This window comes from Mobula birostris, chromosome 13 (assembly GCF_030028105.1).
Source record: "Mobula birostris isolate sMobBir1 chromosome 13, sMobBir1.hap1, whole genome shotgun sequence".
NCBI lineage: Eukaryota > Metazoa > Chordata > Chondrichthyes > Myliobatiformes > Myliobatidae > Mobula > Mobula birostris.
The window spans coordinates 97,731,755-97,792,702 of record NC_092382.1 but is presented as its reverse complement, the minus strand read 5'-3'; the positions used below and the strand labels follow the sequence as shown (position 1 = coordinate 97,792,702).

General features: G+C 48.9%; 1 protein-coding gene across 1 annotated transcript; it reads right to left on the bottom strand.

The window, feature by feature from the left end:
- Window positions 1–7,039: 7,039 nt before the first annotated feature.
- Window positions 7,040–43,924, bottom strand: vps37c (VPS37C subunit of ESCRT-I). Its single transcript, XM_072275568.1, has 6 exons — window positions 43,840–43,924; window positions 42,558–42,938; window positions 42,204–42,329; window positions 34,747–34,918; window positions 11,190–11,272; window positions 7,040–8,407 (listed from the first exon to the last, which is right to left on the bottom strand). Exons 2-6 carry the CDS (start codon window positions 42,570–42,572, stop codon window positions 7,586–7,588), a joined length of 1,218 nt encoding a protein of 405 aa, XP_072131669.1. The 5' UTR covers window positions 42,573–42,938; window positions 43,840–43,924; the 3' UTR covers window positions 7,040–7,585.
- Window positions 43,925–60,948: the final 17,024 nt, after the last annotated feature.

Here is a 60,948-nt window from a genome sequence, read left to right as displayed (position 1 = left end):
GGAGAGGGAGGAGTGGAGAGAGAGACAGTGCAGGACAGAGAGACAAGAAGAGAGAGAGATGGGAGGGGGGAGAGCGGGAAAGGGAGAGAGAGAGGAGGGGACAGAGAAAGAGGGAAAGAGGGAGAGAGAGGAGATAGTGCTCTACGGCACACGTTCTGTTTCTCCGTGCAGTGACTTCTTACAGAGAGGAAGAGTGGAGATAGAGAAGAACGAGAGGGGAGAGGAGAGAGGGTGAGGAGGGAGGAGAGGGTGGGGAGGGAGAGGGGGAGGCTGAGAGGGGAGAAAGAAGGCGAGAGGGACAGAGAGAGAGAGAGAGATAAGGTAGTGCTGTGCGGCATGCATTCTGTTATTCTGTGCAGTGACTTTTTACAGAGGAAGTGGGGACAGAGTAGAGCGAGAGGGGAGAGAGAGAAAAGAGGGTGGGAAGGGCGAGGGAGGGAGGGGAGAGAGAGAAGAGAGGGTGGGGAGGGAGATGGAGGGAGGGGAGAGAGAGAAGAGAGGGTGGGGAGGGAGGGGAGAGAGTGGGATGGGGAGGGGGGGAGGAGAGAGCGAGAGAGGAAATGTTCAGAGTTCGGATTGATATCAATAGATACAGATAGGCAGCTGTATATAGAGGTCTGGGCAGGCAGATAGATTGAGAAATAGGCAGATTGTTCTTGAGAGATGGATAGGCAGATGGACAGGTAGTTGGACAGATCTGGAGATATACATATAGAGAGATTTGACAGGTAGACACAACCTGCCCCGGTCGCTGTGCAGAAGTGGCTGGTCGCACCTGACTCTCCCTAACTCGGTCACGGGTTTCCAAATGCTCCAGGTATCCTCGCCCAAAGAATTTTAATCAGCTATTTCCCCACAACTGACGTGAGTCTACCGCTCCCAGGATTTCCCCCGTTCCCTTCTTAAATAGAGGCGCAACATCGGCCACCCGCCAGTCCTCCTGGCTGTCGACTGTCCCTAGAGGGCACGAAGGTACAGGGGGTGATTGATAAGTTCGTGGCCTAAAGTAGAAGGAGTCAACTTTAGAAAACCTAGCACATTTATTTTTCCTACATTTGCACACTTAGTCCAGCGGTCGTGGAGCATATGGATCCCTCCTTTGTAGAAGTCGGTGTCTTGGACCTCCAGACGGTAGTCCACAGCGGGGGTGATTCATAAGTTCGTGACCTAGGGTAGAAGGAGATGGGTTATACAGCTCTCGTTACATGCAGGTGCAGATCAACCCCTTGAGTGATTATGCAGAGAGCTTGAAGTTAATAACTCATCTTCTTCTTTTCTCTCTCTCTCTCTCTCTCTCTCTCACACACACACACACACACACACACAAACCCTTCTGTCTCTCTGACATAGAGATCCCCATCGCTCTGACACACACAGAGCTCCCCTCTCTCCGACATGGAGCCACTCTCTCTCTCACACACACGCACACATACGCACAGCCCTCTCTTTCTCTCTCATCCACACACAGTCTCCCTCCCTCTGCCACAAAAACAGAGCCTCCCTCCCTCTCTCTCTGACATAGGGGAACCTCACACACATATAACACACAGCACACACAGAGCCGCACTCTCTCTCTCTGATACACACGCACATACATACACAGAGCACCCCTCTAGCTCCCTGTCTCTCTCTCTCTCTCTCTCTCTCTCTCACACACACACACACACACAGAACCTCTCTCTCACACAGACACAGAGTCCCCCTTCTCTCTCTCTCTCTCTCTGACACAGCCCCTCCCTCTCTCTCACACTAACATTCACACACTGTCCCTCTCCCTCTTTCTCATCCACACTCAGTTCCCCTCCCTCTGCCACACATACAGAGCCCCCCCGACACACGCGCACACACACAACACACAGAGAGCCCCTCTCTCTCTCTCTCTCTCACACACACACACACAAATGGCCTTTCCCTCTTTCCTACAGACACACGCAAACACAGACACAATCCCCCCTCCCTCTAGTCCACTGAGCCCACCTTCCCCTGCCGTGCAGACAGAGAATCTCTCTGCCAGACACACACACACAACCCCTCTCTCTCACACGCACACAGTCCCCGTCCCTCTGCCAAACATACTGAGCCCTTTCCTCTCTCTCTGACAGAGCCTCTCCCTTCACACACAGCCCCCACTCTCTCATCCATACTCAGTCCCCCTCCCTCTGCCACAGATACAGAGACACACACACACACACAGAGTCACACAGACCCCCTCTCGTTGACACACACGAAGAGCCTCCCAGTCTCTCTGACACACACACACACACATCCCCTCACTCTCTGACACACACAGCCCCGCTCTTTCTTTGAAAAACATAGACCCTCTGCCTCTGACACACACACAGTCCCCCTCCCTCCGCCACACATACAGAGCCTCCCTCCCTCTCTCTGACCCAGGGCCCCCCTCTCTCTGTCACACATAGCACACTTCACACACAGCCCCCCCCCTCTCATCCACACAAAGATCCCTCTCTCTGCCACACATACAGAGCCACTCCCTCTCTCTAACACGGAGGCCCTCTCTCTCTCACACACACACACACAACCCTCCTTTGAGACAGAGGCCCCCATCTCTCTGACACACACAAGCACACACACAGTCACCCTCCCTCTGCATCATACGCAGAGCCTCCCTCCCACCCTCTCTCTCTCTCTCTCTGACAAAGCCTCCTTCTATTTCGCATAACACACTTCACGCCAGGCCCCTCCCTATCATCCACACTCGGAGAATATGTGTGGCAGAGCCTCCCTGTCTCTCTGACACAGAGCCGCACTCTCTCCCAAACACATATAATACACACACACACACACACAAAGCCCCACTCCCTCTCTCTCTGACACACACACACAACATACACACAGAGCCCCACTCTCTCTCTGACACAAACACATACACACACACACACAGTCCCACTCCTTCTACCCTACAGAGACCCCCACTCGCTCTGCCAGACACCCACACAAAGCTCCTCTCTCTCCGACACGTAAGAGCATCAGAAATAGGAGCAGGAGTCGGCCATCTGGCCCATCGAGCCTGCCCCGCCATTCAATAAGATCATGGCTGATTTGTTCGTAAACTCAGCTCCATCTACCTGCCTTTTCCCCATAACCCTTAATTCCCTTACTAAGTAAAAATCTATCTAACTGTATCTTAAATATATTTAGTGAAGAAGCCTCAACTGCTTCCCTGGGCAAAGAATTCCACAGATTCACCAGATTCTCTGGGGAAAACAGCTTTTCCTCATCTCCTTCCTAAACCTTCTCCCCGAACATTGAGGCAATATCCCCTAGTTCTAGTCTCACCTACCAATGGAAGCAACTTTCCTACTTCTATCTTATCTATCCCTTTCAAAATTTTGTTTGTTTCTATAAGATCCCCTCTCATTCTTCTGAATTCCAGAGAGTATAGTCCCAGACAAGTCAATCTCTCCTCATAGGTTAACCCCTTCATCCCTGGAATCAACCTGGTGAACAACCTCTGGACTGTCTCCAAAGCCAGTCTATCCTTCCTCAAGTATCACAGATGCATTCCATGAAGTCCTCCTCAAGACTTCCTTGACCAACCTGATTCACCCAGTCTATGTGGAAGTTAAAATCCCCCATGACAACTGCCGTTCAGTTCTTACAAGCCTCAGTTATTTCTTGGTTAATCACCTCTGCCACTGCAATATTTTTATTAGGTGGCCTATAGACAACACCTACCAGTGATTTTTTTCCCTTTACTATTCTTAATCTCTACCCAGATGGACTCAACCTTCTGCTCCGTAGATCTTATATCGTCTCTCACAATTGCCCTGATCTCATCCCTAATCAAGAACACCACACCACCTCCTCTGCCTTCCTTCATATCTTTCTGTATTACCTGAAACCCTTGGATATTTAATTCCCAGTCATCTCCACCTTGCAGCCAGCTTTCTGTAATGGCCACTAAATCATATGGCTTGGTACGGATCTGTGCCACAAGTTCACTAACCTTGTTTCTAATACCACGGGCATTTAGATAAAGTGACCATATACTCATTGTCCTTTTAGAATCCAGTGACCTGTGCGATTTTTGCTTTTTACTTTTATGCACTCTACTCTTAATTTTTTCACCACTAACTCTAGATTTGGTCTCTGCATCAATTCCCTCTTCTGCGTGGGTACCCATCCCCCTGCCATATTAGTTTAAAGCCTCCCCACCAGCACTGGCAAACAATCTCCCTCGGACATTGATCCCGGCCCCGCCCAGATGCAGACACACACAGCACCCCTCTCTCCCCGAGAAACATAGACTCCCGTCTCTCTCTCTCTCTCTCTCACACACACACAGTCCCCCTCCCTCTGCCAAACTTACAGAGCCTCCCTCCCTCTCTCTCTGACAGTCTCTCTCCCTCTCTATCTGAGAGTCTCCCTCCCTCTCTCTGAGTCCCTCTCCCTCTCTCTGACAGTCTCTCTCTCTCTCACACACACACACACATAACACACCCACATACAGCTCTTTCCCTCTCATCCACACTCAGTCACCTCCCTCTGCCACACATACAGAGACCCCCTTCTCTCTCTCTGACACACACACACATGGTCTTTCCCTCTTTCGTGCGCACACACACACACAGAGTCCCCCTCTCACTCTGACACACACCAATAGCCCCACTCTCTCTCTCTGACACTCACACAAACGCTCTCTCTCTTTCACCAGATACCAAGCCCACCTCTCTCTCTGAGACACACGCAACATACAAAGAGCCTAACTCTCTCTCTCTCTCACACACACACACACAAACACTGCCTTTCCCTTTCCTACACACGCACACAAAGCCTCCATCTCTCTCTGACATGCACACACAGTCCCCCTCCCTCTCTCTCACAAACACAGCCCCTCTCCCACACACACGTAACACAGAACATACACAGAGCCTCTCACTCTGCTCCACAGTCCCACACCCTCTGCCCCACAGAGCCCCCCCCCCGCTGCACAGACACAGAGCCCCTCTGTCATTGCCACAGACAGCCACCCCTCTCTCTCTCTGACACATACCGATCCCCCCGTCTCTCTCTGACACACACAGAAACCTACCTCCCTCTGCCACACATGACAAAGCCTCCCTCCCCTCTCTCTCTGACAGAGTCTCTCTCCCTTTCTCTCTGATATACTCCCTCCCTCGGTCTCACACATAACACACCTCACACTCAGCCCCCCTCCCTCTACAACACATAAAGAGCCCCTCCCGTTTGACACAGAAACTCTCTCTCTCTCACACACACACACACACAGACCCACTCCCTCTCTCTTTCACACACACACATACAGAGACCCACTCCCTCTCTCTTTCACATACACACACACACGGCCCTTCCCTCATTCCAACAGACAATGCCACTCACTCTGCCCCACGGAGCCCTACTCCCTCTGCAGCACACACAGTGATCCCCACTCGCTCTGCCATGCACACAGGGCCCCACACTTAACCCCTCTCTCTCTGCCACAGAAGGCCCCCCTCTTGTCGCAGAGATCCACTCACTGTCTAACACACACAGCCCCCCCTCCATCTAGCACAGAGAGATGCCTCTTCCTCTCTCTCACAGAGCCTCCCTCCCTCTCTCTCTGACAGAGCTAGAAGGGGCCATGAGAAGGCCTTGGCGAGCAGGATTAAGGAAATCCCCAAGGCATTCCACAAGTATGTGAAGAGCAAGAGGATAAGACGTGAAGAGGATAGGACCAATGAACTGTGACAGTGGAAAAGTGTGTCTGGAACCGGAGGAAATAGCAAAAATACTTAATGAATACTTTGCTTCACTACGGAAAAGGATCTTGGCGATTGTAGGGATGACTTCCAGCAGATTGAAAAGCTTGAGCATTTAGACATTAAGAAAGAGGATGTGCTAGAGCTTTTGGAAAGCATCAAGTTGGATAAGTCACCGGGACTGGACGGGATGTACCCCCAGGCTACTGTGGGAGACGAGGGAGGAGATTGCTGAGTCTCTGGTGATGATCTTTGCATCATCAATGGGGATGAGACAGGTTCTGGAGGATTGGAGGGTTGCAGATGTTGTTCCCTTATTCAAGAAAGGGATCAGGGATAGCCCAGGAAATTATAGACCCGTGAGTCTTACCTCAGTAGTTGGTAAGCTGGTGGAGAAGATCCTGACAGGCAGGATTTATGAACATTTGGAGAGGCATAATATGATTAGGAATAATCAACATAGCTTTGTCAAAGGCAGGTTGTGCCTTATGAAACTGATTGAATTTTTTTGAGGATGTGACTAAACACATTGATGAAGGTAGAGCAGTAGATGTAGTGTATATGGATTTCAGCAAGACATTTGATAAGGTACCCCATGCAAGGCTTATTGATAAAGTAAGGAGGCATGGGATCCCAGGGGACATTGCTTTGTGGATCCAGAACTGGCTTGCCCACAGAAGGCAAACAGTGGTTGTAGACGGGTCATATTCTGCATGGGGGTCGGTGACCAGTGGTGTGCCTCAGGGATCTGCTCTGGGACCCTTACTCTTCATGATTTTTATAAATGACCTGGATGAGGAAGTGGAGGGATGGGTTCGTAAATTTGCTGGTGACACAAAGGTTGGTGGTGTTGTGGATAGTGTGGACGGCTGTCAGAGGTTACAGCGGGACATCGATAGGATGCAAAACTGGGCTGAGAAGTGGCAGATGGAGTTCAACCCAGGTAAGAGTGAGGAAGTTCATTGTAGTAGGTCAAATATGATGGCAGAATACAGCATTAACGGTAAGACCCTCAGCGTAAGTTAGTACGCACAAGTATAAATCAGCCTTTAGACAGAGGAGCGACTCAAGCAGGGACAGCAGACGAGTACGCGTGGACTGGAGGGCAAGGGGCCGGGGGCCGGTCGATGGGAGCAGGCAGAATCCGGACTCCACGACCGCCGGAGCTCACTTGTTCGGACTGGCGGGTTATTTCCTCAGCTGCCCGCCGCAGACCCTCCCGGGGGCAAACGAGAACGACCGGGACTGTGGGTCTCCTGCTCTGCGCCAAAATTCACCACCCACCCCCCCCCCAAAAAACCGCAAACACTAAGTGCTCGAGATAAGAGAATATTTTAATCTGTTACATAGCAATAGATGGTCAACTTGTACGTCTTTTCCATTAAATATAGATCTCTGAAGGGATTCGGGTGCGATTTCAGGCAAGCGGAGGACGAGGGGAGCCGGAACAGGCAGATCCGGGTCCCCGGTTACCCAAGGATAAGGGAGGGGCGAGACCAAGGCATCGCTTCGCGCCGAGCAGGAGACAGAGAGCGGCTTCGATCTTCACACCCCGCCCCGCAATTCGAGTTAAGGGCAGCGTGCAATTCGAGTGGGGGCAAGGGAAGGGATTCGGTAAGAGGGCAGGTAGAAAAATAAAAGGGGGGGGGGTGGGGAATGTAAAGACGCCACTACCCCCCGAAGGACAGTTGCTATCTTCACCACAAACCACACCCCCCCCCCACTACCAAAACCAGAGAGGAAAAAAAGTGAGAGTTTCCTGACCCCACCCTCACCAACTGAGACGCCAACAGCGAGGGGGAGGGGGGCCAAGTCACGCCGGCGAGTGGACGGGAGGGAGGTGAGGGGGAGGAGGAACAGCCTTAGTAAGGGCGGGGCTGTGGGTAGGGCAAACCGGGAGGGGTCCCGGGGGGGTGGTAAACATAGGGGACCGAGGGGTAGGGGAGCTGGTGCCCCGGGAGGGGGTAGGGCAGGGCTGGGCCCTGGCCCGGGGGGCGGAAGTGTGGGGAGGGGGGTGGCAGTGGGGCGGGGTATGGTGGGGCGGGCTGAGGGCGCGAGGGGTCACCCCGGAGGCCGGGACCGGGGTAGGCAGGGGCGCCCGGAGGGAAGGAGGGGGGGCCGCGGGGATTGGGAGCTGGGTAGGAAGGGGCACCCTGGGGGTAGGAGGGAGCTCTCTGGGGACTTGGGGCTGGGTAGGAGGGGGCGCCCTGAGGGTAGGAGGGGGCGCTCTGGGGGTAGGAGGTAGCCGCCCGAGGGCTGGGGGCAGGGTAGGAGGGGGAGGCCTGCGGGTAGGAGGGGGCGCCCCGGGAGAAGGCGGGGGAGCCGCGGGGACTGGGTGCAGGATAGTAGGGGGGAGCGCCCTGGGGGCAGGGCACGGTGATGGGGTCCCGGGCCTGGCCCGGCTCGCTGGGGTTGGGGTCGTAGGGCAGGTCCGAGGGGGGACGGGGGGCCGGGTGCGCGGGCCGGGGGGGAGGCGGCCGGCAGGGCTGGGGAGGGCTATCCTGTGGAGGGGGAGGCGTCGTGAAGGAGGAGGAGGAGGAGGAGATGGCCGCCCGGCGCTGGAGGATCTCCTGCAGCTTCTCCACGCGGACCCGGCGTGCGTGCGCCAGCCGGCGCTGCTCGGTGTAACGCTCCAGAAAGGTGTCCAGCGCGCACTGCCCGTCCAGGAATGCCTCGGCCAGTTCCTGCAACACACATACACACACACACACACACACACACACACACACACACACAGGTAGAGATCGGGGTGGAGTGCGGAGGAGTGGAAGTTTTGAGGGGGGTGAGGATGGGGGGGTGCGGAGGGAGGGGGAGGGGGAGGTGGGAATTTGATGGGAGGAGGAGGAGGGGGAAAAACAAATCAAGTGAGTAGGAGGCTGCCAAGACGGCCTGCGCGAAACCACACATCCCTCCCTCCCATCCCCAGCCACGAACGAAATCCGCACAGCAGCTTGGCAGAAAGTGCCCCAGGCAGTGCCAGACCCCCCGGACGTCACCCAACGCCGGCCAGTGTGCGAGAGCAGGGGAACACACGAGCCGCCCCTCCCCCCAGTCTAACAGACAGATACACACACACACACACAGTCCCTCTCTCACTCTCTGACACACCAAGCTCCTCTCTCTGACACACACCCACACACACACATACACACGCACACAGCCCCCTCTCTCTCATCCACACTCAGACCCCTACTCCTCTGGCACACATAAAAAGCACCCCCCCCCAACAAATATACACCATGCTCCCTCTTTCTCTCGCGCACACACACTCTCTCTCTCATCCACAATCAGCCCCGCTCCCTCTGGCACACGTAGACCCCATCCCCTCTCCCTCCAACAGACCCCATCCCCTCTCCCTCCCCCTCTCTCACACACACACACAGAACCCCACTCGCTCTCTGACACACACACAGCCCTTCCTTATTTCCGAGAGAGCGCGAGACCCTCCCTCTGCCGCACATACACACAGCCCCTTTTCCCCTCTGCCGGAGGGACCCCTCTCTCTCTCTCTGACAGACACACACAGTCCCCCTCCCTCTCGCACATAACACTTCACACATCCTTTAAATCTGAGCAAATATGGCGACCTTTTGCTACTTGTTCAATCTCTTTTTTCCAAGTTTTAAATTTGGCCAGAAAGTCTTTCTTTCTTGTTTGGTCATATCCTCAAAATGGACGACCCAGTCCTTTTTTTGTTTTGTGTTTTTTTTATTGTGGTGTGGTTTTGTTTTCTTCTCATTTAAAACCCAATGTTTTTACCCTTTCTCTTCATAAACTGGTCAGAGGAGAATTGTTATTTTCACTTTTTTAAATTGTATATTTTTTACTAGTTTAACAATATCTATGATTTTGACACCATCCATCTTAATCTCAGTTTATATTGTTACTGATATATATATATATATATATATATATATATATATACACACACACACACTCGAACGGCCGAATGGCCTACTCCTGCACCTATTTTCTATATATATATATATATACACACACATACACATATACATACTGGTGCAGAAATTGAGCAACCTGGGCCTTGGCAGTTCACTGTGCTCATGGATACTGGATTTTCTGAGTAACAGACCCCAAATTGTCAGGATGGGAGAACACACATCATCTACTTTCATCCTGAACACCGGTACACCACAGGAGTGTGTTCTCAGCCCCATCCTCTATTCTCTTTTCACCCATGACTGCTCTACCATTCACTCCACCACCACCATTGTCAAATTTGCTGACGATACCACCATAATAGGTCTCATATCAGACTGTGATGATACAGACTATCGGGAGGAGGTACAGCATTTGACAGAATGGTGTTATCATAATAACCTGGACTTGAACATCACAGAAACCAAGGAGCTGATAGTGGACTTCAGGAAATCAAAGCGCGTCGAGCACTCTGCTCTGCACATATACGGGAAAGAGGTGGAGAGAGTAGAGAGTTTCAAGTTCCTCGGTGTCCACATCTCGGCTGACCTCACCTGGACTGCCCATATCTCTTACCAAGTGGGGAAGGCCCAACAGAGGCTCTACTTCCGAAGGAAGCTAAAGCACGCTCTCCTCCCTCATCACCTGCTGATCAACTTCCATCTCCTGACGTATTGCTGTGCAGTGTGGTTTGCCAGCTGTACAGAACAGAACAGGAAGGACTCCCAGCGGGTGGTGAGGGTAGCAGAGCGTGTTATTGGCACAACATTACCCTCCCTCAGAGACATTTATACTGGCAGACTTCAAAAGAAGGCTACTTGTATTTCAAAGGATCCCACTCATCCTGGGCATCACCTGTTTTCCCCTCTACCTTCTGGGAAGAGATACAGAGCATTAAGGACAAGAACAAAGAGACTCCTTAACAGCTTCTACCCACAAGCAGTGAAATGTATAACACCCCCTTCCCTTCTCCTGCCCCCCTCCTAAGACAGCGGCAGCTAAATGCATCACACTTCCAGGAATGGCAGGTGTGCGATAGTCCTACCCCCCCACCCCATCCATATATTATTAATTTTGGACTGCACTCCTGAGGTTTGAGAGTTTATTTTATGTATATATTCTTTGCCGTGCTGCAAAACGTTGAGCTGCTAAATTGTGTTTCATTGCTCCACAACAATGACAATAAGGATATTCTTATTCTAATATTCTATATTTGAACTAATTATCCTATTGTATTTATACTTTTTTTTAAAATCAATGATAAGATTAACGAAGAAAGAACACACTTCACACACGGCCCCTCCTCTCTCACCCACTCAGTCCCCCGTCCCTCTGCCAGACATAAAGAGCCCCCGCCTCTCTCTCTCTCTGCCACAGACACACAGCACTCGCCACCCCTCTCGCTCGCTCTCTCTCTCTACCACACTCCTGTCCCCTCTCCTGTTCCCAAGCCCCAGGGCAGGACCGCGTGGCAGCGGGCTGGTGTGTGCCTGCGGTGGGGGGGGGGGGGGGGGGGGGAGGGCCACTCACCTCGGACTCTGCCTCCACCTTCGCCCCCTCGGCCTGCAGCACTGCCAGCAGCCCGTCGGGGTCCGCCCGCCGCCGGTGGCTCTCTGCGGAGAGATCGCCCACACACTGCCATCACCTCGGGGCCGGGCCAGCCCGACGCAGCCCCGCTCCTGATCCTACCCCCCCCCGCCCCAAACCCCGCTTCCCACATGGAGCCCAACAGCACAGAAACGGAGCCTGTGGCCGATCACTCCCCCGCCGAGCTATCAGCCTGTCGACCCTCACCTGGACCCGTGGCCCCAGACCCCCACCACGTCCCTCCCTGAGCTTCCCCTGAAGGTAAAGCCGAGCCCGTGCCCACCGGTGGCTCTCACCGCCCTCCCAAGTGCCGCTCCCTCGAACCTTTCACCCTCGACCCTTGGCGGAAAGATCCTGCTGGCCCTTGCCTCACCGCTACCGTCCGTCGGATCAAATCCCCGGCTCCTCCCCCCCCTCCACCCACCGAGGAGCGACTCAAATCTAATCCCTGCAACCCGGGTCCAGGTCCCAGCAGCACCCCTTGCAAATTTTCTCCCCGAACTTCTCCCCGATTTTATTCGCAGCCTTCCCGCGGACAGCCGGCCTGAACCCGCGCGCGCCGCTCCAAGCCAGGCCTCGCACCGCGCCCCGTTCCTCGACGGATGGAGGTGCCGAGACCCCCGTCCGCCTGGGGCGCCATGCTCGGGAGATCCCAGCCCATGCTGCCTCGGTTTTACTCTCCCGACCGCTCTGCTGAGGACGGCTGAACGATGGCACCAGCTCAGAGGACAACACAGAGGTACCCCAGTGGATAGAGCTGGTCTGAGCAAGCCGGGGGGAGGAGGTGAATCTGTGGAATTTCCCCTGCCAAAGACGACTGTGAAGGCCAAGTCGGTGGGTGGGACAACTCTTAACGAACAAGCAAAACCAATCGAGAAAATTCCTTTCGTTCGTTTCGGACGCCACGCCACTGAACTGGGACAGGAGGCCGTTTCATACAGCGAACCGCTTTTAAGAAACTGCGTTCGCGTTGAAAAGACCAGCCACCTTTTTTTTTTTTTTTGCCAACGATAGCCGGCGAGAAGTAAAGCAGCGAGACAATCCGGAGCCCATCCCGCTCGCCGCCGTTCCCGGCCTTCCAGGGCTTGGAGAAGCCGGGGAGCGGGGAAGCGGAGCGGTCTCACGACTCTGACAAGTCGGGAAGCTCCACGAGCTCGAAGGTGCCGACGATCGCCTCGAACATTGCGATGGAAGGGAAGACTTGGGGAGCGCCGATCGCCGCACGAGGGCAGGCCGGCATCCGGCCTAATTTTGTTCATTGACGGTCGGACAAAGGAGCGCAGCAGGGCGCCGGATTCTCCCCTCGCGTCCAGCGGTGAAAGTGAAGCTCGCGCGAGGCGAGTTTTTTTTAATAAAAGAAGTGGCACTCGGACTATTCCACTCTCTCGAGCTCAGAGGTCCGAGACCAGTGCTACAGGTGATCGTCACAAACTGGGGCCTTGCCTGGTCGCAGTGGGTGACCATGACTCCTTACAGTCCTTGAAAAGTACAGCGCAGAAACAGGCCCTTTGACCGTAGAGTTCACACTGAATCGTCTAAAATGCCTACTCCGAATGAGCTGCACTGGGACCACAGCCCCTCCATACCATGTAGCCATCGAAATTTCTCTTAATTTGAGAGACTTTGAACTTTTTACTGTGCTCATGGACTGTTCTTCATCAAGTTATGGTATTGTTGCACTGTTGTAACTATATGTTATAATTATGTAGGTTTGTCCGTTTTTTCAGTCTTGGTCTGTCCTGTGTTTTGTGATATCACACCGGAGGAAATATTGTATCATTTCTTAATGCATGCATTACTAAATGACAATAAAAGAGGACTGCGTGTCTTCATAATCTAAACGTTGAAATCGAACTTGCATGCGTCACTCGCGCTGGTAGCTCGATCCACACTCTCGCTGCCCTCTGGCCGAAGAGAGTTCCCCTTAATCTTTTCACTTTTCATCCTCAACCCATGACCTTCAGTTGCAGTCCCACCCAACCTCAGTGGAAAAATAAATAACAGATGGGGTACGAGGGGGAGGTGGGGCATTAGTGGAAGTTAGAGAAGTCGATGTTCATGCCATCAGGTTGGAGGAACAACACCTTATATTCCATCTGGGTAGCCTCCAACCTGATGACATGAACATCGACTTCCGCTAATGCCCCACCTCCCCCTCGTACCCCATCTGTTATTTATTTTTATGCACACATTCTTTCTCTCACTCTCCTTTTCCTCCCTCTGTCCCTCTGAATATACCCCTTGCCCATCCTCTGGGTCCCCCCCCCTTGTCTTTCTTCCCAGACCTCCTGTCCCATGATCTTCTCATATCCCCTTTTACCGATCACCTGTCCAGCTCTTGGCTCCATCCCTCCCCCTCCTGTCTTCTCCTATCATTTTGGATCTCCCCCTCCCCCTCCCACTTTCAAATCCCTTACTCACTCTTCCTTCAGTTAGTCCTGACGAAGGGTCTCGGCCTGAAACGTCGACTGTACCTCTTCCTACAGATGCTGCCTGGCCTGCTGCGTTCACCAGCAACTTTTATGTGTGTTGCTCAGTGGAAAAAGCCTGCTAGTGTTTACCCTCTCTATAATAAAATAATAAAGGCATCGGTTAGTCTTGCGAGACCATGGATCTGCGCCTGGAATGACTTCACTCTCCAGGGCGCAGGCCTGGGCAAGGTTGTATGGAAGACCGGTAGTTGCCCATGCTGCAAGTCTCCCCCCTCCACGACACCGATGTTGGGCAAGTTCCGATACAGCTTGACACCAGTGTCGTCACAGAGCACTGCGCCTTGCTCAGGGACACAATACGCTGCCTCGGCTGGGGCTCGAACTCACGACCTTCAGGTCGCTAGTCGAATGCCTTAACCACTTGGCCACAGGCCCACATATACCCTCTGAGGGGTATACCCTCTCTATACCCCTCATAATTTTAGATACCTCTACCAGATCTCCCCTCAACCTTCTACCTTCCAAGGAATAAAGTCCTAACCTATTCAGGTCTTTTCTTATTACTCCGCAGTCCTGCAACAGCCTTGCAAATCTTCTCTGCACTGTCTCAACCTTATTTAACACTTTCCTGCAGGTAGGTACGTCGCATCCAGAGTTTCTCGGGTTAGTGGACGATTTCCCTCCGCGCCTCTCTGACGTAGTGCGGGGGGGGGGGGGGGGAGATCCGTGTACGAGGCAAGTTACAGCGGTGGTTTGCCATTGCCTTCCGCCAGGTGAGTTTCCAAAGAGATCACCAGCTCGTAACCCAGCACGGATGGAAAGCGTGTGAGGGAGCCCGCTGGATTCGAACTCAGGACCTCTCGTCCCGAAGTCCGACGCTGTTGCCACTACGCCACCAGCCGGGTCCTGCAGGTAGGTGACAAAAGCTGCACATGATACTCCAAACTGGGCCTCCCCAACGTTGATTACAATTTCAACATAACGTCCCACCTCCCGTACCTGATATTTCGACTTATGAAGGCCAATGTGCAGGAAGTCTTCTTTGCGACCCTGTCTGCCTGGGTCGCCACTTTCCAACAAATTATGGGCCTGTATTCCCAGATCCCTTTGAACTACCGCACTCCGCTGTGCAAGACCGACCCTGGCTGGTCCGACTGAAGTGCAACACCTCGCACTTGTCCGCGTTGAATTCCACCTGCCATGTGTCCGCCAATTTTCCCAGCGGGTCCAGATCTTCAGAAGGAGTAGCGGGCCACACGACCAAATTTGCATCTGTGGTGCGCAAGTGGAACAGGTCAAAAGCTTTAAGTTCCTCGGGGTCAATATCACAAATGACCTGACTTGGTCCAACCAAGCAGAGTCCACTGCCAAGAAGGCCCGCCAGCGCCTTTAATTCCTGAGGAAGCTAAAGAAATTTGGCCTGTCCCCTAAAACCCTCACTAATTTTTATCGATGCACCGTAGAAAGCATTCTTCTCGGGTGCATCACAACCTGGCATGGAAGTTGTCTTGTCCAAGACTGAAAGAAGCTGCAGAAGATCGTGAACACGGCGCAGCACATCACACAAACCAATCTTCCGTCCGTGGACTCACTTTACACCGCATGCTGTCGGAGCAGTGCTGCCAGGATAATCAAGGACACGATCCACCCAGCCAACACACTTTTCGTCCCTCTTCCCTCCGGGAGAAGGCTCAGGAGCTTGAAGACTCGTACGGCCAGATTTGGGAACAGCTTCTTTCCAACTGTGATGAGACTGCTGAACGGATCCTGACCCGGATCTGGGCCGTACCCTCCAAATATCCGGACCTGCCTCTCAGTTTTTTTGCACTACCTTACTTCCCATTTTTCTATTTTCTATTTATGATTTATCATTTAAATTTTTTACTATATTTACTATCGATTTGTACTCCAGGGAGCGCAAAGCGCAGAATCTAATATCGCTGTGATAATTGTACGCTCTCGTATCAATTGTTTGGCGACAGTATAAAGTAAAGAGTAGAGATCCTGCTGTGAGCTCTGATGGTCCTCCCCACGCCCAAACTTGGGGTCACCTGCAAACTTGCTGATCCGGTTCACCACAAATCATCATTCAGATCATTGATACAAAAGACAAACGGCAACACACCGGTGCAGAGCCGAGGAGGAGGATGGCGCCTAACGGCGACTCCTTTGCCTGCATCTCCGGAAACAGTTCCACTTCTATCTTTGATATCTCTTTCTCTCCCCTCTCAAGGTTCGTTTGAAGACCCTGACCCGGAGTTGCACGCTGACTTTGGTTCTTTGCAGGAATGGGACGCTCTCGGGGCCTCACCACCGGCCGCTTTTCGATATGCCAGGGACACGGCCTGGAAGACAAGCACGCCTTCAGGGTGATGGATCTTCATGGCTCTGGAGACGGGCTGATCAAAGGCCGGTGCTGCCGCCTAAAGTCTGATTTATACTTCTACGTCAAATCGATGCCGTAGGTACGGTGTAGCCGCGAACCCTACGCGAATCCCTATCGTAGCCTGACGCGCACCTCTCCCAAAATGTAACTACGCGTCGCGGCAATGCAGACCACAACAGCTGTGATTGGTCCGCTTGGTAGCATCGCATTTCCTCCTACGCTGCAATAGCTTCCCATTGGGCGACTGAAGGGCAGGGAAGGAACTCTGGCTGCAATGCGTTCCATACAGACCTCCGAAATTATGGAGGACACATTTCGCTATTATGAAAAAAGATGCTCGTTTTAAATGTGTTTACCCCGAGAAAGACTACCATGACCATGAAGCCTTGCGCGGGCAGGTGTGTGTGTGCGCGCATGCGCGACGTGCCCGAATTGCAGAGCGACGCAGACACAACAGCGCACAGGTATAAATGCTGACAATGCGCGCAGGCCACTTGTGTAGGTTACGGCGTCAATTTGACGCAGAAGTATAAATCAGCCTTTAAGCGTCGTCGGAGACGGAAGATCGTAAGCAGCGAGCTGGGTGAGTGCCCAGAGACCAGAGTTCCTTAGGCACAGAGCTCGGAAAACGTGATGCAGCAGACTTTTAACTGCAGAACAACACGCTGATATATGGGATGTCTCCCCTCTCGCTGTGAGTCGGGGACACCACCTTCTCCCCCTTATTGGGGGAGAGAGAGCCTGTGGTATGTCGAATACCGGGTGAACGAGTAGTCTTTGGGGTACTGCAAGTCTGCGTCCTTACTGAAGCTTCGCTGCACGCCTGAGTGCTCGGTGGGGGGGCACCGATGCTTTTTTGCTGGTGGGGCAGGGGGGCTGTCATAGCTTTGCTGATGCTTGTGCGTGGGGGTGGGCAGTTGTGTGGCAGGGGGGGCTTTAGAAACATAGAAAGCCTACAGCACAATACAGGCCCTTCGGCCCACAAAGCTGTGCCGAACATGTCCTTACCTTCGAACTACCCAGGGTTACCCATCGCCCTCTATTTTTTTGAGCTCCATATACCTGTACAGGAGTCTCTCAAAAAAGACCCTATCGTATCCACTTCCTTTTCAAATCTTTTTATTGCAGATATAAGAAAAATAAGATGAGTACATCGAAGTAACAACGCTTACAATGCCTCAAAAAAACCCCATCATTTTAAAGATTGAAAACAAAATTTTGTGATATCAAAAAAAACCTACTGAGCAGAAAAGAGAAAGAAAAAAAGAACCCATTAGGTGTACAACCCCAGAGCCATGCGTCACACAAAAAGCTTCTAAAAATAAACATCAAACCGCCAGCAAGAAAAGAAAATATACTAAAAGAATTTACAATTAGATCGTGGAAAAATTATATCAATTAACTCAAATGATAATAACGAGCAAATAAGCCCCATCTTTTCTCAAAATCAAATAAAGGTTCAAAGATTCGACTTCTAATTTTCTCCAAACTAAGACATAGCATCACTCGAGAGAACCATTGTGACAAAGTGAGAGCTGATGTATCCTTCCACTTCAACAAAATGACCCTCCTAGCTATCAACGTAACAAATGCAATAACATGTTGGTCAGACACAGAAATACCGTGAATATTTTGAGGAACTATTACAAAAAGCACAGTTAATTTATTAGGTTGTAAATTAATTTTAAGTGCTTTAGAAATTATTGAGAAAAACGACTTCCAGAACTGTTCCAATATAGAACAAGGCCAAAACACATGTGTCAGTGTAGCTATCTCAGTTTTACATCTATCACAATGACTATCAACATTAGGAAAGATTTTATAAAGTCTCTCCTTTGTCAAATGATGACGATGTACAATTTTAAATTGAATCAATGAATGGCTAGCACAAATTGAAGAAGAGTTAACCAACTTCAATATCTGCATCCAATCCTCCGTCATAAAAGTCAAATTAAGTTCCTTTTCCCAATCCTGTTTAATCTTAGACAAAGGACGCTTATCCCATTGTAATAGTAAATTATAAATTCTTCCAAAAGAACCCTTAATCAAAGGATTCATACTCACAATAGTATCTAACAGGTCAGCGTCCAATACGTAAGGGAAATTACTTAAATATTTTTGTAAAAAATGTCTAACTTGAAGGTATTGCAGGAAGTGTGAGTATGAAAGAGAATATTTATCAATTAATTGTTCAAAGGACATCAATCTATCTTCTTTAAATAAACCCAAAAAAGAATTAATACCTTTATTTTTTCAAAGTAGAAAAATTGGATCACTGAAAGGAGGCTTTAAAAAGTAATTTCGGTAAATTAAACTACAAAGTTTAAATTTTTTAGGATTAAAAAAATTGCGGAACTGGAGCCAACTTTGTAAAGAATACTTAATCACAGGATATAGGTTTAAATTAACAACTTTACCTAATTACATAGGTAAAGTAGCCCCCAATAATGAAGTTAAATAGAACTGTTTTACAACTTTTAGTTCCAGGTCTACCCAAATTGGCCGATCACTCTTATCAACCCAGTATAACCAAAAAGATATATATCGCACATTAATAGCCCAATAATACATTCTAAAATTAGGCAAAGCAAGACCTCCATCCTTTTTCAATTTTTGTAAATGACATTTACTAATTCTTGGTCTTTTATTATTCCAAATAAAAGATAAAATAATAGAATCAATCCAATCAAAAAACTTCCTAGTCAAAAAAACAGGAATATTCTGAAATAAATACAAAAATTTCGGTAGAATCATCATTTTAACTATATGAATACGACCAACAAGTGAAACTGTAAGTGGACTCCATCTACTAAGTAAATACTTCATAGAGTCTGCTAAGGGAACAAGATTAGCTTTATAAAAATCCTTATATTTCTTGAGTATTATCATATATAGAAACAGAATCATTTAAAGGAAATAATTCACTTTTACTAAAATTAATTTTATATCCTGAAAAACCTCCGAGTTCATTAAATAATTTTAACAGGGCAGGAATGGATTCGTCATGGTTAGATATATAAACCAATAAATCATCAGCATAAAGAGAGACCTTATGCATGGTCACATTCACAAATATCCCATGGATATTTTTAGCCTCACGAAGAGCAATAGCAAGGGGTTCTAATATTAGATTAAACAACATAAGGACTTAATGGACAGCCTTGCCTTGTTCCCCGTGAAAGCTGAAAAAAAGGCGACCTACAATTGTTAGTGACAACAGTAGCAATAGGGGCTTTATATATCATTTTAATCCAATTATTAAAATTAACACCAAAGCCAAATTTCTCTAAAACATTGAATAAATATTTCCATTCGGCTCGGTCGAACGCTTTTTCAGCATCCAAAGATACAACACATTGTGGAATTTTAGAAGAGGACAAATATATAATGTTAAGTAGTCTCCGAACATTTGAAAAGGAATAGTGACCCTTTATACAGCCTGTTTGATCTTTACAAATAATTTTACCCAAAATATTCTCCAACCTATTGGCCATTATCTTTGACAAAATCTTAGCGTCAACGTTCAGTAATGAAATAGGTCTATATGAAGCACAGTCAGTAGGATCTTTACCTTTTTTAAGAATTAAAGAAATAGAAGCTTTATAAAAAATAGAGGGTAAGTCACCTTTCACAAAAAGAGTCAAACATTTCCAACATATACTGAGAAAGCAACTTTCCAAATTTTTTATAAAATTCTACGGGATAGCCATCAAGTCCTGGGGACTTACCAGATTGCATTGAAAGAATAGCTTTACGAATTTCGGCTTCAGTAATTTGAGCATCGAAAATCTTTTGATCCTCAGCAGAGATTTTAGGAAAAACAATCTTTCGTAAAAAAGCATTCATTTTAGAGGAATCTAACGGACATTGAGATTTATATAGCTCAGCATAAAAGTCTTGAAAAATCTTATTAATTTTCTTATATTCCTGAGCTAAGGTACCATCTTTCCTACGAATTTTCATGATTTGCCTTTTGACTGCAGCCATTTTTAATTGAGATGCGAGCAGTTTATTATTTTTATCTCCAGACATATAAAATTGGCTCTTTAACTTAAGCAAATAACCTTCAATGGGATGAGTTAATAACAGGTTATATTGTGATTGAAGTTCCACCCTTTGTTTAAATAAATCAGTATTGGGGGAAACTGCATAAATATTATCAAAATCTTTAATTTGTTTTGAAATTCTATCTAATTCTGCTTTAGTTTGTTTTTTAAGTTTAGCTGAATAAGAAATAATCTGACCGCATAAAAATGCTTTAAATGTATCCCATATAACTAATTTAGACATACCCCCTGTATCATTAAAAAGAAAAAGTTCTTTTATCTGGGTTTCAATGAAAGTGACAACGTCAGAGTTTTGCAATAATGTCTGAGACATGCGCCAAGGTGGGCGGGCAAGAGTGACGTCGTCAAATTCAAAAGACAAACTCAGAGGCGCATGATCAGATATAGCAATAGCGTCATATTCGCAGGTTTTAACACTAGGCAAGAAGCGGGGATTGATTATTATATAGTCGATCCTCAAATATTTTCTATAAACGTGTGAGAAGAAAGAATATTCTCTATCGTCGGGATGAAGATGCCTCCACAAATCAATCAACCCAAAATCAATCAAAAAGGAATTAATAAATGACGCGGATCGATTTGGAAGTCGCTGATTGGTTGAGCTCTGATCAATCATAGGATTTAAACAATTAAAATCCCCACCCATTATGACCATATATTCATTTAAGTCAGGCAGTAAAGCGAATACCTTTTTAAATAAAGGATCATCTAAGTTAGGACCCTACAAATTAACCAAAACAACTTTTCTATTACAGATTGTTCCTTTAACAATTAAAAATCTACCATTAGAATCTGATTCAATATCTTCTTGAATAAATATATTAGGTTTCATGAAAATAGACACGCCCTTTGTTTTACTCTGAGAAACACAGTGGAATTGCAAACCATTCCACCATCTAAGAAATCTATTTTGATCTCCTGCCCTGATATGTGTCTCTTGAGCAAAAATTATATCAGGTTGGAATCCGTTAATAATTTTAAAAGTCTCCTTTCGTTTAATAGGATGATTCCAACCATCTACATTCCAACTTGTTATATTAATCCGTTTGAACAGCATACTATAATTTCATTCTACTTCATACATGCACAAAGCACATACCACTGCAGGATGATCAAAGATGGCGGTGATGAAGAATACAACCAAATAGAAAACACGCATGCTCTGGAACCACCCAATGGGAAAACACTAACTCTAAACCCACCCACCCACACCCGGAAACCCAAGAAAGGCAAGCGATCTATGATAGAATTCAAAGCTGCTGACTGCTCTGTCTGTGTTTTCTTTCCCTCCCCCCAGTTAGTAAAAAAGTAGAGTGACCTTGTGAAAAAGACAATAAAGTCTCAGGAAAAAAAGGTATTTACATTCCATCGACCGATAAACAAGAACCAAAATAATGTTATCTCTTAGAGAGAAAAACCAGTGCCATGTTTAAGTTTAATATTAATTCCCTAAAAAAGCTTTAAATTCAATTATAAAATGTTATAATAGAACAGAAAAATATATAAAAGCCCTATTAGTAGGAAAAACTACCAATTAACTACGAAGTATTAAATTAAAGGAACAAATCGCCTTATCTTCTTCCCTCAGTCATAAATTGTCCAAAGATCATTTGAGCAGAGACACTTAAACCGTAAATCTTTCCAAAGGAAAACCAATAATATGCAATAAAGAACAACTCCCTGTGTTCTTTAATTAGTCTCTCGATGAAATATACAAGTGACCTTCATAAATTTTTCCAAAATGCGAATAATATGCAAACAGCCTTTCAGGTAGATCATTCAACAGCGGCGTCGGTGACAGCGGCAGGTAAAGCCTGGACGAAATCCAGTGCAGCTTTTGGATCAAAAAAAAAGTACGAGGAGGAGAATTAGGAGGGAAAATTTTAAGTTTTGTTGGATACCTCAGAGACAGGAAAAGATTCTTATCATATGCTTGTTTCATTACCAGGGCAAATTTTGAACTTTGTTCCATTGTCTCTCTTGGATAATCTTCGTAGAAGCGGAGCTCAGATTCCATAAATCTAAAAACTCTCTGTTTTCTTGCCTGTCGTATTATTTGATCTTTAATTTTAAAGTGATGAAAGCAAACCAGAACAGTTCTTGGTTTGCTAGAGTCCTTCAATTTCGAGATAAACACCCTGTGTGCCCTTTCTATAGCAGGCGGCTTTGATAGAATGGTAGGAAATAAAGTGTGGAAAAGCTTACCAAAGTAAGCCATTAGTTCTCCATCTTCAGCTCCTTCTTGCAGCCCAACAATTCTTATATTCCTTCATCGAGACCTGGTTTCCAGGTCTATAATCTTACTTTGATATCTTTCCAAACGAGTTGTAGCTTCAGACAGCTTTTGCTTAGTTATCTTCAATTCCTCTTCGTGTGAAAAAACTTGAGTTTCCAGGTCTTTAAGTTTTCCCAGAAATGACCTCACTTCATTACTATTCTTTCCCAGTTGGTCTTTAATTGATCCATTCTGATCCTTAATTGAATAGTATCCGAACGATATCTTCAGCCCACGATGGCATTTCATCAGATCTTTCCTTTTGCACCTTCCCTTTCCCATTACCTTTATCACTAGGTTCAGGTAAATTCTTCCCACTTCTTGTAGACAGGGACATATTGATCACCCTCAAGAATCAACAAGTAAAAATTTTAAATTCAAAGCTTAAACTAGGGGGAAAGAAAGAAAACTAAGAGCAGCAGAAAAATACTGCTGCTCCATTGGCAGACCCATTGTATCCACTTCCACCACTGCCTCCGGCAGCCCATTCCATGCACTCACCACTCTCTGCAGGAAAAAAAAAACTTACCCCTGACATCTCCTCTGTACCTATTTCCAAGCACCTTAAAACTGTGCCCTCTCATGCTAGCCATTTCAGCCCTGGGAAAAAGCCTCTGGCTATCCACACGATCAATGCCTCTCATCACCTTATACACTTCTATCAGGTCACCTCTCATCCTCCGTCGCTCCAAGGAGAAAAGGCTGAGTTCATTCAACCTATTCTCATAAGGCGGTCACCAAGATCCTTTTCTGTAGTGAATACTGAAGCAAAGTACTCACAAAGTGCCTCTGCTATCTCCTCCGGTTCCATACACACTTTTCCACTGTCACACTTGATTGGTTCTATTCTCTCAGGTCTTACCCTCTTGCTGTTCCCATACTTGAGGAATGCCTTGGGGTTTTCCTTAATCCTGCTCGCCAAGGCCTTCTCATGGCCCCTCCTGGCTCTCCTAATTTCATTCTTAAGCTCCTTCCTGCTCGCCTTATAATCTTCCAGATCTCTATCGTTACTTAGTTCTTCTGAACCTTTCATAAGCTCTTCTTTTCTTCTTGACTAGATTTTCAGCAGCCTTTGTACACCATGGTTCCTACACCCTACCATCCTTTCCCTGTCTCATTGGAACGTACCTGTGCAGAATGCCACACAAATATCCCCTGAACATTTGCCACATTTCTGTCGTGCATTTCTCTACGAACATCTGTTTCCAATTTATGCTTCCAAGTTCCTGCCTGATAACCTCATATTTCCCCTTACTTCAATTAAACACTTTCCTAACTTGTCTGTTCCTATCCTATCCCTCTCCAATGTTATAGTAAAGGAGATAGAGTTGTGATCACTACCTCCAAAATGATCTCCCACTGATACCTGACCTGGTTCATTTCCCAATAGATCAAGTACAGCCTCTCCTCTTGTAGGCTTATCTACATATTGTGTCAGGAAACCTTCCTGAACTCACCTAACAAACTCCACCCCATCTGAACCACTTTCTCTAGGGAGATGCCAATCAATATTTGTGAAATTAAAATCTCCCACGACAACCCTGTTATTATCACACCTTTCCAGAATCTGTCTCCCTATCTGCTCCTCGATGTCCCTGTTACTATTGGGTGGTCTATAAAAAACACCCAGTAGAGTTATTGACCCCTTCCTGTTCCTAACTTCCACCACAGCGACTCAGTAGACAATCTCCCCATGTCTTCCTCCTTTTCTGCAGCCGTGACACTATCTCTGATCTGCAGTACCACGCCCCCACCTCTTTTGCCTCCCTCCCTGTCCTTTCTGAAACATCTAAAGCCTGGCACTCAATGTAACCATTCCTGCCCCTGAGCGATCCAAGTCTCTGTAATGGCCACAACATCATAGCTCCAAATACTGATCCATGTCCTAAACTCATCCACTTCGTTCATAATACTCCTTAGATTAAAATAGACACATCTCAAACCATCAGTCTGAGCGTGTCTCTTCTCTATCACCTGCCCATCCTCCCTCTCACACTGGCTTTCTCTATTTGTGAGCCAACTGCCCCTTCCTCCATCTCTTCAGTTCGCTTCCCACCCCCCAACAATTCTAGTTTAAACTCTCCCCAGTAGCTGTAGCAAACCTCCCTACCAGGATATTGGTCCTCCTGAGATTCAAGTGCAACGCATCCTTTTTGTACAGGTCACGCCTGCCCCAGAAGATTTCCCAATGATCCAGATATCTGAATCCCTGCCCCCTGCTCCAATCCCTCAGCCACGCATTTATCCTCCATCTCACTCTATTTCTGTACTCACTCTCGCATGGCACAGGCGGTAATCCCGAGATTACTATCTTTGAGGTCCTGCTGCTCAACTTCCTTCCAAACTCCCTGTAGTCTGTTTTCAGGACCTCCTCCCTTTTCCTACTTATGACGTTGGCACCAATATGTACAACGACCTCTGTCTGTTCAGCTTTCCACTTCAGGATATCGTGGACGTGATCTGAAATATCCCAGACCCTGGCACCTGGGAGGCAAACCACCATCTGTGTTTCTTTCCTGCATCCACAGAATTGCCTGCCTGACCCCCCTAACTATAGAGGCCCCTATCACTACTGCCATCCTCTTGCTTTCCCTACCCTTCGGAGCCACAGGGCCAGACTCTGTGCCAGAGGCACGGCCACTCTTGCTTCCCCCAGGTAGGCCATGTCCCCCAACAGTACTGAAACAGGAGTACTCATCTAAAAACGCAAACACGGGGAAATCTGCAGGTGCTGGAAATTCAAGCAACACACACAAAATGCTGGTGGAACGCAGCAGGCCAGGCAGCATCTATAGGAGGAGTCTCTGACGAAGGGTCTCGGCCCCAAACGTCGCCCGTACCTCTTCCTATAGGTGCTTCCCGGCCTGCTGCGTTCCACCAGCATTTTGTGTGTGTTGCAGGAGTACTTATTGTTAAGGGGGACAGCGACAGGGGTAGTCTCTAGTATTTGTCTCTTGCCCTTCCCTCTCCTGACTGGTACCCACTTATCTGTCTCCCGAGGCCCTGGTGTGACTACCTGCCTGTAGCTCCTCTCAATCACCTCGTCACTCTCCCTAACCAGAGGAAGGTCATTAAGCTGCATCTCCAGTTCCCTAACACGGTCCCCGAGGAGCTGCAGCTCGACGCACCTGGCGCAGACGTGGCCGTCCGGGAGGCTGGGAGTCTCCCGGATGTCCCACATCTGACACCGGCCTCACAGATGTACTTCCCGTTTCTATTCTGCACAGGTAACCTACTTCGCCTCGACCCGCTGTCACCTAAGCCAGCGGTCCCCAACCACCAGGTCGTGGACCGGTACTGGGCCGCAGAGCATGTGCTACCAGGCCGTGAGGAAACAATACGAGTCAGCTGCACCTTTCCTCATTCCCTGTCACGCACTGTTGAACTTGAGCATAGGGTTGCCAACTGTCCCGTATTTGCCGGGACATCCCGTATATTGGGCTAAATTGGTTTGTCCCATACGGGACCACCCTTGTCCCGTATTTCCCCCGCTAAGGTAAAGCGTTCCTGTGAAACCGTCTTGTCATCTTCAGAAGTCTTCGGATGACTCTGCCATAGATGGATGCATCAGCAAGGGAGATGAGGCTGAGTACAGGGCTACGGTAGGAAACTTTGTCACATGGTGTGAGCAGAATTATCTGCAGCTTAATGTGAAAAAGACTAAGGAGCTGGTGGTAGACCTGAGGAGAGCTAAGGTACCGGTGACCTCTGTTTCCATCCAGGGGGTCAGGGTGGACATGGTGGAGGATTATAAATACCTGGGGATATGTATTGGCAATAAACTGGACTGGTCAAAGAACACTGAGGCTGTCTACAAGAAGGGTCAGAGCCGTCTCTATTTCCTGAGGAGACTGAGGTCCTTTAACATCTGCCGGACAATGCTGAGGATGTTCTACGTGTCTGTGGTGGCCAGTGCGATCATGTTTGCTGTTGTGTGCTGGGGCAGCAGGCTGAGGGTAGCAGACACCAACAGAATCAACAAACTCATTCGTAAGGCCAGTGATGTTGTGGGGATGGAACCGGACTCTCTCACAGTGGTGTCTGAAAAGAGGATGCTGTCCAAGTTGCATGCCATCTTGGACAATGTCTCCCATCTATTACATAATGTACTGGTTGGGCACAGGAGTACATTCAGCCAGAGACTCATTCCACCGAGATGCTGCACAGAGCGTCATAGGAAGTCATTCCTGCCTGTGGCCATCAAACTTTACAACTCGTCCCTTGGAGGGTCAGACACCCTGAGCCAATAGGCTGGTCCTGGATTTATTCCATAATTTACTGGCATAATTTACATAATACTATTTAACTATTTATGGTTCTATTACTATTTATTATTTATGGTGCAACTGTAACGAAAACCAATTTCCCCCGGGATCAATAAAGTATGACTATCACTATGTAAGCCGAAATGGCGTGAAGTGAAGAAGCAATTACCATTAATTTATATGGGAAAAGTTTTTGAGCGTTCCCAGACCCAAAAAATAACCTACCAAATCATACCAAATAACACAAAACCAGAAATAACACTAACATATAGTAAAAGCAGGAATGATATGATAAATACATAGCCTGTATAAAGTAGAAATAATGTATGTACAGTGTAGTCGGGAAGATTAAGCCAAAATCGATTTGTGGAGAATAAAAAAATCGGCACTTACGCACATGTGCACGTCACGCAGGCGCACACAGGTGCCCGCGCAAGGCTTTATGGTCATGGTAGTCTTTCTCGGGGTAAGCAAGACTTCAGCAAGACGAAGGAATTGGTTGTTGACTTCAGAAGGAGTAGCGACCCAATTTACATCGGTGGTGCGCAAGTGGAACAGGTCGAAAGCTTTAAGTTCCTCAGGGTCAATATCACAAATGACCTGACTTGGTCCAACCAGGCAGAGTCCACTGCCAAGAAGGCTCACCAGCGCCTTTACTTCCTGAGAAAGCTAAGGAAATTTGGCCTGTCTCCTAAAACCCTCACTAATTTTTATCAATGCACCGTAGAAAGCACTCTCCTAGGGTGCATCTCAACCTGGTATGGAAGTTGTCCTGTCCAAGGCCGGAAGAAGCTGCATAAGATCGTGAACACAGCGCAGCACATCACACACACCAATCTTCCGTCCGTGGACTCACTTTACACCGCACGCTGTCGGAGCAGTGCTGCCAGGATAATCAAGGATACGACCCACCCAGCCAACACACTTTTCATCCCTCTTCCCTCTGGGAGAAGATTCAGGAGCTTGAAGACTCGTACGGCCAGATTTGGGAACAGCTTCTTTCCAACTGTGGTAAGACTGCAGAACGGATCCTGACCCGGATCTGGGCCGGACCCTCCAAATATCCGGACCTGCCCCTTGGTTTTTTTGCACTACCTTACTTCCCATTTTGCTATTTTCTATTTATGATTTATAATTTAATTTTTTTTTTATATTTACTATCGATTTGTAATCCAGGCAGCGGGAAGCGCAGAATCAAATACCGCTGTGATGATTGTACGTTCCAGTATCAATTGTTTGGCGACAATAAAGTATAAACACTGTTCAGTGTTTGACTGCTACTTTTGTCCCTTATTTGGGAGTGAGAAAGTTGGCAACCCTAACTGTAAAAGACATGGTGAGGTGAGTTTAACCCTGCTTGAACACCCCCTTCCGACCCCCGGTCGGCCAGTCCGCAAGAATATTGTCAATATTAAACTGGTCCGCGGTGCAAAAATGGTTGGGGACCCCTGCTCTGCAAGATCGCCCCTGAGCCTCCGCCGCTGCAGAGAAAACAACCCGAGCTTGTCTGATCCCTCCTCGGAGCTCACGGCCTCTCAGCCAGGCAGCTCCCTGGGGAAATCCCCTCTGCACCCTCTCCGAAGCAAAATCGCCCCAGATCTAGGCTGACATTTACGTGCCGGGCGGCACCTCATTAATTGGCTTGTATCTTTTGGCTTTTTTTTTCCCTTAAGGATGTGCTGGGTGCGCCCCAGCTACCGCTGCACAGCTGCGTCCTTCGTGGCAACGTATCGGTCCGCGGCCCAGAGGTCGGGGACCACTGCCCTAACGGGACGGCGAGACAGGGCAGTACTCCAGTCTGGACGTGAGACGTACCAAGACGTGGAATGACTTGCTGGCCCCTGAACTCGTTACCTCCGCCAGCAGAGGCAAGCGAGCCATACGCCGTTTGTCCGCTCGCACGAGAGACTTTCCGGGGGGGGAGGGGGTCCGCCCATTAACCGTGTCCTGCCCCTTTACGCTCGAGCTCCCAAAGCGCAACGCCTCACACTTGCCCTGGTTAACCTCCACCTGCAACTGATCGGTGTCCCGCTGTATCACAAGGCAGAGGAGCAGAATGAGGCCGTTCAGCCCATCGAGTCTGTTCAGCCATTCCCTCACAGCTGATCCCGGTTCCCACTCGACCCCGTACACGATGCCCCGACCAATCAGGAAACTTCCGCCTTAAATATACCCACGGGCTTGGTCCCCACCACAGTCTGTGGCAGAGCATTCCACAGATTCACTACCCTCTGGCCAAAACAATTCCTCCTTACCTCTGTTCTAAGAGGGTCGCCCCTCAGTTGTCGAGGCTGTGCCCTCCAGTTCCCCCACCAGAGGAAACAACCTCTCCACATCCACCTTAACCAGTCCTTTCAACACTTGTTACATTTCAATGAGATTTCCCCCAGCATTCTTCTCAATTCCAGCGCGATCAGGCCCAAAGCTGCCAAACACTCCTCGCATGTTAACCCCTTCACTCCCAGAACCATCCCTCAAGTACCTCCTCCAGACTCTCTCCAATGACAACACTTTCGAAGACAAGGGGGCCCCACAACTGTCGACGATACGGAGGGCAGGACGAGGAGACGTGAACCGATCCTCACAGAGGGGTCAGAAGCGGGGAGAGAGAGCGAGCAGCTTCAAGTTCCCGGGCGTCAAGATCTCCGAGGACCTGACCTGGTCCCCGACGTAGCGATGTAGCTATGGAGGAGGCTGGCCGGCAGGCGGCGTAGTGACATCGGCGCCAGCCTTCGGAGTGAAGGCTCCCGAGTTCGAATCCAGCCGGCCCCCTTGCACGCTTTCCATCCGTGCTGGGCTGAGCGTCGAGCTAGCAACTCTACCTCGTAAAAATAAGAAAGCCTGCTATAAAAAACGCTGTCGTTACGGCGTCCCAATGACTCCACTCGGAGTTAAGGGCTTTCTTCTTCTTCTCTTCTACGAAGAAGGCTAGATTATGAAGAAGCAGATTATCGGTACCCAATTGCCCACCATTGAGAACATCTACCATAAACGCTGCCTGGGCAGGGCGAAAAGCATTATCAGGAATGCATCTCACCCAACCATGGACTTTTTACTCTCCTCCCATCCGGTAGGCGCTACAGGAGCCTCCGCTCCCACACCAGCAGGCTCAGGAAGAGCTTCTTCCCTGAGGCTGTGGACCTGCTGAACCTCTCATCACAGTGCGAAGCAGTATTGCATCCGTATTGTACTGTCTCAGTACTTTTATATTTGTGTGCTGTAGCACTTACTTTTTATTCACAGTTATTGTGTAAATAGCACTATTCTTTGCATTTCTGGTCAGATGCTGACTGCATTTCATTGGCTTTGTATCTGTACTCGGCACAATGACAATAAAGTTGAATCTAATCTAGTTTCATTAGGAGTCTGAGGAGATTTGCTTTATCACCTGAGACACTCGAAAACTTCTATAGAAGTACCATGGAGAGCATTCTGACAGGCTGCATCACTGTCTGGTATGGGGGGGGGGGGGGGGCTAATGCACAGGATCAAATTAATTTGCAGAAAGTTGTAAAATTAGTCAGCTCCATCACGGGTCCCGGCCTCAATAGTATCCAGGACATCGTCAGGGAGCGGTGTCTCAGGAAGGCGGTGTTCGTCATTGAGGACCCCGACCACCCAGGACGTGCCCTCTTCTCACTGTTACCGTCGGGAAGGAGGTACAGAGGCCTGAAGGCACACACTCAGCGATTCAGGAACAGCTTCTTCCCCTCTGCCATCCGATTTGCGAAATGGACACTGAACCCATGAACACTTCCTCACTTTGTTCTTGGTAAATTATTTCTGTTTCTGCACAAGTTTTAATGACTGTGATCGATTCTGAAGTGATTTTTTTTCCCCACTATTTATCATGTATTGCATTGTACTGGTGCCGCCAAGTTAACAAATCTTTAAATTCCTCGGCATAAACATCACCAAGGACTTCACGTGGTCTGTACACACTGGCTGTGTGGTTAAAAAAGGCACAACAGGGCCTCTGTCACCTCAGACAGTTGAGGAAGTTTGGTATGGACCCCCAGATCCTAAGAACTTTCTACAGGGGCACAGTTGAGAGCATCCTGACTGGCTGCATCACTGCCTGATGTGGGAACTGTACTTCCCTCAATCACAGGACTCTGCAGAGAGTGGTGCGGACAGCCCAGCGCATCTGTAGATGTGAACTTCCCACTATTCAGGACATTTACAGAGACAGGGGTGTAAAAAGGGCCCGAAGGATCATTGGGGACCCCAGTCACCCCAACCACAAACTGTTCCGGCTGCTACCATCCAGGAAACGGTACCGCAGCATAAAAGCCAGGACCAACAGGCTCCGGGACAGCTTCTTCCACCAGGCCATCAGACCGATTAATTCACACTGACACAACTGTATTTATATGTTATAGCGACTGTACTGCTGTACATACTATTTATTACAAACTACTATAAATTGCACATTGCTCATTTAGATGGAGATGTAACGGAAAGATTTTTACTGCTTGAGTATGTGAAGGATGTGAGTAATAAAGGTCAATTCAATTGAAGTGAGACCATCGGTTGTGGGAACACCGGAAAGAGAATAACATTAGTTATCTGCTTTTGTTCAAGGCCTGATGGTTCAGGGGTAAAAGCTGTTCCTGAACCTGTGAGTCCTGACTCTCCTGTACCTCCTTCCTGATGGTTGAGGGGTAATAACTGTCCCTGAACCTGGTGGTGTGGGTCCCGAGGCTCCTGTACCTCCTTCCTGATGTTTGAGGGGTAATAACTGTTCCTGAACCTGGTGGTGTGGGTCCTGAGGCTCCTGTACCTCCTTCCTGATGGTTGAGTGGTAATAACTGTTCCTGAACCTGGTGGTGTGGGTCCTGAGGCTCCTGTACCTCCTTCCTGATGGTTGAGTGGTAATAACTGTTCCTGAACCTGGTGGTGTGGGTCCTGAGGCTCCTGTACCTCCTTCCTGATGTTTGAGGGGTAATAACTGTTCCTGAACCTGGTGGTGTGGGTCCTGAGGCTCCTGTACCTCCTTCCTGATGATTGAGTGGTAATAACTGTTCCTGAACCTGGTGGTGTGGGTCCTGAGGCTCCTGTACCTCCTTCCTGATGGTTGAGGGGTAATAACTCTTTCTGAACCTGATGGTGTGGGTCCTGAGGCTCCTGTACCTCCTTCCTGATGGTTGAGTGGTAATAACTGTTCCTGAACCTGGTGTTGTGGGTCCTGAGGCTCCTGTGCCTCCTTCCTGATGTTTGAGGGGTAATAACTGTTCCTGAACCTGGTGGTGTGGGTCCTGAGGCTCCTGTACCTCCTTCCTGATGGTTGAGTGGTAATAACTGTTCCTGAACCTGGTGGTGTGGGTCCTGAGGCTCCTGTACCTCCTTCCTGATGGTTGAGTGGTAATAAATGTTCCTGAACCTGGTGGTGTGGGTCCTGAGGCTCCTGTGCCTCCTTCCTGATGTTTGAGGGGTAATAACTGTTCCTGAACCTGGTGGTGTGGGTCCTGAGGCTCCTGTACCTCCTTCCTAATGGTTGAGTGGTAATAACTGTTCCTGAACCTAGTGGTGTGAATCCTGAGGCTCCTGTACCTGCTTCCTGATGTTTGAGGAGTAATAATTGTTCCTGAACCTGGTGGTGTGGGTCCTGAGGCTCCTGTACCTGCTTCCTGATGTTTGAGGGGTAATAACTGTTCCTGAACCTGGTGGTGTGGGTCCTGAGGCTCCTGTACCTCCTTCCTGATGTTTGAGGGGTAATAACTGTTCCTGAACCTGGTGAGGTGTAAAGTTTGGTTCATCCTTGGGAGCAATTTCCAAATGCCCATTACAAATTCCCATCTGTACAAACAATAGTACGCAAGTATGAACACCATGGGACCACGCAGCCGTCATACCGCTCAGGAAGGGGACGCATTCTGTCTCCTCGAGATGAACGTACTTTGGTGCGAAAAGTGCAAATCAATCCCAGAACAACAGCAAAGGACCTTGTGAAGATGCTGGAGGAAACAGGTAGACAAGTATCTCTATCCACAGTAAAACGAGTCCCATATCGACATAACCTGAAAGGCTGCTCAGCAAGGAAGAAGCCACCTGCTCCAAAACCACCAGAAAAAAGCCAGACTACAGTTTGCAAGCGCACACGGGGACAAAGATCTTACTTTTTGGAGAAGTGTCCTCTGGTCTGATGAAACAAAAATTGAACTGTTTGGCCATAATGACCATCGTTATGTTTGGAGGAAAAAGGGTGAGGCTTTCAAGCCGAAGAACACCATCCCAACCGTGAAGCATGGGGGTGGCAGCTTCATGTTGTGGGGGTGCTTTGCTGCAGGAGGGACTGGTGCACTTCACAAAATAGAATCATGAGGAAGGAAAACTATGTGGATATATTGAAGCAACACCGCAAGACGTTAGCCAGGAAGTTAAAGCTCGACCGCAAATGAGTCTTCCAAATGGACAATGACCACAAGCATACCTCCAAAGATGTGGCAAAATTGCTTAAGGACAACAAAGTCAAGGTATTCGAGTGGCCATCACAAAACCCTGACCTCAATCTGATATAAAATTTGTGGGCAGAACTGAAAAAGCATGTGCGAGCAAGGAGGCCTACAAATCTGACTCAGTTACACCAGTTGTGTCTGGAGGAATGGAACAAAAGTCCAGCAACTTATTGTAAGAGGCTTGTGGGAGGCAACCCAAAACGTTTGTCCCAAGTTAAACAATTTAAAGGCAATCCTACCAAGTACAAACAAAGTGTATGTAAACTTCTGACCCACTGGGAAAGTGATGAAAGAAATAAAAGCTGAAATAAATCATTCTCTCTACTATTATTCTGACATTTCACATTCTTAAAATAAAGTAGTGATCCTAACTGACCTAAGACAGGGAATGTTTTCTAGGATTAAATGTCAGGAATTGTGAAAAACTGAGCTTAAATGTATTTGGCTCAGGTGTATGTAAACTTCTGACTTCAACTGTATAACCCCATTGACTCTGCAATAATAATGAGGCAGCCAACAGAGAGGAAGGCATCACCCTGACACAGTGCTGTCAAGAAAAGAAACCTCTCCCTCAATGTTGCAAGAACAAAGGAGCTGGTTGTGGACGACAGGAGGAATGGAGACAGGCTAACCCCTATTGGCATCAATGGATCTGGGGTTGAGAGAATGAACAGCTTTAAGTTCCTCAGCATAAACATCACCGAGGATCTCATGTGGTCTGTACACACCGGCTGTGTTGTGAAAAAAGCACAACAGCGTCCCCTTCACCTCAGGCGGTTGAAGAAGTTCGGTGTGGGCCCACAAATCCTGAGGACTTTCTACAGGGGCACAATTGAGAGCATCCTGACTGACTGCATCGCTGCCTGGTATGGGAACTGTACTTCCCTTAATCGCAGGACTCTGCGGAGAGTGGTGTGGACAACCCAGCACATCTGTAGATGTGAACTTCCCAGTATTCAGGACATTTACAGAGACAGGAGTGTAATAACGGTCCGAAGGATCATTGGGGACCCGGGTCACCCCAACCACAAACTGTTCCAGCTTCTACCATCTGGGAAACAGTACCACAGCATTAAAGCCAGGACCAGCAGGCTCTGGGACAGCTTCTTCCACCAGGCCTTCAGACTGATTAATTCATGCTGCCACAACTGTATTTCGATGTCATATTGACCATCCAGCTGCACGTACTATTTATTATAAATGATCATAAACTGCACTTGGCACACTCAGACGAAGGCATAACGCAAAAGATTACTCCTCCTGTACGCAAAGGACGCAAGTTATGGAGTCACTTCGAATTCAAATCTCGCCACCAACGCCGGTGAGAGTAACCCTGATTCCGACTCGATGGGCTGGCCAGTTCTGGATCTAAACTGTGGAACTTGCGAACTGTAACTACCCGGACGAGCCCAGCACTGGGGACTTTATGAAAGGCCCGACTGAAGAACTGGGAAGACAACGTTCCCCACCCTGCTCTCGTCACCTCCTCACAGGATCCAATCAGCTTCTGAGGAGGCGACGACCCCCCCCCCCCAACCCCCTGTGCCTTGCCGCCACTGTTCCCCATGGCTTCACACCCCACCTCCCAGCCCCACTCACACAACCCCAGTCACTCACCCAGCTTCTGGTGCCGCTCGGTCACGGCCTGGTGGGCGACCCGCAGTTCGCTGTACCCCTCCGTCAGCCGCGCCTTCCCCGTCTCCAGGCGGGGCTGCAGCTCCAGGTTGGACTCGGCCAGGCTGCGGTTGGTGGCCAGGGACATCTCCCGCTCCAGTTGCAGGTTCTGGACCTAGGGGGGGGGGGGCAGAGAAGTTTGGGGGTGTTATTACTCTCTTTCAATCTTTTTTTTTCCCCTCGAAGTTTTAGATTTGATCAGAAAATCTTTCTTTTTTGGTCATATCCTCAAAATGGACTGCCCCCGTCCTTTTGTTTTGTATAGTGCAGTGGTTTTCTTTTCTTTTCATTTAAAACCCAATGTTTTTTCCTTTCTCTTCATGAACAGCTGAGAAGAGAATTGTTATTTTCATTTTTTATTACATATATTCTATTCTAGTTTAACAATATCCATGATTTTGACAATGTCCATCTTAATCTTGGTTTATACTAGATTAGATTAGGTTATGAGGACACTCAGTCCTCATTTATTGTCATTTAGAAATGCATGCATTAAAAAATGATACAATGTTCCTCCAGAATGATATCACAAGAAACACAGGACAAACCAAGACTAAAACTGACAAGACCACACAATTATAACATATAGTTACAACAGTGCAAAGCAATACCATAATTTGATAAAGAGCAGACCGTGGGCACAGTAAAAAAAAAGTCCCAAAGTCCCGAGAGACTCATCATCTCACGCAGATGGTAGAAGGGAGAAACTCCCCTCTATATTGTTACTGATATATATATTTGAACTAATTATCGTCTTGATTGTATTAATGCTTTTTTTAAATCAATAAAAAGATTAATAAAGAAAAGGAAATTTGGGAGTGGGTGGGGAGGATTGGGGAACAGGGTGTCAAGGAGGGTGCCAACGTGACGCGAGACCGGCGGAGGTGGGGACCGGGCCCCAGCGCGGAGCGAGACCGGCGGAGGTGGGGACCGGGCCCCAGCGCGGAGCGAGACCGGCGGAGGTGGGGACCGGGCCCCAGCGCGGAGCTCCACAGAGAACAGAGTGAGTGATGAAGACGTGGGCTGGGGTTAGTGACTGGGGGGGGCGGGGGGGAGAGCAATCAAGATGGGGAGACAGAGGGCGTGGGTGAACGTGACATGGTAAGGCGATTGTGGGGGCAAAGAAAGTGACAGGGGTGGATGGCAGAAGCCACTGACATTAGAAGGGCAAGAGTAGGACACACATCGTGAACGGTGGGGAGTGTTGAGGGGGGAGGGACCCCTGTGTACTAGGACAGGACACACACCGTGAACGGTGGGGGAGTGTCGAGGGGCAGAGGGACCTCGGCGTACGAGGGTCGGACACGGACCGTGAACGGGGGGGGGGGGGGGGGGGGGGGGAGTGTCCAGGGACGGAGGGACCTCGGTGTTCAAAGGCAGGACACATAGCATGAAGGGTGGGGAGTGTCCAGGAGTAGAGGGATCACCCCTATAGCTGTCCCTTTCAACAATAAGTACTCAGCTTTGGGTACTGTTGGGGTGGGGTGGGGAGAACTATCTATAAACTGTGCCTCTGGTACTGAGTCTGACCCTGTGGCTCAGAACGGGAGGGAACGGAAGGGGACGGCAGCAATAATCGGGGACTCCACAGTTAGGGGGACAGAGAGACAACTCTGTGGACGCGAAAAAGAAACACGGATGGAAGTTTGCCTCCCAGGTGCCAGGGTCCACGATGTTTCTGAACGCCTCCACAATACCCTGAAAAGGGAGGGTAACCAGCCAAGAGGTGTGGTATAAACTGGTACCAACGACAAGAGGTAGAAATAGGGAGGAGGCCCGGAAAACAGAATGCAGTGAGTTAGGAAAGAAGCCGAGAAGCAGGACCTCAAGGGTACTAATCTCAGGATTTCAGTCTGTGCCACACGACACTGAGGATAGGAATAGAACGAGGGGGTAGGTAAATGCATGGCTGAAGAATTGGCGCAGGGAGCAGGGATTCAGATTTCTGGTTTTTTGGGACCTCTTCTGGGGCCGGTGTGACCTGTACAAAAGGGATGGGCTGCACTTGAATCTGAGGGCGACCAATATTCTTGCGGGCCATGGTCACGAGAGCTGTTGGGAGCGGCTTAAACGGATATGGCAGGGGGATGGGAACCAGTATGATAGAACTGGGGATGAGCCAGCAGGTTTACAAGTAGATGGTGTGTGTAACATGAATGTAAGCTCATGACTGGGTACAAACGCAGACAGGGCAAAGAGTTAAATAGCACCATGGATGTGAAATTCAAAAAGAGTGAAGAACACAGGACTGAAGGTGCTATATTAAGACCATCAGACATAGCGGCAGAATTATGCATCTGGCCCATCGAGCCTGCTCCACCGTTCAATCATGTCTGATCCTTTTGTCCCCTCCTCAGGCCCATTCCCCGATCATCTCCCCATAACCTCTGATGCTGTGTCCAATCAATAATCTATCGATCTCTGCCTTAAATACACCCAACAGACTCCACAGCTGCACCTGGCAACGCATTCCACAAATTCACCACCCCACTGGCTAAAGAAATTTCTCCACATCTCTGTTTTAAATGGGCACCCCTCCATCCTGAGGCTGCGCCCTCTTGTCCTAGACTCCCTCACCATGGGAAACATCCTTTCCACATCCACTCTGTCCAGGCTTTTCAACATTCGAGAGGTTTCAATGAGACCCCCCTCTCATCCTTCTGAATTCCAGAGAGTACAGACCCAAAACTGTTCACAATACTCAAGGTGAGGCCTCACCAGTGCCTTATAAAGCCTCAGCATCACATCCCTGCTCTTGTATTGAAGACCTCATAAGATGAAGGCTAACATTGCATTTGCCTTCCTCACCACCGACTCAACCTGCAGGTTAACCTTCGGGGTGTTCTGCACGAGGACTCTCAAGTCCCTTTGCACCTCAGATTTCTGGATTTTATTCCCATTTGGAAAATGGTCTGTACATTTATTTCTGCCACCAAAGTGTATTTTCCAACATTGCATTTAATTTTCCACTTTCTTGCCCATTCTCCTAATCTGTCCTAGTCCTTCTGCAGCCTACCTGTTTCCTGAACACTACCTGCCCCCCAGCCAATCTCTGTGTCGTCTGCCAACTCGGCAAAAAAGCCACCTATTCCGTCATTTAAGTCATTGATATACAGGATAAAAACAATCTGTGCGTAAACCGACCCCTGTGGAACACCACTGGAAAATTAAACTGCGAGTAGCATTTGGAATAAGGTGCATGAACTCGTGTCAAAATTAGAGATTGGTCGGTGTGACATTGCGGGCATCACTGAGTCGTGGCTGAAAGACGGCCATAGTTGGGAACTTAATAGTAGAGGATACACTTTGTATCGAAAGGACAGGCAGGAAGGCCTTGGGGCGATGTGGTTCTGTTGGTAAGAGATGGAATTACATTTTTAGAAAGAGGTGACATAGGGTCAGAGAATATTGAATCTTTGTGGGTGGAGTTAAGAAACTGCAAGGGTGGAAAACCATTATGGGAATCATATGTAGGCCTCCAAATAGTAGCCAAGATTGTTGTTGAGATTGCAAAGGGAGCTGGAAAAGGCTTGTACTAAGGGCGATGACACAATTGTAGTGGGGGACTTCAATCGGGAAAATCAGGTTGGTGTCGGATCACGAGAGGGGGAAATTTTGCTGAATGCCTGCGAGGTGGCCTCTTAGAGCAGCTTGTGCTTGTGCCTAGTCAGGGAAATGGGCAGAGGAGTGGCTGACAGGCAGGAGGCAACGAGTGGGAATAAACTAATGGTTGACTGGTGGTGTACCTCAGGGGTCAGTATTGGGACCGCTACTTTTCTCATTGCTTGTCAATGATTTACAGTAGATAATGGAACCGACAGCTGCGTGTCAAAGTCTGCAGATGATACGAAGATAGGTGGAGGGGGCAGGTAGTGCTGAGGAAGCAATGCCATCGCAACAGGACTTGGACAAATTGGAAGAATGGGCAAAAATGTTGCAGGTGGACGACAGCAGCGGCCCCCAACCACCATACGGGGCCGCAAAGCACGTGCTACCGGGCCGTGAGGAAACGATATGAGTCAGCTGCACCTTTCCTCATGCCCTGTCACTGGAACGTAGGGCTGCCAACTGTCCCGTAGTAGCCGGGACATCCCGTATATTGGGCTAAATTGGTTTGTCCCATACGGGACCACCCTTGTCCTGTATTTCCCTCGCTGAGGTACAGCATTCCTACGAAACCTTTCGTGCTGAAATGGCGTGAAGCGAAGAAGCAATTACCATTAATTTATGTGGGAAAAATTTTCTGAGCGTTCCCAGACCCAAAAGATAACCTACCAAATAACACACAAAACCTAAAATAACACTAACATATAGTAAAAGCAGGAATGATATGATAAATACTCAGCCTATATAAAGTAGAAATAATGTATGTACAGTGTAGTCCGGAAGATGAAGGCAAAACCAATTTGGGGGGGAAAAATTGGCACGTACACGCATGCGCACATCACATGTACACACAGGTGCCCGCGCAAGGCTTCATGGTCATGGTAGCCTTTCCCGGGATAAAGTGTCCCAGGATTTGACTGCTACTTTTGTCCCTTATTTGGGAATGAGAAAGTTGGCGACCCTAACTGTAAAAGACATGTTGAGGTGAGTTTAACCCTACTTGAACACCGCCCCACCCCTGTCGGCCGGTCTGGAAGAATATTGTCAATATTAAACAGGTCCGCGGTGCTAAAAAGGTTGGGGACCCCTGGACTAAAGTGTTGGGAAATGTATTACAATTCATTTCCGGAGAAGGAAAAATAGTGCAGATGTGTATCAAAATTGGGAGAGGGTTCAAAACACCAGAGGTGCAGAGGGACTTGGTGGGGGTCTCTGTGCAAGACTCCCAGGAGGTTAATTTACAGGTTGAGTCTGTGGTAAGGAGGGCGAATGCAATGCTGGCATTTATTTCAAGGGGACTGGAATATGAAAACAAGGAGACAATGCTGAGGCTTTACAAGACACTAATCAGGATGCACGTGGAGTATTGTCAACAGTTTGGGGCCCCATGTCTCTGAAATGATCTGTGCCACTGGAGAGAGTCGACAGGAGGTTCATGAGGATGATCCTGTGAATGAAGGGGTTAATATATGAAGAGCGTTTGGCAGCTTTGGGGGTGGACTCGCTGGAATTTATTGAATGTGGGGAGATACCACGAAAACTACCGAATGTCGAAAGGACTGGATAGGGTGGATGCGGAGAGGACGTTTCCCGTGGCGGGGGTATCCAGAACTAGAGAGGGCACAGCCTCAAAATTGAGGGGCCACTCCTTAGAACGGAGGGAAGGAGGAACCTTTCAGTCAGAGAGCAGTGAATCTGTGGAAGGCTCTGCCACAGACCGCGGTGGAGGCCAAGCCCGTGGGTGTATTTAATCCTGAAGTTGATCGCTTCCTGATCAGTCAGGGCACCCTCCAGCACCCAGGACGTGCCCTCGTCTCACTGTTACCATCAGGTAGGAGGTACAGAAGCCTGAAGGCACACACTCAGCGATTCAGAAACAGCTTCTTCCCCTCCGCCATCTGATTCCTAAATGGACTTTGAATTCTTGGACACCATCTCACTTTTTCAACATACAGTATTTCTGTTTTTCGCAAGTTTGATTTACTTGTTTACTTATTATTACTATTATTATTTCATTTATTATTTTTTCCCCTCTTCCAGATTATGCAATGCATTGAACTGCTGCTGTTAAATGAACAATTTTCATGTCACATGCCGGTGATAATAAACCTGATTCTGATTGAAAGGATACGGATCCGCAGAGTGGAATGGCCAAATTCTGCTCCCATGTCTTACAGTGTACGAGGGTCGGACACACAGCGTGAACGCTGGGGAGTGTCGAGGAACAGAGGGAACTCGGCGTACGAGGGTAGGACACGCACCGTGAACGGTGGGGAGAGTCGAGGGACAGAGGGAACTCGGCGTACGAGGGTAGGACACACACCATGAACGGTGGGGAGTGTCGAGGGACAGAGGGTAGTCAGTGTATGAGGGTAAGACATACACAGTGAACAGTGGGGAGTGTCGAGGGACAGAGGGACCTCGGGGTACGAGGGTAGGACACACACCGTGAATGGTGGGGAGCACTGAGGGACGGAGGGAACTCGGTGTGCAAGGGTAGGACACACCCTGTGATGGAGGGCAGTGTTGAGGGACGGCGAGACCTCGGTGTATGAGACTCGTACACCCACCACGATGGTGGTGGGGGGGGGGCGGGGGTTGTTGAGAATTCACATCAGCGCCACTGACGTCCGCTGGGTCGGTCAGTGCACGGAAGAGTTTGAGTTCTCCGGGCCAAACAGGTCCAGCTCACTGGACAAAACAGTCCTTGGCCGGGCTGTTTCCCTGTGACACATGGGTTGGGCAAGTGCTGGAGGCTTTGAGAAGATCTAGTAGAGGGCGAGGGAAACCTTGATGGTGGTGAAAAACAGAGTTGTAGGGTAACGACAGAGGCTCAGCCAATGTCATTTACTACACTGAAAAAAATACAAATGCCCAAAACAAAAAATCCCAAGAGAGAGCTTGTGACTTACTGGAACTTGAATTTATTTTCACACTTCCCTGTCTTGCTTTCATTTTTCAACTTGATACTTCCTTAATTTCGCCAGAGGCGCGGAGGAGGAGAATGCGTGACCGGTTGCTTTGTAAGCGGAAATAACCTCGTGCGAACTTTTGCACCGAGCTGGGGTTGGGGGGGGGGGGGCGCGGAGAGAAGCTGATGTTCGAGAGGGTGGCTGGATCAGGGAACGCTGAGGGACAGAGAGACCATGGTGCATGAGGGTAGGACACACACCATGAACGGTGGGGAGTGTCGAGGGACTGAGGGACCTGGGGGTACGAGGGTAGGACACACACTGTGAACAGTGGGGATTGACGAGGGACAGAGGGACCTCGGTGTACGAGGGTCGGACACGCACCGTGAACGGTGGGGATTGTCGAGGGACAGAGGGAACTGGGGGTACGAGAGTGGGACACGCACCGTGAACGGTGGGGAGTGTTGAGGGACAGAGGGAACTTGGCGTACGAGGGTAGGACACACACTGTGAACAGTGGGGATTGACGAGGGACAGAGGGACCTCGGTGTACGAGGGTCGGACACGCACCGTGAACGGTGGGGATTGTCGAGGGACAGAGGGAACTGGGGGTACGAGAGTGGGACACGCACCGTGAACGGTGGGGAGTGTTGAGGGACAGAGGGAACTTGGCGTACGAGGGTAGGACACGCACCGTGAACGGTGGGGATTGACAAGGGACAGAGGGACCTCAGGGTCCCAGGGCATGACACGCACCGTGAACAGTGGGGATTGTCGAGGGACAGAGAGCCCTCGGTGTACGAGGGTAGGACACGCACCGTGAACAGCGGGGAGCATCCAGGGACAGAGGGAACTCGGTGTACAAGGGTCGGACACGCTCACCTCCTCGCTGTCCAGCACCAGCGCCTCCATCTTCTCGTCATCGTCCAGCACCTGCTGCAGCTCCTCGGGGCTCAACGCTCGGAGTTTGTTCAGCAGGAGAACCGGCAGCTGGCTGTCCAAGGGGATCTGAGGGGGCAGGAAAGGGGTTATGGGGGTGGGGAGCAACTCCCTCCTCGCTGCCTGCCATGTCCCCCCCCTCCAACCTCGCCCGTGCGCACCAAACCCTCGCCGACCCCCCTGCCTCCTCAGCGCCCCGCTTCATAACTCCCCCGTCCCTTCCCAACCAAACCCCACCCCACCCCCCACCACCACTCGCTGCCCCTCTCCCGTGGCTCGAGGAGCCCCCACAGCTACCTGCTGGCCGGACATGGCAGCTCACGAGGTTCGACCCAGACCGCCGGGAGGTGGCGAAGTCCTCCCCCAGGCCTCTCCCCAGTGCGGGGGCGGGGGGGATGGTGGGGTTCCGGCTCTCGGGCCCGGGGATCCGGAAGCGGGGCGAGGGTGCTGGCCCCCAGTCGGTGGCGGACAGTCCCTCCTAGAGTGCCGTCAAGCAGTGCGCTCCCCCTCAGCCGAAGCCGTCCCAGCACATGGTGTCCGCTGGGGAGAGGGGAGCGAACGAGTCAGGACGGGTCGCTGTCAAACTCGAGCCGGGATCCCTCAGGTCGAAAGGCCTCTCACAGCCTCTTCTGTGGTCGCGGATTTCCTGGGTATACTGATGCACCCACTTCCTAAATGCTGGGTGGGGAAGAAAGGCAGCATTAATTCCCCGAATCCAACACCCCCCAAGGCCCAGGACAGATCCCCAAACCCCGTGTCCTGCAAAGGTGGCCAAATCCACAACTTCCCAGTTGCATCCCGAAAATCCGGGAGATTCCCGTACTCCACCTCCCTCATAACCTGATCCCCTAGTTCTAGCAGGCGAAGAGCTGGAAGTCCTGAACTCTAGGGGGATTCTTTAAATCCAGTGAGTTTCCAAAACAAAACAAAACGGGGGGGGGGGGGGTGGAATTCAAAAACTGTACATAACTCAAAATTGAAGGGCCAGATCTAAAATGCAGCGAATTCCCAAAATCCTGATCCCTAAATTGCAGGAGATTCCTTCAATCCACTATTCCAGCATCCAGGGGAATCCTGCACTTGAAAATAAGGAGGGGTCCCTGAAGCAAAACGAGTTTCCTAAGATCCAGGGAATTACAAAGCTCTCAAGCCTGAAATTGCGAATGCACGTCCCGTAAATCCAAGGGCAATTTCCCAAATCCCCATCCCCAACAAATCCTGGGCATCCCCAGGGATTCCCTAAAACCAAGAGGGCGGTCGGGGATTCCTCAGATCCAGTCAGTTTCTAAAGTCCAGGGGATCCCCAAACTCCAGATCCCGGAAGTGAAATCGCACAAACTTTCCCGGAAGAGGGGCATGACAGAGGAGATCCCCAAAATCCCGAACTTCCGGGAGTCGGGGGGTGGAAAGAAAAGACGCCAGCGCAGGAAAGTGAAATGTCGCCGCCACCGCCGCGGAATCACGTGACCGACGGGCCGGACGCCCCGGGGGTCGCAGCCCCCACCTCCCCTCTCCTCCGGTCCCTCCCTTCCCCGCAGAATCCCGAAGGGGCCGCAGTCCGAGCCCGAAACCCCCTCACCGCGCAATCGGCCGGCGTAAAACACCACCTCCGCCCTCTCCAACCGCCGCCCACCGAATGACGCCAGAGCTCCGGTATCCGCCCTCTCACATGACACGCCGGCGTGCCCACTGGGGGTAGGGGTGCCGCTCCTTCCTGCCCGCCACGCAATCGGTCCTCTCAGATCATCCCCGCCCCACCACCGGCTTAACGCCTGTCCTTCCATTTAATTCTACTTCCTTTATTTGCTCCGCCTTTGCGGGGTATTTTCCTCTCATCTCACAAATATTCCTTCTGAATCACACCCCCTCTCCTGTCCCCCGTCCCAAAACGTCTTTCGTTTGGACACCAACAACCATCAGCTGGTTGGGGGGGGCTAGTGCGCCTCCCTCAGTGTAGACATAATCTGCAGAGGATCTGATCACAACATGTCACGTGTGATCTGTCGGTATATAATTACAATATCTGTGCAATACTAAAATTCTGCCCGAGTACATCACCCAAGGTTGCGAGATTACAAATAGTGACACCCCTCCGCTGTGATGGCGGTGTCCCGTTCCTCAGCAACTGCCTGAGGGAACCAGACTGATTCACATAAATCAGCTGGGGAAGAGCTCCCGATGCTGAAATATTGTTTGCAAGTCGTCTGCAAATTAAATGAATAATATAGGTCTGCTGCCTGTTTTATACAAGGCATAGTGTATAAACTGACGCAACCAGTTACATCAGGGCGGAAGTGGCAGCTATAAGATTAATGTTCAGATTGACAGCTCCCCCCCCCCCCACGCAGGACTGAGCTGTGGAGGGCCCACCCCACTGGGTTGATGGAGCAGTTTCAAGTGACGTTGCAGCCGGAAGAAGTAAAGCCTCCATCTTGGATCGGTGCGACGGGGTCGGCAGCCCGGAGCCAATGTGGGTACGAAACGAAAGCAGAGGTCAGGTGCCGGTCACCACGTTGTAAAAATAAATAAATAAATGGTTCTGTTTATATTAACGAAGCAGGGGAAACCATTAGAAGAGCGAGGATTAGTGCCACGAACTCCAAATTCTTCTGATTTAAGATTAAAGATTGTTTAATATCAATTCAGTACACAAGTGTAAAGAAGAGCGAAATGATCGATACTCAGGATCCCCTGCAGCACACAAAAACACAAATAAACATAAATGCAGAAGCTAACTTGCATGCCTGCACATTGATTGTACCTTCCGGTACAACGCTCCCACGGTCGATATCTCTGGATAGACCCATGAAGCCATACTTTTCATGGGGTGACTCCAAGACTCGAGGCGGCCGCTAACCTCGGCGAGCTACGGCATCTCGATGAGTACACTGACCTTCCACCAGTGAATTGCTCCAAGGGGAGACTGACGAGACGACCACAGGACCACTTATATTCCCAGCCCCAAGATGAGCATCAGGTGCTTATGGTTAAGTCCAACCGAAACAAGGGACAGCCGAAAGACCAGAAGTCCGGAGTCCCCGGAGCGGATCGTGAACTGGAATCCGGACCTCGGACTGGACCATGACAGATTCTGGAACTGTTGGAGCCTGCGATTTGCAGTCTGGAAGACCGTTTGGGTGTTTCGGCGCTCCGCAGTCTCCAAGAGGATTCCAGGAGGCAGAGACAGCGTGCGGCGAGAAGGCTGTGGGACAGGGTGCCAGCCGATGTTCGACTCCATTTCGCCGATTAAAGTTTCCATTGTTCGTCGATTAAAGCGATGGGGGAGACTGAAACATCGAGGCGAATGTGGAAGGTGAGTGCAATCTGCCGGGTTTTGATCGCTGGTGGGGTCGCTCTGCTACAGTGGAGGGGAGACTGCCTTTTGTTCACTGGTGGGATCACTCTGCTACCATGGAGAGGGGAGACTGCCTTTTGATCACTGGTGTGATCTCACTGCTGCTGGGGAGTGGAGACTCCCTTTTGATCGCTGGTGGGATCACTGTGCTGCCAGAGAGGGGAGACTACCTTTTGATTGCTGTGCAGCTGGAGAACACAGAACAGTACAGCACAGTACAGGCCCTTCGGCCCAAAATGTGTGCCGACCCTCAAACCCTGCCTCCCATATAAGCCCCCACCTTAAATTCCACCGTATACCTGTCTAGTAGTCTCTTAAATTTCACTAGTGTATCTGCCTCCACCACTGACTCAGGCAGTGCATTCCATGCACCAACCACTCTCTGAGTGAAAAACCTTCCTCTAATACCCTTTTGCCAGATGGCAGGAGGGAGAAGAGTTTGTATGAGGGGTGCGTGGGGTCCTTCACAATGCTGTTTGCTTTATGGATGCAGTGTGTGGTGCAAATGTCTGTAATGGCAAGAAGAGAGACCCCGACGATCTTCTCAGCTGATCTCACTATCTGCTGCAGTGTCTTGCGATCTGAGATGGTGCAATTCCTGAACCAGGCAGTGATGCAGCTGCTCAGGATTCTCTCAATACAACCTCTGTAGAATGTGGTGAGGATGGGGGGTGGGAGATGGACTTTTCTCAGCCTTCGCAGAAAGTAGAGACGCTGCTGGGCTTTCTTGGCTGTGGAGCTGGTGTTGAGGGACCAGGTGAGATTCTCCGCCAGGGCGAACACCAAGAAATCTGGTGCTCTTAACGATCTCAACGGGGGTGCCTGACTGCTTCGGGAAAGTAGCCGCCTCTGAGGCTGGCGTAGCCTTCATCCTGATGGGAGTGACGCAAACAGTCCATGAGCAGGCTGGGTGGGAAACCTCATGATGTTCCCGGCCCTCTTCTGTACGCGTGTCCTCGTTTGCGGGTGCGCTGGGCGGTTCCGGCGGCCAGCTGTGGAGCCCCCCCAAGTCCGCCGCAGTGCGGTTTCCCAACTGACCAGTGGTGCAGCCTGTTAAAGGCCGATTTATACTTGTGCGTCAAATAGACGCCGTAACCTACGCAAACGGCCTTCGCGCGTTGAGCATTTATACTTGTACGTTGGTGCGTCTGCGTCGCTCTGCAATGCGCGCAGGTCACGCATGCGCGCGCGCGCGCACACACACACACACACACACACACACACACACACACACACACACACACACACACACACACACACACACAAACGCCTGCCCACGCAAGGCTTCATGGTCATGGTAGTCTTTCTCGGGGTAAACAAGTTTAAAGCGAGCGTCTTTTTTTTTCCGTAAAAGCGAAATGTGCTCTCCATAATGCCCTCTCCTGCGCGTCTGAGAGCCGGGGTCAATAAAGATGGGCCTGGTCCGGCTCTCTAATCAGAGACAGACCCACCTCTTGAAATTTACACAGCCACCTCACTCTTCTCCTGCACCTAATAAAGTGCACCCCCAGGCCCCCGCCCCGAGAGTGCGCTCGTCGCCTTCTGCCGCGGTGGCCCGGTCACTTCAAGGTTCGACGTGAAGAGATGCTCTTCTGCGCACCGCCATTGTAGCGCATGGTTATCTCAGCATCTGCCGCGTTGAACCAGTGTCATGGTCCGGTCCGGAAAGTAGGTAGTCCGGTTCACGGTCCGGTCCATCGACCCTTGCTCCAGGTTTTCCTGTCTACCCTGTTTCTGCTCCTCTTCAGCACTAATTGAAGCAGCTGATTCCCGTTGGGGCTGGCTGCATAAATAACTCCAGAGACCAGGGCGTGGGTGCTGGATTGTCCTTGTCCGTACTGCTCGTATCCCTTCCCTTGCCTTCTGTGTCCTTGCCTGAAGCCTTGCCTTGTCTTGCCGGTAACTCTCACCTCGCCTGAAGTTCTCGCCTTGTCTTGTCTTGCTGGTAACCCTCGCCTCGTCTCGCCTGCAGTCTTGTCCTGGAGCCACCCCATACCTTCCTGTCCCTTGCCTCCGTTGGGTAAGCCGGGCTGTCTCGCCGTTACCTGTGGTTGTTTCCGTCCCTTCCTGTCCCATGCCTCTGTCGGGTGGTGAACCGCGCCCTGCCCCGGAGGAGCCGGCCTAGCCTCAAACCCGAAGCCTCCAGCCTCGCCTCGCCTCAAGTCTCCTGCCTCCTGCCTCCAGCCTCGCCTCGCATCAAGTCTCCAGCCTCCAGCCTCGCCTCCAGTCTCCTGCCTCCAGCCTCCAGACTCTCCTCCAGTCTCCTGCCTCCAGCCTCGCCTCAAGCCTCCAGCCTCGCCTCGTCTTGTCTCCTGCTTCCAGACTCCAGCTTCGCCTCGCCTCAAGTCCCCTGCCTCCAGCCTAGCCTGAAGACTCCAGCCTCTAGCCTCTTGCCTAGCCAAGCCAAGTCTCTAGCCTCTAGCCTCAAGCCTGAAGACTCCAGCCTCGTCCTGCCTGCCTGCGAGGCCTCATCCTTGCTGGGTTCTGGGGCCCGAGCCAGAGGCAAGACTCAGGTACTGGGTCCTTGTCCAGTCTCTAGCTTGGAGTCCAAGCCCGGGCACCTAGCTCTTTTGTCCAGTCCTGTTCCAGGTTCCTGGTTTTCTTGTCCATGTCCTTGCCATCGCCCTGTATCCTAGTCCTGTCCCTAGTACTTCAGTGTCTGTGTCTTGCACTTGGGTCCGTTCCCAGCCACGCCCGTATGACAACCAGTCTGTAGCGCCTCCCATTAAAAAGGCATTTCTACCCACAGAACTGCCGCTCACTGGATGTTTCTTTTTTGTCTGTTTTTCTCACCGTTCTCTGCAAGCTCTAGAGACCGTTGTGCGTGAAAATCCCAGGAGATCAGCGGTTTCTGGGGTTACTTGAACCACCTCATCTGGCACCAACGATCACTCCTCTGTCGAAGTCACTTAGATCACAGTTCCTGTCACATTCTGCTGTTTGGTCTGAACAACAACTGAACCTCCTGACCATGTCAGCATGCTCTTATGCATTGAGTTACTGCCATGCGATTGGCTGATTGGATATTAGATGGATGGATACATGGATAGCTAGAAGGATACTTTATTGATCCCAAAAGAAATTACAGTATCACGATAGCATTACAAGTGCACAGATATACAAATATTAGAAAAGAAGTAAGAAAGAATAAAAGGTAAGTTACCTCAAATAGTCTAACAGGGGTGGGAGGGAGTCATCACGTCCTCTGGCTATAGGTTGACTCATTATAGAGCCTAATGGCTGGGGTTAAGAATGACCTGGCATAGTGCTCTTTGGAGCAGGACAGTTGTCTCAGTCTATTAATAAAAGTGCTCCTCTGTTCAGCCAGAGGTTGAGAAACATTGTCCAGAACTGCCAGGGTTTTCCGGAGGTCCTTCATTCTCACACAGCCTCCGTTGTGTCCAGTAACGGAGCCAGACTCTCTAATCAGTGTATTGAGCCTGTTGGCATCACCCGTGTTGACCCATTGCCCCAGCACACCACCGCATAGAAGATTGTACCAGCGACAACAGACTGGTAGAAAATGTGAAGGAGAGGCCTGCATACTCCAAAGGACCTCAGTCTCCTCAGGAGGTAGAGGCGACTCTGACCCTTCTTATACACAGCCTCTGTCTATGCAAATCTATCAGTCTGACAATCTACCTGTCTGTCTCTCCATATCTGTCTGTCTGACAATCTACCTGTCTGCTTATCTACATCTATCTGTCTGGCTATGTACCTGTCTGTCTATCTAAATCTATCTGTCTGACTACCTATCTGTCTATCTATATCAGAATCTCTGTCTTACAATCTACCTGTCTATATCTGTCTATCTGACGATCTCACTGTCTATCAAAATAGACAATCTATCTGTCTCTCTGGCTATGTATATCTATCAGTCTGACTAGTAATATCTATCAGTCTGACGGTCTATCTGTCCATCTAAATCTGTCTCTTTGACTACCTACCTGTCTGCCTATCTATGTCTATCAGTCTGACTAGCTACTGGTCTGTGTATCTATTTCTCTGACGATCTATCTGTTTGTCTGTATATGTCTATCTGCCCGTCTATCTATGTGTCCATCTAAATCCATCTGTCTTTCTATGTACCTCTCTGTCTGTCAGTTTATCTATATCTGTCTCTGACTGTCTACCTGTCTGTATCAGAATCTGTCTGTCTGACTATCTATATCTGTCTGCCTGACCATCTCGCTGTTTGTCCATCCAAATCTATCTGTCTGAATACCTATCTATATCTAACTGATAATCCACCTGTCTGTCTATCTATATCCAAGTTCATCTGTCTGACTCATTTCTCTGCCTACCTATATATATCAATCGGACTATCTACCTGTCTGACTATCTATATCGATCTATCTGATGAATTATCCGTCTATATAAATCTGCCTCTCTATCTATCTGTCTGTCTATTCAAATCTTCCTGTCTGAATATCTACCTGACTGTCTATAACTATCTGTCTGACTATCTATCTGTCTGTCAATCTATATCTATCTATCTGACCATCTGTGTGTCTGGCTCTCCATATCAATCTGACTGACTATCTACCTGTCTATCTGTATCTATCTGACCATCTATTTGTCTGTCTGTCTGTCCTTATCTATCTGTGAATGGATATCTGTCTATCCGATGATCTACCTGTCTGCCTATCCAAATCTATCTGAGTGACTATCTCTCTGTCTGTCTACCGATATCTAAATCCATCTGTCTGACTATCTATCTTTTTGCCTCTCTGGCTAACTGTATCTGTCCATCTGCCCATCTGTCCGTCTGCCTATCTACAGCTATCTGACTGTGAATTAAAATATATCTGTCTGACTGTCTCTGTCCCTGTCTATCTAAATCCATCTGTCTTACGATCTTTCTGTCTATCCTACCTATATCTAAATCCATCTGTCTGACTGTCTACATCTATCTGTCTGTCTATCTACGTCTATCTGTCTCACTATCTAACTGTCTATCTATCTAAATCTGTCTGTTTGTCTATTTAAATCTACCTATCCGACTATCTACCTGTCTCTCTCTATCTAAATCTATTTGTCTGACTATCTACCTGTCTACCTATATCTATCGGGCTGAATATCAACCTGTTTGTCATGTAAATCTATCTGTCTCTATGACTATCTACCTGTCTGTCTATCTAAATCTATTTGATTGTCTATCTATCTGCCTATCTATATCTATATCTCTGTTTATCTGTTTCCAACTGTCTGACTATCTGTCTGTCTATCTACGAATATCTAAATCCATCAGACTGGCTATCTATCTATCTGTCTGTCTGTCTATATTGATCTGTCTGACTCTCCACCTGTGTGTCTATCAAAATCTGTCTGTCTGCCTATCTATATCTACCTATCCGACTATCTACCTGTCTCTCGATCTAAATCAATCTGTCTGACGACCTACCTGCCTGAGTATCTATATCTATCGGACTGTCTAGCAACCTGTCTGTCTATGTAAATCTATCTGTATGATTATCTACCTGTCTGCCTCTCTGTCCATCTGTCTGTCTAAATCTCTCTTTCTGTCTATCTACCTGCCTGGCTATCTATATCTATCAGTCTGACGATCTACCTGTATATCTATCTATGCGACTATCTATCTGTCTATCTATATCAGATTCTGTCTGTCTATCTAGATCTGTCTGTCTGACTATCTATCTATCTGGGTATCTATATCTATCTATCTGACTATCTAACTGTCTCTCTACCTATATCTAAATCCATCTGTCTGACTGCCTATCTGTCTGTCTCTCTGGCTATCTATATCTATCAGTTTGACTATCTGCCTGTCTGTTTATCTATATACTACTAAAACTCTCATGCTCTGTTTGTCTGTTTGTGACCTCCAATTAGTGCAAACGGTGCATTACAGCCGTACTATTTTTGGCTAAATCGACTTAAAATGCACTAACTTACAGAATGCAGGCAAGGCTCAGGGGTTATATATTCGTATAAAATTGCTCACTCGCCAAAATCATCAGCCCCGCTTTCATCCGCGACGCGACACCACAACGCATGCGCAGGGCCAGCCTCCGCAGCAACTCACGACGCTCACAGCAGCGACATCTACCGGAGCAAAAGGGCAGGGCAGCTCTATTTCGAGCGTCACCTTCTGCTAAACACCATCAGAATGTGCAGGCAACAGTCATCAAAGTTGCTGGTGAACGCAGCAGGCCAGGCAGCATCTCTAGGAAGAGGTACAGTCGACGTTTCAGGCCGAGAATTTCCAGCATCTGCAGAATTCCTGTTGTCAGCATGTGCAGGATTGGGACAGATCAAACTGCGACCCATCAATAAGAGATCATTAAATCTTATTGTAATGACGTACTTCCAGAGACCCATCAAACCCTTTGCTGCAGTCAAAGGACAGCGGTGACTATGTCACGTCCATTTAGGAGGACGCCAACCATATCAAGAATAATCAGCATCCTGGAGGCTTTGGTGTTACTGCTTCGTATCTTCTGTCCAGCATTCGGGTAAAAAAAATATGGTCAGCCTAATTATACCGCGTGGAAAGAGAAGAGGGACATTATGGTCAAGAGATGACGCCAAACATCGTCGGGAAGCGGCAAGGAGAGGGAGAGAACAAGAATCGGATGAGGCCAGGGCCGCACGACTCCAGGATCAACGAGTCAGGACAAAAAAATAAAGATGAGAGAGGAAGAGACAGAGGAGGAGATGCATACACGTCTCCAAAATGACAACAACTGGCATAGGAGGAGGAGAGAGGAAGAGACAAAGGAGCTGAGAAATGTGCGGCTCCAGGTTCAGAGACAAACAACAAACAGCAGAAGAGATGAAGAGACGGGGGATGAAAGGACCGCACATCTGCAAGATGACAACGAGAGACACAGGAGGAGCTATATTTGCCTTGCTACGCGTCGTTCTTGTTTAATAAACCGAGGTTTTCTTCTTCAATTTCCAAAGCGAAACGATACCAATAGCATTCAGAAAAATTTCATGTTCATTCTGGTCACATCAGACTGCACTACCCTTCTCTCAAAGGGTGCCCCAACGGTTCAACCCGTTGTCTCGTGTACATCTATCTGTCTATATAACCAAATGTATCTATCGTACTATTTACCTGTCTGTCTATCGAATTCTATTGGTTTGACTATCCACCTATCTGTCTGTCTGACCATCTCGCTGTTTGTCTATCCAAATCTATCTGTCTGACTATCTATCTGTCTGGCTATCTATATCTATCTGACTAACTACCTAACCGTCTATCTATATCTAAATCCATCTGTCTGACTTACTTCTCTGTCTTTCTGTCTATCTATATCAATTAATCGGACTACCTACCTGTCTGACTATCTGTATCTGTCTGTCTAATGATCTATCTGTCTTATCTAAATCTGTTTCTCTGACTATATATCTATCTGTCTATCTTTATCTATCTGTCTGACTATCCACCTGTCTGTCTAATCAAATCTATCTGTTTTACTATCTACCTGTCTGAATATCCAAACCTTTCTGTCTGACTATCTACCTGTCTGTCTATAACTATCTGTCTGTCAATCTATATCTATCTGTCTGAACATCTATGTGTCTGGCTCTCCATATCAATCTGTCTGACTATCCACCTGTCTGTCTACCTAAATCTAGCTGTCTGTCTACCTAAATCTATCTGTCCATCTATATCTATCTGTCTGTCTAGCTATATCTATCTATCCGACTATCTACCTATCCGTCTACCTAAATCTATCTGTCTGACTATCTACCTGTCTGAGTATCTACAAACGTTGTATATCTATCGGGCTGACTAACAACCTGTCTATCATGTAAATCTATCTGTCTCTATGACTATCTACATGTTTCTCTATCTAAATCTGTCTGTCTGACTACCTGTCTGTCTATTTATATCTACCTGTCCTTCAATCTACCTGTCTGTCTATCTAAATCTATTTTTCTGTCCATCTTTCTGTCTGCCTATCTATCTATATCTACCTATCTGACCATCTATCTCTCTGTCTATCTGTATCCATCTGACTTACTATCTCTCTGTCTATCTACCTATATCTAAATCCATCAGCCTGACTATCTATCTTTCTGTCCGTCTATATCTATTTGTCTGACCATCTGTCTGTCTGTGCGTGTGTGTGTGTATATATATATATATATATATATATATATATGTTCCTATCTGACCATCTACCTGTCTGCCTATCTAAATCTGTCTGCCTGCTATCTGCCTGTCTGTCTATTGATATCTATCTGTGTATCTATATCCGTCTATCTGACCATTTACCTGTCTGTCTATCCAAAATCTATCTGTCTGACTATCTACCTCTCTGTCTATCTGTATCTATCTAAATGACTATCTACCTGTCTATCTATATCGATCTGTCTGTCTATCTAAATCTAATTTTCTGACGATATATCTACCTATATTGGAGTATTGTGTACAGTTTTGGTCACCAAATTATAGGAAAGATGTCAACAAAATAGGGAGAGTACAGAGAATATTTACTAGAATATTACCTGGGTTTCATCACCTAAGTTACCGAGAAAGGTTGAACAAGTTGGGGCTTTATTCTTTGGAGCGTAGAAGGTTGAGGGGGGACTTGATAGAGGTATTTAAAATTATGAGGGTAATAGACAGAGTTAACGTGGATAGGCTTTTTCCATTGAGAGTGGGGGAGATTCAAACAAGAGGACATGAGTTGAGAGTTAAAGGACAAAAGTTTAGGGGTAACATGAGGGGGAACTTCTTTACTCAAAGAGTGGTAGCTGTGTGGAACGAGCTTCCAGCAGAAGTGGTTGAGGCAGGTTCGATGTTGTCATTTAAAGTTAAATTGGACGGCTATATGGACAGGAAACGAATGGAGGGTTATGGGCTGCGTGCGGGTCGGTGGGAATAGGATAGGGTAAGAGTTCGGCACGGACTAGAAAGGCCGAGATGGTCAGTTTCCGTGCTGTAATTGTTATATGGTTATATATCTAAATCCATCTGTCGGACTGTCTCCCTCTCTGTTTGTCCGTCTATCTACATCTATCTGTCTGTCTATCTAAATCTGTCTGCCTGACTATCGACCTAAATCTGAACCTATCAGTCTACCGATATCTAAACCTATATTTATCAGTCTACCTATGTCTAAGCCTATCTGCGACATTATAATTCAGAGTATATTTTATTTATTGCACTGTACTGCCGTTGCAGAAGAAGAAATTTTTACCTTACTACGTCAGTGATAATAGACTTGACTCTCTTTCCCATTTTGATGAAACCAACGCCCCCGAGTATACTGACTGGTTGCGTCCCGGCCTGGTCTGGGAACACCAATGCATTTCTTTTAATGGAAAAGCCAACGAAAATTAGTGCTCTCTGCCCAGCCCATCATGCGTAAAGCCCTCCCCAAGTTGACTTTTAACATCGTAAATCAGTGAGTTCTTTGTTAAGTCTTCCCCACCCCACCCCACCCCCCCGCTGTGACAAGGGGACACCTCTTTTTTCCCTTATTAGGGAGAGAGAGAGAGCCTGTGGTGTGTCGAATACCGGGTGAAGGAGTCGTCCCTGGGAGTACTGAAGGTCTGTGTCTTTACTGATGCTTTGATGCACGCTTGAGTGTACGGTGGGGGGTGCCGATGTTTTTATTTTGTTGGTGGGGGGAGGATTCGTTACGCGTGGGAAGGAGGGTTCTGGTGGTGGTTTTGGGGTTCTAACATTCGGCTGTCATTCATTCTTTGGCGCGCTCCTCTGTTTTCGTGGATGTTTGTGAAGAAAAAGAATTTTAGGATGCATATTGTATCCATTTCTCTGACATTCAATTGGACCTTTGAAGCCATTGAACACACCTAGACGGAGCGCTGTCACAGGAACGCAGCACCCGTCATCAGGGGCTCCCACCACCTTTCTCAGGAAGGAGATACGGGGGTTGGGGGAGGCTCTGAACCCACAGCACCAGGTTCAGGAAGTTTTATTACCCCTCAATCATCACGATCTCGAATCAGAAGGGATAATCACTCAACGTCACTCACCGTGACACTGTACTGCTCCTACAGCCTCTGGCCTCATTTTCTATGACTTTTCATCGCCTCTTCTGGATAGCTTTTGCTTATTTATTATTAGATTAGATTAGATTGCGAGGACACGCAGTCCTCTTTTATTGTCATTTGGTAATGCATGCATTAAGAAATGATGCAATGTTCCTCCAGTATGATATCACAGAAACACAAGACACACCAAGACTAAAAACACAGAAAAAAACACATAATTATAACAGATAGCTACAACAGTGCAAAGCAATACCGTAATTTGATGAAGAGCAGACCATGGGCACGGTAAAAAAAAAAAGACTCAAAATCTCTTGGAAGTCCCATCATCTCGCGCAGACGGTTGAAGGGAGAAACTCTCCCTGCCATGAGCTTCCAGCACCGCAAACTTGCCGACACAACACCCTGGAAGCACCCCGACCACAGTCCGACTCTGAGTCCGTCCGAAAAATTCGAGCATCCGACCAGCTCCCCGACACCGAGCACTGAACACCATCTCTGCCGAGCGCTTCGACCCGGCCCCGGCAACAGGCAATAGGCAAAGCCGAGGATATAGGACCTTCCCCTCCGGAGATTCTCGATCGCACAGTAGCAGTGGCTGCGAAGCAGGCATTTCAGAAGTTACTCCAGATGTTCCTCCGTGCTTCTCACGGCTGTCTCCATCAAATCAGGATTGTGCACGGCATCCTACTTCACAAATACGATATCATTCGGGTCGCGCCGCCATCTTCTGCTCCCCTCAGGTCATGCTCCATCATTATTATTAGTAGTAGTAGTAGTATTGCTGTTTTTTTCCCTCGGCTCAAGCCGGTAAAACCCAAGGTGCGGGCCTAACCAAGCACGCTCATTTTCTCAACAGCAAGGAACTTCCGGGCTATTTTAGTGGCGTGTAGTATCGTGGCTTTCTGGATATTTACATAGATATTGCTGTGTAGGCCAAATTGTTTAATGCTGACACGAGGAAATCTGCAGATGCTGGAAATTCAAGCAACACGCACAAAACGCTGGTGGAACGCAGCAGGCCAGGCAGCATCGGTAGGACTCCTGACGAAGGGTCTCGGCCTGAAACGTCGACTGTACCTCTTCCTATCAATGCTGCCTGGCCTGCTGCGTTCCACCAGCGTTTTGTGCGTGTTGTTTAATGCTGTTATGTTAATGCCTTTGGGATTGGATTAGATTATGAGGACACACAGTCTTCTTTTATTGTCATTTAGTAATGCATGCATTAAGAAATGATACAGTCTTTCCAGAATGATATCACAGAAACACATGACAAACCGACTGAAAAACCGACAAAAACACATAATTATAACATATAGTTACAACAGTGCAAAGCAACACCGCAATTTGATAAGAACAGACCATGGGCACGGTAAAAGTCTCAAAGTCTGTCGAAAGTTCCATCATCTCACGCAGATGGTGAACCTCCAGCGCCGCAAACTTACCGCTGCAGCATCCTGGAAGCATCCGACCACAGTTCTGGGATGACAATTCGGACAATGTATACCCTGTTCATGTTCCATATTCTTTCAATTTCCTCTTTTAGTTCAGCATATTTCTGGTGTGTTTCACTGACTGATTTCTGTGAGTTACGTGTGTTTGGAATGGCCATATCTACTAACTAAGCTGCTCTTGTTTGTTGATCCTCTATTATTATACTCAGATGGTTATAATGGATTGTCCCGTCTGTAATAACAAATTGGTCACAATATAATTTGTAGGATGCTGACCCTGAATCTGGATCAGGCTTGTATTTACAGTAAGGTATAGTTTCTTTTAGGAGTTTGTATTTTAAGGTAGGATTTTGGTGAAAAATGATTACCACTTGTTTGTGCCTGTGCAAGGTGATCAGATTGAGTTAAACCGCTACAGGGTCCAGCAATGTGTTCGATTGTTTCTCGTTTCTCTTGGCATTTTCTGCCTTTATCATCTTGAATTACTTGGCTTTTTTTAAAAAAATTCTGTACTTCTGATCATTTTCCGTGTTAGTCACCGGATCGTGAGGATATCTCCCATGGAGGGTCATGTTCTTCCGTTGGTTAACTTTTCCTCCTGCAGTGATAATGTTTTCATTTTCCTGCGCTGTGCTCTCATTTAAGTTTGTACTTCTTATGGTGCGTACTTCTTATCGGGGTAGCATATGCTGGCAAGGAGTGCTAAATCTTGTTTTTGTTAACAAAAAAATATCCGGCGAAGCTTTATTTGAGTGTTGTGTAAAACTTTAAGGTCTGTTATTATTGTGATGCAATGGGTTTCAATAGGTACATTTAATGTTAGAGAAACGTATACCGTATACATCCTGAAAGTGTTTTCCTTCGCATAACGTCCACGGAAACAGAGGAGTGCTCCCAAAGAATGAACGACAGTTAAAATGTCAGAACCCTAAAGCTCCCCCACCCGAGCTCAGCTCCCACCTCTCACCTACAAGCCGCAGCAAAGCCCTGGGGAAAAAAAGCCTCTGACTACCCACACGATCAATGCCTGTCATCAGTTTTATACGCTGTCCTCAGCAGGACGCAGAACGGAGAACAGCGCCGCGCGGTGGAGCCCCTCGGCCCACGATGTTGTGCTGACCCTTTAACTTCTTCCAGGATCAGTCGAACCCTTCCCTCCGTTTTCTTTCCATCCATCTGCCCGACGCGCCCCGATTGTGTCTCTACTCTCAGTGTAAAGAACTTTCTTCGGAATCACCCCTACACTTTCCTCCCATCTCCTTTAAAATGATGCCCCCCCCCACCCGTTTTAGCTATTCCCAGCTTGGGAAAGCGACTCCGGCTGTCCACTCGATCTTTGCCTCTTATCATCTTGTACACCTCTATCACGTCAACTCTCCTCCTGCTTCTGAAAAAGAAACGCCCCAGTTCGCTCGGCGCGTCTTCGTTCGGCGAGAGCTTTTTTTAAAAAAAAAACTCGACAGCATCCTGGTAAAAGTCCACAGATTCACCATCTCTGGGAAAAGCAGTTCCTCCTCATCTCCGTCCTAAGTCCACTCCCCAGAATCTTGAGGCCATGTCCCCCTAGTTCTAGTCTCACCGACCAGTGGAAACAACTTTCTCGCCTCTATCTTTTCCATCCCTGTCACAGCATAATATGTTTCTGTAAGATCTCCTGTCATCCTTCTGAAGCACCCACTTCCTTCCTGGAAATGACAGCAGTCCATTTGCCTCCCTTGGGAGTTGCCTGCCACCGCCCTCCCCCCGCCACCCCACCGCCGAGTTGCGGCAGATTGTGGCTTGCAGTGGTCTGGGGCACCCTTGGCTCGGTTACATGCGGAGCCAGCGTTGGGCAGATGAGGATGCAGTTGCCGTGCAGTGGCGCCGCCTGACCACAGGTGCGAGTCCGCACGGAGCCGCCCCGACCACCGGCAACACGCGTTCTCCTCAAACGAGACTCGACTCCGGCACCAAGACAGGGACTGGGACTGTCAGCGGTTTATTGGTTTTAACTAAACACCGTGGGACCTTCCAACCCGCGGGAGGACAGAAGCGGCTGACAATGAAACGTAACGGAGGGAATTGGGTACAACCCAGACCACGGGAGGAGATGTCCATCCCACACTGAGCAAATCTACAAGGAGCGCTCGGTGCCACAAGAAAGCCCCCGCACAACCTCTCAGGCCGTGCGCTCTTCTCGTTGCTGCCATCCGGACTTCAGCTCCCAGGGCGACAGGATCAGGCAGAGTTATTACCCCTCAGATACCCTCCCGACCCAGCGTGGTTAACTTCACTCACCTCCACACCGAACTGACTCCACAACCCGTGGACTCGGGTGTCCATTTCATGTTCCAACGGGGCCTGATTTACTGTCCCTGTCAACCCCATTTTCTCGCCTTCTCCCCGTAATCTTTGGTGGTGTTGCTCGTCAAGGCCCTATCAGCCCGCCCTTTCAAATACACCCCGATGACCTGGCCTCCGCAGCCGTCGCCGATTCACCACCTTATGGCAAAAGAAATTCATAAGAACATGGGAAGTAGGAGCAGGACGCGGCCATCTGGTCCGCCGAGCCTGACTGCCATTAAATAAGATCTGGCCTCCTGCCTGCCTTTTCCGCAGAACCCTAAATTCCCCTACTATGCCAAAATCTATCCAACCGTGTCTTAAATAGATTTACTGAGGCAGCGTTCACTGCTTCATTGGGCAGAGAATTCCACAGATTCACCACCCTCTGGGAAAAGCAGTTCCGCTTCATGTCCGTCCTAAGTCTACTACCCACCCCCCGCTGAATCTTGAGGAAATGTCCCCTCGTTCTAGTCTCACCCATCAGCGGAAACGACTCTCCCGCCTCTATCGTATCCATCCCTTTCATAACATCGCAAACACGAGGAAATCTGCAGATGCTGGAATTTCAAGCAACACGCATAAAAGTTGCTGGTGGAACGCAGCAGGCCAGGCAGCATCTCCGGGAAGAGGTACAGTCGACGTTTTCGGACCGAGACCTTTCGTCAGGACTAACTGAAAGAAGAGCTAGTAAGAGATATGAAAGTGAGAGGGGGAGGGGGAGATCCGAAATGATAGGAGGAGACAGGAGGGGGAGGGATGGAAACGCAACATAATATGTTTCTGTAAGATGTCCTCTCAACCTTCTGAATCCCAGAGAGTGCAGTCCCAGGTGAATCAATCTCTCCTCATAGTCTAACCCCTCCCCCGCCACCTCTGGAATCAACCTGGTGAACCTCGTCTGCAACGCCTTCAAGGCCAGTCTATTCTTCCTCAAGTATGGAGACCAGAACTGCACACAGTACTCCAGGTGCGGCCTCACCAGTACCCTGTACAGTTGCAGCATGACCTCCCTGCTCTTGAATTCAATCCCTCTGGCAATGAAGGACAACATTCCGTTTGCCTTCGTCATAGCCTGCTGCACCCGCACACCAACCTCAGGCACAAGCACTCCCAGGTCCCTCTGCACAGCGGCACGCTTTACTTTTTAACCCTTCAAATAATAATCTGCGTTTTTTTATTTTTTCATCTCAAATTTCTCCTCAGCTCTCTTTTCAGGGGACGAGCTTCTGTTCTGAGGCTGCGCCCTCTGGTGCTAGACTCCCCCGCTCCATCAAGCACCATGAAGCGATCTCCCACGGCCTGTACTTGCCGGCTGGGTGGTGAGAAAGGCACAACAGCCCCTCCTTCACCTCAGACGCTTGAAGAAGTTTGGTTTTCGGCCCCGCAGATCCTTTCTACAGGGGCCCAATTGAGAGCATCCCGACCGGCTGCATCACTGCCTGGTATGGGAACTGTACCTCCCTCAATCGCAGGACTCTGCAGAGAGTGGTGCGGACAGCCCAGTGCATCTGTAGATGTGAACTTCCCACTATTCAGGACATTTACAGAGACAGGGGTG

Coding starts and splice junctions, on each gene's coding strand:
- vps37c (XM_072275568.1), bottom strand. Junction 34,919..42,203: donor TGGTGCTGGACAGCGAGGAG/GTGAGCGTGTCC, acceptor CCCCCCCCCTAG/GTCCAGAACCTGCAACTGGA. Junction 11,273..34,746: donor CGAGCGGCACCAGAAGCTGG/GTGAGTGACTGG, acceptor ATCTCTCCGCAG/AGAGCCACCGGCGGCGGGCG.